This window comes from Budorcas taxicolor, chromosome 17 (genome assembly GCF_023091745.1).
Source record: "Budorcas taxicolor isolate Tak-1 chromosome 17, Takin1.1, whole genome shotgun sequence".
Classification (NCBI taxonomy): Eukaryota; Metazoa; Chordata; class Mammalia; order Artiodactyla; family Bovidae; genus Budorcas; species Budorcas taxicolor.
The window spans coordinates 48,426,242-48,498,015 of NC_068926.1; the positions used below are offsets into that span (position 1 = coordinate 48,426,242).

General features: G+C 46.3%; 1 protein-coding gene across 1 annotated transcript; it reads left to right on the top strand.

Annotated features, from left to right (window-relative positions):
- The first annotated feature begins 7,177 nt into the window (after positions 1 to 7,177).
- On the top strand, positions 7,178 to 36,331 carry SLC15A4 (solute carrier family 15 member 4). The gene is made up of 8 exons (XM_052655084.1): positions 7,178 to 7,702; positions 15,375 to 15,670; positions 19,835 to 20,003; positions 20,425 to 20,502; positions 21,165 to 21,333; positions 29,793 to 29,948; positions 31,061 to 31,219; positions 35,269 to 36,331. The coding sequence occupies exons 1-8, from the start codon at positions 7,178 to 7,180 to the stop codon at positions 35,415 to 35,417; spliced, it is 1,701 nt and encodes a 566-aa protein (XP_052511044.1). The 3' UTR covers positions 35,418 to 36,331.
- Positions 36,332 to 71,774: the final 35,443 nt, after the last annotated feature.

The window sequence follows — 71,774 nt, forward strand, 5'->3', positions numbered from 1 at the left end:
GAACAGAGGCTGGTGAAGCCCAAAGGACAGCTCTCTTCAATAATGCCTGGACATTCACTTTGCCAGTTTTATTTACTGGATGCTTATTCAATACATTTCATAGGATTCCAAAGAACTCTGTGTAATAGGACAATATGTATTTCAAAAATTTTTTTCAGTTTGTTTGCTGTCAACTGCAATTTTTTTTTTCTACAAGTATGTTTTAAATCTTTTTGGAGTCAAATCAATTAACTTTTCCTTTATGGTTTTAGCCTTAGGCTTAGAAAAGCTTTCCCCACCCTGAGATTTTATATTTGCCCATATTTTCCCTTAATGCTTTTATCTTTTCCATTTGTCCATGATACTATTTTGTCTATCTAGAATTTATGTCAGTACAATATGTGAAGCCTATTTCCCACACATGTTTATTCTCTGCTGACAAAATTGACTGAATAATCTATTTTTTTCCCCATGGATTGGAAATGCCTTTAATTTTCACATGCTGAGTTACTTTACGTATTAACACGTGCTTCAATTTTTGTCCTTTGGATTCATCTCCATTTATCTTTCCTGTAAGGCCTAATTAAAAAAATAAATACACTTATAACTAGCAATTATTTTACAACTGCAACATAAATTAAGGTATTTATAAGAACCATTTTAAAGTGGGAGTGTAAAGAGAATGGTTAGGCGTGGTCCACATCTGTTATGTGTTCACATCTGTTACTTCTTCAAATAGGAGGAAACAGAAGTTCATTTTCTTTCACTTACTCTCTCACTCCCTCTTCTACCTCCCCTTTCTATTGGTGAATGTCTGACTTTTGCAGATGTCCCACAGGTTTTTAAAAGCCAGGAGGGAAAAAACCCAAGAAGCAGGGGTTGCTACTCCAAAGGTCCAACATAGCGAGTGTTTCAAAAAAAGTCAAATCAAAACCCATCTTCGTGGTCACACACTCTCACATCCTCTGCAAAAATAAAATACAGGTCATTCTGAGAGCTGAGTTAATTCCCACCAAGGCAGGTTTGGGTAGCTTTGGTTGGGCTTCAGAAAATAAGACTTGATTCCACTCTGTTGGTTGACTCTGTTTTCAGTCCTGTTTTCTGCTTCTACCTAGACTATCTGCAGCCAGATAGAACTGTTGCAATAGGGATTCCCTGTAATAAAGAGAACTTCTGATAGCTCTCCATGGAGTGATGGAAGACCAATGCCATGACCTGTGAGTCTAATAAAGCTAATGATGCACAAAAGATGAGCTGTGCCTGAGTTCCTCTGTAGGGAACTGGGAAACCAGAAAAGCAGAAGGATCGGCCGTGGGTGCTGACACTGAGCTGTTGTGACATGCAGGCAAGGTGCTCGGCAGTCTGTTGAACAAATGAGTGATGTACGGACGTGCAGAAAGTCCATGATGACTATTTGTAAACCAGCACTTTGAGGAAGCTGAAACTAAGTAAGTACATGCCACTGTCTGGTTGCAAGGGGTGAGCCACACAGATGTGAAACAAGAAGCAGAAATGTCATGAAAAAGAGTCAGAGAGATTGGGCAGCCCCTGAAATGTCCTCAGCCTCTGGTGGTTTCTGAACACCTCCCTTTTGAGAGAATCTTCTCTGAGCTCTGCACTGAGCAAGGCACAGGGGGCAGGGTGGTGGTGGAGAAAACAGGGCATTTGTGTTTTGAGCAAACAGGGCATTTCCAAAGTCAATCTATACTACAAGCGTCCTTGCAGTAAGATCCTCTTTCCCAGAGGGCCCTGGAGGGGGAGAAGCTGCCCAAAGAACTTAATAATAAAGTGATGTCACCTATCCCTGGATGCTTGCCGCATGAGTTTGGTCCTTTACATATTTATTTGTTTTAGGTGCAGGGGAGAGACTTACACAATTATTTTCAGGAAGAGGGCATGGATCATATATGTACCCAACAAAGAGGTGAGAGTCAGTGTATATCAACCCTTTAGCTATACAATCATTGTGGGCTTAGTATGCAGTCTGCAAAGTCACTGATTACAGGGACCAGGTGGAAAATTCTAAGAGCAAACTGGACCACGTGTTGGGGGGAAGGGGTAGGAAATCAGGCTGCTTTCCCTTATTCTGTTTTTTATTTTCCCATTTTTAAAATTTTTATTATTACTTTAATTGGAGCACAATTGCTTTACAATGTTGTATTAGTTTCTGCTTTACACCAGTGTGAATGTATTTATTTCTTTGGCTGCAGGGTCTTTGTTGCAGTGTGCAGGATCTTCAGTTGTGGCATACAGACTTTTAGTTGCAGCATGTGAGGGTCTACTTCCCTGAGCAGGGATAGAACCCAGGCACCCTGCATTGGGAACACAGAGTCTTAGCCACTGAATCACCAGGGAAATCCCAGTTTTCCCATGTTCTGATCGAATCACAACAGGTGGTTTTGGGTCATACTAACATAAAGTCCAGCACAGTGGCTTAAACAATGTCAGATTTACTATCTTTTGTTTCTTTTGCTATGTGACATCTCCCTGATTCATCACTGCGCCATCAACAAAGCTGGCTTCATCCTACACTGATTCGTCACGTGATTGTGAAACAGCCGTCCCTGGCAACTAGGTCTATGGGCATTCTCATTCATGCCCAGTCTGGAAGAGTATATTTCTCTTGCAGTCATTGAGTAAGAGTCCTTTCCTTTAGCCTGACTGGGCCCATCTATGTCACTTGTCTTCTCCTGGGCCCTGGTGGAAATTCACATCCTGAATGGCTACAGTCTGGGTTTCTGAAAGCTGTGAAAAAGCATCAGAAGGACTTCCCTGGTGGTCCAGTGTTTAAGACTCTGTGCTCCTAATACAGGGGCCACTGGTTCGATTCCTGGTCGGGGAACTAAGATCCCACATGCCATACAGTGAAGACAAAAAATAAGTAACAGAAAATAAAGACTAAATTTAAAAAGGAAGAAGCATCAGAGATCTAGCAGGGTACAGACTAGTCAGATCCAGAAACAAACATGAAGTTAGTTTCTCCTGAACTACATGGGTAGTTGAAGGAGAGCAGGGTGGGGTTAGGATTGTTTGGAAGGAGAAAGAGGGTGTGGACATTGGTAACAAGTAATCAACCATGCCTGTTGCACATTCATATAGAGCAGTAGAACTTCCTGTAGCTGTGGAGTGATCTCGACTGTGCTGTGCACAATGGCAGCCATCCATCACCTGGGGTCACTGCGCACCTGAAATGTGGCTGGTGTGACTGAGAAACAGAATTTTTCATTTTATTCAATTTGAACTAGTTTCAGTTGGACAGCAGTCAGTGTAGACATAGGGAACAATTTCTCTACTGTGAAAAAAATAAGACAACAGAGAGTTGGGATGACATGTGTGAGCTAGACAGTGTGTGCTCCATCTAACGATTGGGTGGTTACCTGGAGTCCCAGATGGTGGCTATGGGAGAATGCAGGCATGTTTCATTTTCTCATGCTGCCTAACAAAGCTCCACAGAACTTAGTGGTTTAAAGTAACAGCTATTTAGGGACCTCCCTGGTGGTCCAGATTTCCCTCATAGCTCAGCTGGTAAAGAATCTGCCTTCAATGCAGGAAACCTCGGTTTGATTCCTGGATTGGGAAGATCTGTGGAAGAAGGGATAGGCTACCCACTACAGTATTCTTGGGCTTCCCTTGTGGCTCAGCTGGTAAAGAATCTGCCGGCAATGTGGGAGACCTGGGTTCGATCCCTAGGTTGGGAAGATCCCCTGTAGAAGGGAAAGGCTACCCACTCCAGTATTCTGGCTTGGAGAATTCCGTGGACTGTATAGAGTTGGACATGACTGAGCGACTTTCACTTTCTGGTTGTCCAGTGGTTAAGACTTCCCTGTTGGGAACTGCTGGTTCAATCCCTGGCTGGGGAACTAAGACCTCCCGTGCTACACAGACAAAAAGATAAAAAAAATAAATAATAACAACTATTCAATCTGTTCATTTTTCTGTGATCTGGGTGGAGGTTCAGTGGGGCAGTTTTTCCTGTTGCTCTTGCTGGTGGTTACTTCTGTGTCTTCTTTCAGCCGGAAGGCCTGCTGGAAGGCTGGGGTGCTGGGACCCCTTCTCCATGGAGTTGCAGAATCTTTCCCAATACATGGTCTCTCCAGCAAGGTAGCTTGGTCCAGGACTCCCAAGGCACAAAAGTGGAAGCTGCCAGAACTTCTCAAGGTTTACCCTGAGACCTAGCTCAGGGATACTTCTGCCACAGTTTCTTCACCAAGGGCAGGTCACAGACAGCCCTCTGGCACTGTGGCCTGCAAAGAATATGTAAAGTCACAAATACCAGCATCGTAGTTCAAGTAGGGGGTTGGGGGAGTGGTCACTCGTGTCACAGGCAGCCACAAGTCCCAATGTTGCCAGGGCTTCCACCTGCTTTTTCAAGAGCAGCAGGGCATCTAACTTTACATGTGAAACCTCCCAGTGTTTAGCTGTTGGCTCACTTTTTTGGGCAATGGCTGTATTGAAATGCAATTCACATACCATCTGGTTCATTCATTTAACATGTACAATTCAATGGTTTTTAGTATATTCACAGAGTTGTGCAACTATCATCATGATTTCAGAATATTTCACTACCGCAAAACGAACTGCACAGGCTTTAGCAGTCACCCCTCAATCTTTCCATCCCCCTAGCACCTGGGTATCACACACTAGCTTAAGTTCTGTCCCTATAGATTTGCCTATTTTGGACATTTCAAAGAAACTGAATCTTGCATTATGTGGTTTTGACTCACTTCTTTTAAACACCACAATCAAAGGAAAACATTCCTGCCCGCTGAATATATTTTGCAGCCTCTGGGTACAGACACTGGGGTGCATGGCATACCTCCCGAGGACCAGGTACAAGTGCTCACCAGTCCTAGGTGCACATCCTGAATTCTATAACTGCCTTCCTCTCCCCTCCCCCCACCCCACTGTCCCCCATTTTGCCTGGCTTTATCCTTCTTAAATGAGACAATCTAATTGGGTTAGTTGGCTGTCATTCAAAATGGCACATCTGTTTTGAGCAGAGCTCCATTACTAAGTCACCATGTGATTCCACTTGAAGAGCTTTATTTTCATTCCATGTTTAATGCTAATATTATTCTGTGCTTTGTCTGAGTGTATCATGCTGTCAGTCTTTAAAAAAGAGACTCATAGGTTTTGATTTATCTACAAGCTGGAGTGTGGAAGAAGCACTGGACTAGGAATTAGTTTTGGAGCCTTTTACTCAAGTCTAAATTCTAATGCCTACTAGATGTAGGATTCGGGACAGGAATCTTGAGGGGGTTGCTTTTTCCACTAGGCAAAATTTGGATACTAATATATGCTGCAGAACATCACAAGAGTCTCAAAAAAAGAAAAAAAAGAAAAAGAATAGGTGAACATAACAAGTTCTTCCAACACCATTTACAATTCAACAAATAGTCATTCATTTATTCATTTAATTCCACACATATCTATCACTGGCAGGTACTGTCCTAGATTGTAGGAATATAGTAGCAGAAAAAACAAAATCTTAGCACTCTGAGCTTTAAGAACAGCTACTAAACATCTTCACAAAACAAATAAGCATAAATTATCATGGGTGGTGTGTAAGAAAATTGTATCCTGTCTTCTAATGACATATAAAAGGGGGATCTGTTCAAATCCGGGAAGATCAGGAAAGGGACACTGGAGCTGACAGCTTAAAATTAGCACTAATGGATGTGGTGGGAAAAGTCCTATGGTGGCATTCAGTTATCTCTCATTAAATATTTATTAAATATTTATCTTCTGCCCGCTGTGTGCCAGCACGTTGCTCTGCTACAGTCAAGATGTCAGACATTTTGAAAAATAAAAAAGTTAATACATGCTGCTTCAAGCCTTTTAGGAAGGACTACTTACCCAGATGACCTACCAGCAAGCCCACAGTTTAAAATCCCATGGGAGGAGCCTGGTAGGCTGCAGTCTATGGGGTCGCTGAGAGTCAGACACGACTGAGCGGCTTCACTTTCACTTTTCACTTGCATGCACTGGAGAAGGAAATGGCAACCCACTCGTATTCTTGCCTGGAGAATCCCAGAGATGGGGGAGCCTGGTGGGCTGCCGTCTATGGGGTCACACAGAGTCGGACACGACTGAAGCGACTTAGCAGCAGCAGCAGCAGAAGCAGCTGGATTTAAGGATGGACGAAGAAGAGGATGTGGTCTTGCTCGAACTGAATCACTGTAGCCCTGTTTCCCAGTTTCTGAAGCATGCTGAGGACTGTTTCTGCAGGGCCCTCTTCAGTTGCACCACTGGTGCAGTGTCCCACGCAGTACCCGTGGCACTGTGACAGTGTCTCACATAGGTGCCCGGCGGTGGGGTGGGGAGGATGGGGGCGGGGGTGAAGCACGGTGACGAAAAAGACACACAAGAACCCTGCCGCCGTAGAGTTCATAATTGTGGGGGCCACGTACAAGCTGCGGACAAAGGAATAAGCATAAAAACGTGGCGGAGAGTATGTGGAAACTAAAACAGGTTAATAGGATGGGCGTGGAATCCACTTTAGATGGACTGGTCAGGAAATGTTTACAAGGAGTCACCACTCCAGTTGAGGGCTGAAGGAAAACAGAATGCTAGCCATGTGACAAGGAAATCGGCTCTGAGCTTGTTCTCAGGCAGCGGCTCTCAGTGCCGACTACTTTGCACTCATGTCTCGTTTGGGAACATCTGGAGACAGCTTTGATTGTCACAACTGGGGAGCAGAGTGCAACGGGCATTTAATGGAGACTAGAGGCCAGGGATGCCATTACTCATCCTACAATGCACAGGACAACAGCCAAAATAACTATCTGCTCCCAGAGACAAGAGAGACAACATTCCAGGGCCAGGAAGCCGGCGCGGGTGCAGGGGCCAGCCTGAGTACACTGGTCTAGAGGGCAAGGAAAGGCTGAGGTCACTGCAAGAAATCTGGGAACCTCCGAGCGAGTGACTCTGATTTTTACTTTTAAAACACTCTCTGGAGTCACGCCCCCACCCTCCCGCACTGCAGCTGACGAAAGCCGGGCCACCTCCCGGGGAGACTTCCGGGGCGCGACCGGAAGTCCAGGCGGCCTTCGCGGCGGGCTCGCCCTATGGGGACGGTCGTGGGGCGGGCCGAAGAGGCTGGCGGGACAAGTCTCGCGAGAAGGGCGGCGGCGAAGGCGGCTGCAGAGCAGGACAGAATCCGGGGGAGCGGCCCGGCGGGCGGCGCGCGAGTGGGCGCATGGAGGGCGCTGGCGACGAGCGGGCGCCGCTGCTGGGCGCGCGGCGGACGGCGTTCGCGGGCCGGCGCGCAGCGTGCGCGGCCGTGCTGCTGACGGAGCTGCTGGAGCGCGCCGCCTTCTACGGCGTCACGGCCAACCTGGTGCTGTTCCTCAACGGCACGGCGTTCGGCTGGGAGGGCGCGGAGGCCAGCCAGGCGCTGCTGCTCTTCATGGGCCTCACCTACTTGGTGTCGCCGTTCGGGGGCTGGCTCGCCGATGCGCGGCTTGGCCGGGCGCGCGCCATCCTACTCAGCCTGGCGCTCTACTTGCTCGGCATGCTGGCCTTCCCGCTACTGGCCGCGCCCGCTACACGCTCGGCGCTCTGCGGGGCCCCCGGCCCTACGAACGTCCGCAATTGCTCGGCGCCGCCGTGCACCGACGCACCTGCTCGCTACTGCGCGCCCGCAGTGCTTTCCGCGCTCGCGCTAGTGGGTCTGGGCGTGGGCGCGGTCAAGGCCAACATCACGCCCTTTGGCGCAGACCAGGTGAGGGGTCCGCAGGTGCGAGGCGAGGGGGCGGGATTGGTCGCGGACCGGGTAACCCAGGTTACCACCCGGGCTGCCTGCGGTGGGCGCTAGCGAGCGGAGCTGCAAACTCGGGGGACCTCCTTCCAACCGAGGGGCCTTTGGAGTTGAGTCCCGGGGGCGGGGACAGAGGCGTTTCTGTACTGGGCATCCGCAAGTGCAAATTGGGCCCAGAAGAGAGGGCTGCTCTGGTTGTCACAGCAGCTGCAGTAGCTGTCGTTTTGCAGCACGGAACACTTCAGTACACGTATTGTGTACAACACCTACAACACGTACACGTATTGTACGCCTTGAACTTACAGAAGGTTGTCGACAAGTATGTCTCAAACAGAAAAGAAATCGAAACAGAGGTGGCAGGTAGGGCTTCGTGATGTGACGCTTTGTAAAGAGTTTGAGGTCTGTTTTGAATACAGTAGGAAGCCTTTTATGGGGTTGAGCCGAGGGTAATGTGATCTGATTTAGTTTCAAAAATATTCAGTTCTCTGTAGGGCAGGGGCCTGGCAGCTGTGGCCTGCCAGCCAAATCTGGTCTACTTCCTGTTTTTGGAGAGCCCGCAACTTTCTTAAGAATGATTCTTAGGTGCTTTTTTTTTTTTTTTTTGTCTTTGAAAAAAAGAAAGTTTGTGTGTGTGTGTAACAAATGAAACTGACGGGAAACTCAGATTTTAGCCTCCATAAATAAAGTTTCATTGGATCACAGACCTGCACCTACCTGGTCACCTATCATCCATGCTGGGACTGCTTTCACAATAGGATAGCAGAATCAAGTAGTTGTGACAGACTGAATGTTACTTAAAATGTAAGCTGTTTACACCCTGCCCCCTCACAGAAAAAGTTTGCAGTCTGGTATAGATAGCATGTTGAAAAGCAGAGACATTACTTGCCAGCAAAGGTCCGTCTAGTCAAGGCTATGGTTTTTCCAGTGGTCATGTGGATCTGAGAGTTTGACTGTGAAGAAAGCTGAGCGCGGAAGAATTGATGCTTTTGAACTGTGGTGTTGGAGAAGACTCTTGAGACTCCCTTGGACTGCAAGGAGATCCAACCAGTCCATTCGGAAGGAGATCACCCCTGGGATTTCCTTGGAAGGAATGATGCTAAAGCTGAAACTCCAGTACTTTGGCCACCTCATGTGAAGCGTTGACTCATTGGAAAAGACTTTGATGCTGGGAGGGATTGGGGGCAGGAGGAGAAGGGGACGACAGAGGATGAGATGGCTGGATGGCATCACTGACTCATGAACGTGAGTCTGAGTGGACTCCAGGAGTTGGTGATGGACAGGGAGGCCTGGTGTGCTGCAATTCATGGGGTCACAAAGAGTCGGACACTACTGGGCGACTGAACTGAACTGATAGAGCCTCAGTTGTATGGAAAGTGCTGACACCAGGCAGATCAGGTAGGAGTCTGTTGCACTGGCCAGGTGAGAAATTAGAGATTTGCAGTAGGACAGGGGCAATGGACAAGGGATGAAGTGGTGGATTTAGGATGTTATGAAGGTGATGGTTGTTGGTTAGTGGCTAAGTCGTGTGTGTCTCTTTTGCAACCCCCCATGGGCTGTAGCCCGCCTGGCTTCCTCTGTCCATGGGATTCTCCAGGCAAGAATACTGGGGCGGTTAGCCATTCCCTTCCCCGGGAAATCTTCCCAACCCAGGGATCGAACCCAGGCCTCCTGCCTTGCATGCAGAGAGGGTGCCAGAATTGCTGGCTCATCTTATGCAGCAGAGAAGGCAACTCCTAGGTTTCTGGGCCAAATAGCCATGTGATTGCCAGCATTTCCAGAGAGCCTACTGTGCATCAGGCCCTGTGCTGAGTACTTTGCCAGTTTATAGGACGCCTCTGCTGTTAACTGTGCCCATTTTGCAGATGAAGAAATGAAGACTCTAGAGGTTAAATCATTTGCCCAAAGTTACAGAGCTAGTATGTGACTGAGCCAGGATGCAAGAATGTGCATCCTTTGAATCTGAACATTAATCACACCTGTGAAAGGCTGTTATGGTAAGGCGATTACTTATAATGATGCTGGAGATAATAGTTGCCTAATGTCCTGAATTCTTAACCTCCTTCCTCTGTACCGTGGAATGTGCTTTACATACCTGAACTTATTTGAATCTCTTATGAATCTAGAGCTATTTTTAAAATGAGGAAATGGAAGTGCAAAAAGATGTATTTCTTTTGTTTTGTAGGCAGTGAGTGGCACACCATGGTTTATGTGCAGGTTTGATTTCTTAATGTATACTTTAGCTGAGATGGGCATTCTGTGATGGTTCTGCCAACTTTCAAGGCCCAGGACTGGGAGTTCTTCATCTTGTGTTTTTGGTTGTTTTTTTTTTTTTTTAAATTTAGTATTTTTTTGGCTATGGTGAGTCTTCATTGCAGTGCTCATGCGTTTTCTGGTCGCAGGGATTGGGGGCCATACTCTTTGTTGTCCACGCTTCTCACTGTGGTGGCTTCTCTTATCGCGGAGCACACGCTCTAGGGCGCGCTAGTAGTTGTGGTGCTCAGGCTTCAGTAGTTGCATTAGCAGGCAGATCGATAACCACTGGACCACCAGGGCAGTCGCTCCATCTCTAAAGAGCAGGCCACAGGACTGCAGTGCGTGCTGAGCGTGTAGGTTATGCCCCCCTGTACTGAGTGCTCTTCCTACACTCTTATATAAAACCCCGCAACAGTTTATGTCCCATAATTATCCTTGTTTTGCAATAAACAGAGGCTTAGCAGGTTTGACCAGCCCTGGTCCACTGCAAGTGAATGGGGAAGCTGGATTTGAACCCAGAAAGTCTGACTTAAAAATGACTGCTCTCCAGTAGATAATAGATAAGTGAGCAATACTCCTTAAAAGAATGAGTGGTCCCATAGAAGTTCTCTAGAAGGCATGACAGAATTTGGACTCTTTTGATGTGTAATTAAATGTGGACATTAAAAAGAAATGTGCTGTTCTGCAAGAGAATTGACCCAGTCTCTTCTAACCTGACACTGTCATGCAGAACAGATTCAGGGCTATCAAAGATTTGACCACCATACACAGCACATGCTTTGAGATTGTAGCCCACCTTCTTTAAAAGTCATTTATCTGGATGACTGGGATAACTTGATTAGACCACATAGTAGATAAAGTTGCATTGATGTTAATTTTCTTAGATGATGGTTTGTGGTCTTGTAGAAGACAGCTTTATTTTTAGGAGATTCATGATGAAATCTTTGGGGTGAAATATGCTGCAACTTAATAGTTCAGCCAAAAGAGTATTTTGTATATGTACAGAAAAAGAACTAAGGGTGTGTATGGTTTACTGTTCTTCCAACTTTTCTGTATGTTTAAAAATTTTTTAAACTTAAGAATCTGCCTGCCAAGCAGAAGACCCAGGTTTGAACCCTGGGTTGGAAAGATTCCCTAGAGAAGGAAATAGCACCCCACTCCAGTATTCTTTGTGAGAAATCCTGTGGACAGAGGAACCTGGTGGGCTACGGTTCATGAGTTTGCAAGAGTCGGATACAACTTTGCTGCTAAACAGCAGCAGCAGCAAGGAGATGGCCATCAACTGATGGATGGACATATGCAGGATAGGCTTCAACAGTAAAGAGAGATGAAGTACTTGCTTCATTGTGGATGAACCTTGAAACCATCATGCTGTTGAAAGATGCAAGGCACCAAACACCACATATCATAGGATTCTATTTATATGAAATGTCCAGAATAGACAGATCCATAAAGACTTAAGAGATGAGTGGTTGCCGGGAGTCAGGAAATGGGGGAGGGGAGGCCACTGTGACCAGAACCAGGTTTCTTGCTGGTGTGATGAGAAGGTAGAATTGGAAAGCTGTGGTAGTTGGACATCTGTGAAGACTGAAAAACACTTGAGTGGTACATTTCAAAAGGGTGAATTTTATAGTGAGAATTGAATCTCAGTGGAAACGAAAATGTTGGTACCCTTCAGCTGCAGTGCTTGCTGTGTGCCAGGTGCTGGCTGGTTGAAGGGGGTTTCAGAAGTCTCCCCTCCCTCCCCCGCAGGTGTGGGGAGGTGTGGCCAGGAGCCTGCCCTCTGGGCATGAGGCCTGTAATCTGTTCTTCAAGAGGAGCTAGTTTGGCATCTCCTGGCCTGTCTGAGTTTGAAGAAATCTATTTGTATTTTTAAGGATTTTTTTTTTTTTTTTTTTTTTTTTTTTTAATCTTGGCCGTGCCCTGCAGCTTGCTGGATCTCACTTCTCTTACCAGAGATTGAACCTGGGCCACTGCACGCTGCTGAATCCTCACCACTAGACCACCAGGGAGCTCCCAGGAGCTTTTTTGTTTGATTGAAATATGATTGATTTACAATGTTGTGTTTCAGGTATACAGCAAAGTGATTTGGTTATACATTTATACATATCCTTTTTCTCTTTTCCACTATAGTCTATTACAAGGGATCGAACATAGTTCCCTGTGCTATACAGTAGGACCTTGTTGTTTATCTGTCTTATGTATAGTAGTGAGTATCTGTTAATCCCAAGTTCCTAATTTATGTCACCCCCAACTTTTCCCTGTGGTAGCCGTAAGATTGTTTCCTATGTCTGTGAGTCTGTTTCTGTTTTATAAATAAATTCATTTATCCACATATAAGTGATATCACGTAGCATTTGTCTTTCTCTGCCTAACTGACTTCACTTAGTGTGATTATCTCCAGGTCCGTCCATGTAGCTGCACATGGCATTATTTCATTCTTTTCTGTGGCTGAGTGGTGCGCAGAAGGTACCTTTTAGGCTTCTCTATCACTTACGCCTTTGTGACACAGGGCTTCTGGGAAGCAGTCTGAGGGAGAGATGAATGGGGTCAGGCTATGCAGCTCTGAGAAGGAGGCCTTGGCTGGCTTTGGAATTAAGACTTACACCACAGAGTCCAGGGGCGATGCTGATCTGAATTCTGTCAGCCCCACCTTTCCCCCAGTGCTTAACCTTTCTCAGAGGTCACAATCGTTCTTAAGGGATGGATCCTGTATTTGAAATAGCAGACTGAAAGAACTTATTTTACAAGAGCAAAGCTACATTTCACCTAGAGGAAAGAAAAGTTGCGCTCCTGTGTGTTTAAAGGAATTTTTCCAAATCAGCCTACTGTTTGACTCACTGCACAGGATCCTGTTCTTGCAGCTGCTCTTTGAGTTGCAGCAGTGGTGTAGTGGTGTCTTTTGACCAGTCACATGATGGTCTTGTTTGCCCTTGATCTGGTTGGGCGGGAGGCGAGGGTAGAGATGGTGATGTAATGTGACTGATGTGAATTGAGGGTGTCAGTCCAGGGCACGGAGGCATGTGATCTGCAGTTTACAAGGGCAGCTTCCCATTTGTTCCAGAAAATTACTGGTTATATGGTTATTTAGGGCTTTAGTAATAGGCTTAGGTTTTTAAAGTAATTTGGGTGCATTACACTTCGATGTTCAAATCAGTTGATTGCCAAGTTCACTGGGATGTGCACAGTGCCTCTATAGACAGTGGGGAGGGCCCTGATATATTTCAGTTAATGCAGAAGTTGTGTTAATTTTTGATATTCTGTTTACTGGCCCTCTTCCCTTTTAAGTTTGTCCCCCACCCTAATTACTTGTTTTCTTATCTTTAGTTACATTTTCTCTGTAGCCATTGGCCTGCTTACAATTTTTTCTTCCTCTGGTTTTTTCCCAGGAGATCACGAATATTTGAGTCCATTTTAGTGACATTGGAATGCATTATGGGGACCTCCTTGGTACTCCAGTGGTTAGGACTCGCCTCTACTGCAAGGGCATGGGTTCAACCCCTGGATGGGGAAATAGAAGTCCAGAAGTCACATGGCACAGCCTAAATAAACAAACAAATGCATTGTGTCCTCAGAGGGAGCTCTCTTTCTTAGAAACATAAGACATCCTCCATACAAATCATTTATTCACTCATTAGTCTTGCCATCATTTCTTGGATCTCTGTTCATTTCTGATGTGGAAGGGAGTCAAGTTTAAGCTCATTCTGATGACGTGAGGTTTGTTTAAAAACTCAGATTTTCAGTTTTAGACGGTGATTACCAGATAATTTCTTCACGCATGTTAACTTGTTACCATGTTATTGCCTGTTTAGTCATTAAGTTGTATCTGACTTTTTTGCGACCCCATAGCATATTTAATCATGTTGGATTAAAATTTTTTGGAGGGGCACATGATTCTGATTTTGTATTTACACCTGTACTTTGATCTTAAAAAATAGAAGCTAAAATGTCATATCACATAATATGGCTGCTAAAAAGATGGTTTTTGTGCATTATAACTGGTTGTTTAGGCCCCTGGTGAGAACTTCCTTTCTTACTTAGAAGAGATTACTCTGTGGATCAGAATTCAGATCTGTTACTGGACCAGAAATTGTCCAACCTTTTCATAACCTGTAATGTAAGGACAAGACAACAAGAGGTTCCCGAGACAGTAACACCCGGCAGTCTTTGCACACAGTCCAGCATCAGCCTTTAAACCAGGAGGTTTGTTTAAACATTTTATGAGATGGAACTGGCTAGCAATGACTGACTCAAGCGCATTCTTGGGGTGTCACGTAGATGTGAAAAGCTATCTTCAGGGAGGGATGTTACAGGGTGCCCGTGCCCACGCAGACTGTCTTGTCCGCACCAGGACAGGCTCCCACTGGGTAGGTCTTGAGGAAAGTGCTTGTGTAACCTGGCACTTCTGTTTGTCTATGTTCAGGAAGTCAGTGATCTTTGAACCTTTAAGGAATCCTGTTCTTATCAGAACTTCTCTTGATTTCCCGAGAGGCTTCCTGGTCTGAAAACAGCACGTGGTTTTAGTTGCACTCTCTAATTTTCCTCTGGTTCCAGATGTGTCAAGCCTTGGAGCTATATGGCTTTGAGTAGAAGTTCTCTGGAAAGTTGTTTAAAACGCAGACTCCTGGGCCCCAACCCGAGAGATGATGAGTGGCTGGTCCTGGATAATAATAGGTCCTGTGAATCGGTATTTTTAAGGAGCATTCCTGGCATTCCCAAAGCACGTGGTCCCTGGGAGCTACTTTGAGAAATGCTCTAAGATTTAAGTATATTTAACAAATCTGTAATAATTGAAAGTATAAAACACATTTTTTGTCAAGGGACCCTTGAGCTTACCTGTAAACACCATTTGATTGTGGTGCTGTTTTTCCCTTTTTTTTTGGCCGTGGCTTGTGGGATCTTAGTTCCCCAAAGAGGAATTGAACCTGGGGCCCGGAAGTGAAAGCACCAGGTCCTAACCACTGGTCTGCCAGGGAATTCCCATGTGCTGCATTTCTTAAAGACTATGATGACAACAGTAATTGATAGAAAGCTGTATCAATTTATCATACTATTTTATATATACGTGTAAAGTGGGTTTCCCATGTAACGCTAATGGTAAAGAATCTTCTGCCAGTGCAGGAGATGCAAGAGACCTGGGTTCGATCCCTGGGTTGGGAAGATCCCCTGGGGGAGGAAATGGCAACCGACTCCAGTATTGTCTGGAGAATGCCATGGACAAGGGAGCCTGGCAGGCTACAGTTGATGGGGTCACAAAAAATGACATGACCGAGCACACACACACACACATACATAAAACAACGTATATAAAAACATAATATATGTTTTTCATCCTTAAAGGTGATCACACGGGTTTAAGTCTTTTTCTTCCCTGCTATTTTAGGTTAAAGATCGGGGTCCAGAAGCCACGCGAAGATTTTTTAATTGGTTTTATTGGAGCATTAATCTGGGAGCGATCGTCTCGCTGGGGGGCATTGCCTACATCCAGCAGAACGTGAGCTTTGTCACCGGCTACGCCATCCCTGCCGTCTGCATCGGTGTCGCTTTCACGGTCTTCCTGTGCGGCCAGACCTTCTTCATCACCAAGCCGCCCGACGGCAGTGCCTTCACCGACATGTTCAGGATACTGGTGTATTCCTGCCGCCCCCAGAAGCGCATCAGGGAGCCCAGTCCTAGCGGGTGAGCGGCTTTATTCTCATGACAGACGGTTCCACGTGACTTATTAACCACTCTAAAATTAAAGTGCTCGCTTCTGTCTGTCCTGTGCTCACCATTGGGAGGGCCATGGGGCTGGAGTTGAAATGTCCCACAGCAGCGCCAGGAGTGTGAGGTGTCCCATCTCCATCTTAAAGATGAGCCAGCGGCCCCCCTCCTTCCCCGGCTCGCGCTTTTTCATTTCTAACCTGCACTTTGACCCTCCACTTACTGCTGATGTAGACGGAGGCCCACACCTGCTTAGCTGTGTAAAGAGGATAAAGACAGAGGCTTGCCGAGGGCATCGAAGAGACAGTGTTAAACTTGATACATTTCTCTTTATTTTATTTTATTTTTTTTAATGTTCCAACAAAACTTTATTTATGAACACTGAAATCTGAATTTTAGAAGGCCTGGACAGTCCTTTGGCTCAGAAACCGAGCAGTTGCTTAGTTTGTGGGTGTAGATGCATGTTGTGCTCCGTAAGCAGTGAGCCGCTGGCTCCCAGTTCAGGGCCAGCAGCTGAGCAGGTCAGCGTGGGCCATCCTCCAGTGGTCATGTCAGCCGCTCTCTGAGGACAGGATAGCAGAATTAAGATGCTGGTAGGGTAAGGCATCGTCCCGTTAACACGGGACTTCCCAGGTGGAGCACTGTCTGCCCACGACCTGAGGTTTTAAAGCCGTAAGTCCCGGGTCCCAGGGAATCCCGGGCAAGCTCTGGCGGAAGTTCGGTCACCCTAGTTGCAGAGTAATGAAGAAAAGTCCAGAACTTAGCTCACAAAAAGCCCTCAGAAATTTTTGGTGTTACTTTTGACGTGTAAATTAACGTGTATTAAAAGACTTGCCTTTTAACTGTACTATTCTGGGAATTATGACATTTATTCTGTCAGGTGACTACAGTCAGAACGTAGAATGTGTCCATCACCCCAGAAAAGTCCTCAGGACCATTTGGAGCTGAGCCTCTCAGGGAGGATTTTGATCAAGACGAGCATTGAGATGGGTGCTCAGTCCCTGAGTTGGAGAGGGACTGCTCAGCCCTGGGGAGCCTCCTGCCCCTCCACCAGGAGGGCCCATGTTGCAAGAATGTTCTGCAGACTGACCCGCGTCTGTCTGCCTCCTCGTGGCTTGTTTGCCTGTATCCTGTTTATGTCCTTGGAGCCATCACAGATGTCTCGTGTTCTTCCCACGTGGTGGATCTGAAGCTGTACCAAAACAGCTCCCACAGCCCTGCCCCTTCACTCCAGGCTCAACGCCTCTGGTTGCTTTAGCTGTCCCCGGGTAGGCCTCCGCAGACTCATTCAGTGTCGCGTTCAGACTCAATTCAGAGCAGCTGATGGTGGGACCACACTGAAGAATTTTTAACGATTGAAGCCCTGCTGCCTCTGCAGCCGGCAGTAGTGCTTTACTGGGGCCTCATTTTAATTCAGCAAAAGCATGATTTCAGATCCCAGATGTTTGGCCTATAGATTAAATACCCACTAGCAAAATGTATCATTAAAGTTTCAGAGTGTCTTTCTGGGTGATACCTGGTACACCTGTGTAAGAGGACACTGTTGCTTTGTGGACATGTGGGTTTTGATGCACAAATGGCGGGGTAAAGACTACTGGGACTTGGGAATCTGTTTTCCCTTTATGTTGGTTTTTGATGTCTTCCTTGGCACAATTCAAAGAGGACCAGCTTGTAGAGAAGATGATGGTCTGACAAACTCTCTTGACTGTACTCTCCTTATGCGTGGGTTGGGGCTGTCTGATCTTGGGCAGGTCAATGACCTTGCAGAGCCTTCTTTTCCTTCTTGTGCAGTTGCAGAGGTCCCCTCTCATAGGATCATTGTGAGGCCTTGTAAGCTGATAAGAGGCCAGTCAGTGGTAACTAATTGAGGAGGATGCTTTTGCAGAATGTCGCTCTAGAAGCGAAGGAAGCACAGCATCACCCAGCATTCCCTTATTTATGGGGCCAATTTCATCTGGCCCAATTCCAGTTTCTTTCTGCTCTAAGTGGTCTCTGTTTTGTTTTTTTTTTGGGGGGGGTCTCTGTTTTGAAGATGTTTGAATGCTGTTTTAGACATGAAATCCATGCCTGCCAGTTCAGTTCATTGGTGAGTGGAAACAGTGCCACACCTTTGTGAGAGACTTCGCCTCTGTTAGTTGAGGATCTGAGAGCTGACAGCCCCACCTCCCACCCCTCCTCCCGGGAGAGGGTGCACAGCTGCACACACAGCCTCGGGCGGGGGTCTCAGGGAGCACTAGTCTGTGTGCCTTGCCGTTGGTGACTTGTGGCTCCATGTTGGACCCTTGTATGTTACAGAATAATAACACTAACAATGTGTGTGCCCTGGGCAAAGTTTTAGATGTGTAGTGACTTAAAATAGTTTTTAAAATACTTTAATGATATGAAAACGTAAGCATTATAGCCAGCAACCTGTGTGCATGACTCTGTGAAGTGAATTTGCTGTTTGACATTTGAATGTTATTTAGAGAAGCGTCGGCGGTATGATGTAGTAATCACTGATAGAATCTATATTAGGTTTATAGGTACTTTACGCCTTTGGCCAAAAAAAGGAGAAGCTATGAATTTTTTCAAATAAAAGTATGAATAATAATATGTTTGGAATTCAGTGTTTTCACATTAAGTGTATTTTTCTAAGTATTTTTCCGCACCGGACTCAGCTCCATAAGGACAAGAGATGTATCTTTTTTTTTATTTATGTGTGTTTCCTCAGCACTCAGAAACAGAATGAGGCATATAGTAGGTGCTCAGTAAATGTCTGTTGCATTTACTTTTTCTGTCCAAAACTTGGTTTAAATTTTATAGTTTTCAATTTTTCCGTGCTCAGAAAGTTCAGATTTAAAATGTCAGTGTTAAAAGACAAAAATTATTCACAGTAGTTGGTGACTCAGTCAAATGGGTCGGGAGTTTATAAACTAGAAAGCTGACAGCTCCCATTTATATCCAAGTCCCAGAATTGCAAGCATTCTTAATGGTAATTTATTTCTGGTTTTAGAGAAGGGTATGCAATTAAAACTTTTTTTTTTTTTTTTCCTATTTTACCACAAAGGGCCTTAGAGCCTGTTTCTCAGTTAAGAGTATTTTGGGTTGGGTACCTCTGAGACCTGGGACCTGTGCATGTTATAAATAGTGTAGTAAGGCAGGCCAGGGTGAGCAAGTGGGCAGGGCTGCCAGCACTGGAGCCAGGACTGGAAGGCCTCCTGGTACCAGAGCCAGCCGAGAGCTCTGGACTGTGACCGGCAGGCCAGAGCATGGAGGGGAGGCCTGAGGGGGGAAGCAGAGGGACAGGTGGCTGTACAGTGATTGGGACCTCAGGTTCTACAGCCAGGACCACCTGGGGTCAGATCCCGGCCCCGTTCCCTGGCTGTGTTGCCCTGGGCACATTTCTTACCCTCTCTGTGCCCTGACTTCCTCCTCCTTGCGGCGGGGGGAGGGGGATGCTAGTATGAGTGTCCTGGTGCCTGATAGGGTGGTGATCAGGGCTCGCCAGTGGGCACTCTGTCATCTTCCCCCAGGTGACACCATCAGGTTATCACCAGGAGCATCACCCACTCCCCGTCTCGGCTTTTCCTTAAGAGAAGAGCTGATGTCTTCTCTGCTGTAACAGAGCCCTCCCTCCCAGTCACACCAGTGTGACTGCAATACAGTAAACCAGCTCGGTTTTGTAAGAGTTTTGTGTTGGTCATCGAGTCTTGACATCTGATAAATAGCCTAATTTAAGGCCCAAACAATCGGGACAGTCGTCTTTTCAAATGCTCACCCGGTGATGTAGCTGATGTAGGTGTCACCAGCTTCAGATGAAGCTGCAGGCTTCCTCCACACCACAGGACCAGTGGCCAGTGTGACAAAGCTGGGGATGAGGTCGGCCACCTTCCAGACAGCGCTGGGTGATCCCACCGTGATGACGGCCAGCATCGCACTCTGGCTAGGAAGCGCTTCCATCTGCTGATTCCGGACATCTCCCTGTTTTGAGGAGTAATCTGGGTGGCCACATTGGGTGGGCAACAATTAGTAGGTAACGGAAGGGGCTTTGAGCAGATTCAGTGCAGCAAGCTCATTTCCTATCCCCAAACCTAATTTGTTACCAAATAACTGATTTCTGGGGGTGGAAGAAAACTAATTCCTTCATTTTATTTCCCAAAGTGAAGGCATTGGAGTCTTTCAGCAATCTTCTAAACACAGTCTGTTTGATTCATGTAAGATGTCTCGAGGAGGGCCATTCCCGGAAGATAAAGTGGAAGATGTGAAAGCTCTTGTCAAGATTGTCCCCGTTTTCTTGGCTTTGATACCTTACTGGACAGTGTATTTTCAAGTGAGTCTTATATTCAGGTTTCATTTCCTCTCTTCCCCCCACCGTGAACACTGCCCCGGCACTCAGGTGCCTGGGTTCCCTGCTTTCCTTGCCATAAGTCTCCAGGATCTTGGAATCTTGATGTTAGTTATGGACTCATTTTTGTGGACTTAAATGTTTTGAAAACCTTTTTAAAAATGAAGCTAAGAATGGGCATACCTCTGTTTTTCCAGGCCCCACCTTTTAATTTCTCAGTGGGGTAGTCATTATTTCTCTTTTAAAGTTCACCTCCAGACGACTTCTATGGTGGCCAAGAGATTGACCTGCCCGTTTGCCAACCTGACCTTTGCGAGTCTCATCACAGAGTACTCTGGGGGCGGGGTGGCTCGCTGCAGGCCTGTGACAGCCGTGCACGTGTAATGACACTGCTTTTTACACCCAGATGCAGACGACGTATGTTTTACAGAGTCTTCATTTGAAGATTCCAGAAATTTCCAGTATTACAACCAATCCTCATACGGTGAGAACAATTGAAATGATGTGAAAATTGTCATTGGGGGTTTACGTGACAGAATTTCTTCTGCCAGTCCCAGATACTTTGTAAATGATATAGGTAGCTTGAACTAAACATGTTCCTATTGCAATGGAATTTTTGCTCACTTCTGAAACTGTCTTTCCGTTGGTTATGTCCTTTACTAGATTAAACTGACTTTGTGGTGGTTATTTAGTCATGAAATCGTGTCCGACTCTTGCGACCCCATGCACTGTAGCTTGCCAGGCTCTTTCCAGGCAAGAACACGGGAGTGGGTTGCAGTTTCCTTCTCCAGGGGATCATCTAGATCCAGGGATTGAACCTGCGTTTCCTGCTTGGCAGGCAGATTGTTTACCCCTGAGCCACCTGGGAAGCCCAAACTAAGTTGCTACTGTCAGTTAAACATGAATATTTGACCTGTTTCTTCTTCCCCCCCGAAAGCACAGAAAACCCAAATCACATCCCTTTAGAAATGAAAGCCTTTCCTCAGATCCAGTGTCTTGAGACAGACTATTTTCCTAGGAGGTCATACTTGTACAAATGAGCTGTTTTTGAAATAAGCTTTTCCCATTTAGACGTTAGTTGTCAAGTAAGCAGCTGCTGACACCGCAGAAAAATAAGCCCGTGTCTTCTGCATCTCCAAATTCTAGTTTCCGGCAGCCTGGCTGACCATGTTTGATGCTGTGCTCATCCTCCTGTTAATTCCCCTGAAAGATAAACTAGTCGATCCCATCTTGAAACGAAACGGCCTGCTCCCATCATCCTTGAAAAGGATCGCCGTGGGGATGTTCTTCGTGATGTGCTCAGCCTTCGCCGCAGGTGAGAAGCCAGCTCCGTTTCTGCTCCTACCTGCTTCCCGTTGTGGGTGATTCAGAATATGGTAGTCACTCATGTGTTCTTTAGGAAGCGTGTACATATAAGGATTATTTTATTAAACTGGAGTAGTATATGAAGTTAAAGATTTTTTCTCTAAGGATTTGCTCTTCTACGTTTTTTAAAATATGTATTTTATTTATTTGGCTGTGGAAGCTTTTTGGTTGTGGTAAGTGAACTCTTAGTTCCAGCATGGGTTTCTAGTTACCTGCTGCTGCTGCTGCTAAGTCACTTCAGTCGTGTCCGACTCTGTGTGACCCCATAGACGGCAGCCCACCAGGCTCCCCTGTCCCTGGGATTCTCCAGCCAAGGACACTGGAGTGGGTTGCCATTTCCTTCTCCAATGCATGAAAGTGAAAAGTGAAAGGGAAGTCGCTCAGTCGTGTCCAACTCTTTGTGACCCCATGGACCGCAGCCTACCAGGCTCCTCTGTCCGTGGGATTTTCCAGGCAAGAGTACTGGAGTGGGGTACCATCACCTTCTCTACTAGTTACCTGACTAGGGATCAAACCCAGGCCTCCTGTATTGGGAACCTGGAGTCTTAGCCACCTGACCACCAATGAGTCCTAATATTTTTTCCCTGAAGAATTTTAACCAGTGAAATGCTCTGGAAGATGACTTTTGGGTTGAGTCAAGGGAGACTTATTGTCTCTTACTGATTTCGATTTTAGACCACTTGTAATTGCTAGATAGAGGAAATTTTATAAATTAAAGATGTTAAATAATCCTCAGACCTGTGATTCTTAACGTCAGGTCCATTAATCAGTGTCATATGCCCTGAACCCTTTGCACTTTTATGTAAAATTTCATGTGCGTTTTTCTGGAGAGAAAGTTTTGTTATTTTTTTTAAATCAAATACAGGTTTGGAACCAGCCTCCATCCCCCAGGGAAAAAAAAAAGGCTGTTAAGAACTAATGCTCAGGTATTCTAACATCTCTTGGGGGCTCGGTTCTGAGTTCATAATTCTTAGATTCTGAAGTATAAGCTGAATTATCTTGTGCCAATAAGGCTGAAGTTTTTCTGACTTTCTTACCTTGCTTTGGCACTCTTCCTTCATTAATATTCGAAAATTATTGAACCGTAAAATAGCTTAGTTATATAACAAGACAAGAAAAGCTGATATTCCTGAATCATCTATATATCATCTCTGTTATGAGGAATTTAATATTAAGCACTGCTGAGATGGAATTTAATATTCTCTGACAAGGCTTCACCGCAGCCTCCATCGGCTGTCGCCCAGGTGAACATACTGATATAGTACTTAACAGATTTACAGAAATGAATCTCTAGGCTTAAGACATCTATATTCTAGATGCTGGGACATCATAGGGGACAATTACATTTCTTTCTTAATGAAATAGGTGATTAAAGGGAGGTCGTCTCTGGATGAAGTTCCTGCCGTGTGCTGACCATGTGACCCGTTTCCCTTCCAGTTCTGTGCACGTGGGCAAATAAGCCTGAGCAAACAAGAGCTGGGTCACAGCAGGGCTCTGGTGGCAGGTTTCCTGAGGCAGAATCGGCGATGGGCGAGGCGCCCTGGAGCAGAGCAGTTGTGCTGGCAGGGCGGGGGGCGGAGTTGCAACTTCAGCCTCAGCACCTCTGCTCTTTCTGGGTGGGAGAGCCCCCCCTCTACCCCAGCCAGCCAGTCGCACCCCACAGATAGCTATCCTTGTCAGCTGCCTTTGGGAAAGGAGAGATTGCTGGTTTCCCAGGCATCATCTAGCAGACTCTGGGTTTGGTTCCTTTAATACACCGTCTTCTCTTTCAGTTTCATTTATGGCTGAATAGCTGCTTGGGCCCTGAGAACCCTGGGGTCATCCCTCCTGGTGGTTTCTGTGCCTGTTTCTGTAGGAAGTGACGGCAGACGGGAGTCTGTTGAGCGGGTCCAGTTGGGCGGGCAGCACTGCCATTTCTTTCTTCCTTTTTTTCCTCTCTCTTTCTGTCTTTCTGATCTTCAGTTGTGGCATGTGGGATCTAGTTCCCCAACCAGGGGTTGAACCTGGGCCCCCTGTGTTGGGAGTGCAGAGTCTCAGCCAGTGGATCGCAGGGAGCCCCAGTGCTGCCTTTTAAAAGCACAAGCAGTGCCAGCAGCTCACTTCTTGCTCAGCAGGACTGGGCTGCCATCAGGTGGCCACAGGCACCTGTGGGGAGGCAGGTGCTCTGCACCTGTGTGACCGCGGCCGCTCTGAATGTCAGCATCCAGATTGCTTAGTCACGGAAAATGCCTCCAGTGCTGACAGTCTTAAAGAGGCTTTCTTTGCTGAGTGACCAGATATTAGGAAGGAACTTAACCATCACTGATTCACAGAGTTTAAATGTCTTATAACTTGACTTAGGCACAGCTTATTAAATTTAATGTAAGCAGTGACTGGTCTTTCATGCCATTTCATTTCCAGCTCTAGTGAATATTATTTAACTGGGGCATTAATGAACTTTGAATGGAAACCAGAAATCATAACAGCAGACTAACATTTTAATAGGAAAGAGATGATTTTGCCTTTTAACTTGCTACGTTCATCCATAATAAATCAGAATCTTCTGTTTAGTGCCATCCCTGCTGGAAACAGCTCTTTATCTTTAAAGTTTCTCAGGTGAGAATCAGGCACACCCAACGGGTTTTCTTCCATTCTGCTTGAGGAAAAAAGAAGTGTGCTTTCCCCGTCAACATTGTATGTGTTCTTAACTTAACTAATAGATGCTCACTGGAGAAAAGGGAACCTTAGAAACATAAAGAAGAAAATAAAGATCAGCTGTAACTTCCCCAGAGATGCTCACTGCTGTGATGTGCATGTCTGTCTGACTTTGTTTGTGTATCTGTGTGTACATACACATAGACTTTTTGTGTTTCTGCAGAAATGAAATCCTGTTGTGTACAGTGATTTGAGCCTGATTTAAAAACTAAACCTAAGAAACCCTTAAAGGTATAAAGAAACACTTGTTAACTGTAGGCAGGTTAAAACAAAGAATCCACCAAATACAGATGAGCATCTCCCCTCATTGCTCTCCTCCTTCCTCGGTCTCTGTGTCTGTCTCAACACACACAGAGATTTAAGCACTTATAATTCCACCCAAGGCTATCTTCTACTATCAGTCTGCAAGTGCATGAGAAAAATTATATATGATGTGATGTGTGTGTGTGTATTTCCTTTGTCACCCGCTGTTTAAAAAAAAAAAAAAAAAAACTAAAGCATCCTTCCATGTCAAACATTCACCTGCAGTCCTTTGTTGTTGGTTATTTAGGATTCTAGTTCTCACTGTTACCATCATGCGTCTGTGTGTGCTAAGTCGCTTCAGTCATGTCTGACTTTCTGCAACCCCGTGGATGTACCCAGGCTACTCTGTCCTTGGGATTCTCCAGGCAAGAATCCTGGAGTGGGTTGCCATGCCCAGTGAAATTACTTTGCTTCTCAAATCCCCCCCAAGGAAGTCCTACTCCCTCCGTTTATCCCAGACTTTGACGGAATGCCTTCAGCTGCTCACTGTTCACAGTTCACTCTCACCTCTTAGTTTGAAATAGGTGTTTATGATGATGTTAACTATCTAAACTTTATTTCAAGTTTACTGAGTATTTTTGGCAGAAATGAATGTTGAGTTTTTCTCAGATATCTTACGTTGGTTTTCAGGAGGATGACATGCCCTCCCCTCTCCACCTTTGGCAGCTCATGTTTTTATTTATTTTAACCTCTGGTGTTTAACTGTTGAAATAAATAAACCCTCTTTGTTAAAAGGGTTGACCCTGATGGTCTGATTGGAATCTGCTGCTGTTTTGCTGAGTGACTACACATCTCTGTCTAACCAACAGCATTCTGGTTTGGTGTCTGGATTGCACAGCTTCATTAAAGGGTTGGTAAATGCCCTGTTTCTGGAGGCGGGGTGTGTTTAACAGGATGAGAAATTTCTGTCTGTTTCTAGGAAGTTCCAAGTCTTTACCTAGAAAATTACAAGGGTGCATCACTTCTCTGAAGGGAAATATGATCATTTTTCCACCTTTTTCTCAGTTTTGTACAGATGTTGTTTTTTGCTGAATCACTTAAGCTTTTTATTTTTTAGTGTCCTTAGAATATAATTTATTGAGTTACAGAAATTGAGATAAAAACGGTCACTTAAATAAATCTGTTGCGTTTCCTTCCTCTTTTCCAGTTTCACTTTTTTATGTGTTCTCTTTTATTAGATTGCCCCAAACTGTATTTTACAGTTTTTCCTTAGCTGTATCTCTTGAATTTATCATTTGATTATTTTTATGTTTTCTCAGTGAATAATTAAGGTATTAACTTTTATTACCTTCAGTGTGTTTTGTTGGTTTCTTTTTCTCATCACTTGAGTTAAAATTCTTCACTTCTATTTATTCGTTCCTGCTTAACAGTAAAGACCGTGTTATTCTTTTAATTGGCCTGTTACTGCCTTTCTGTCAAGGTCCCTTGCACTTTGGTTAGTTGTAATGGTTTCTATTTTTTTCCCCGGGAGAATATTGAAACTGTGGTTTTTATTTTCTCTTTGATCCAAGAGTACTTTTAGAGAACTTTTTTCAATTCATAATAATTGATGCTGTTGTTTGTCCATTTGCTACCGAGAAAGCTTTAGTTGAGGAGTTGAGCGAGATCGTGCCTTTATGATTCCTGTATCATGCATTTCAAGGCTTCCTTTTGGGCCAGTATTCCTTTCTAAAAGTGTTGGTGGGTTGCTGCACAGGATGGTAGGGTAGCTGCATGCTGTCAGCCGTGGTAGTTCAGATCCTGTGTGCAGGAGCCCTGGAGTCCAGTGCTGCCTGGGGTGACGGGGATGACGTGTGTCCAGGGATGCGACGGTCTGTGCAGGCTCTGGTGAATGGGAAGCACTGTCCAGTCCAGGGGACAGTGTCCTTAGAGAGATACTGTTCTCTCTTAGGCAGCATGAGTCTGTTAGAACTAAGCCCCGAGGAGGCACAGATGTTAGTGTCCCTAAAGTTCAGGACGTGGGTCTACCCTGGGTCTCCTCCAGTTAGCAACACGTCACCAAACAAAGCCGTATCTTTCCATCTGCTTGCTCTGACGAGGACCAGCAGGCCTGGTGTACCTCAGATTCTCACTGCATTTCTAGCATGTGCTACGTGCTAAGTCATTTCAGTCGTGTCCAACTCTTCGTGACCCTATGGACCATAGCCAGGCTCCTCTGTCCATGGGATTCTTCAGGCAAGAATACTGGAGTGGGATGCCGTTTCCTCCTCCAGGGGATCTCCCGACCCAGGGATTGAATCTGCGTCTCCTGTGTCTCCTGCATTGGCAAGCGGGCTGTTTACCACTAGCGCTACTTGGGAAGCCAAGACAAAGCCTCATCCTTTCCGTCCACGTGCTCTGATGACCAGCAGGCCTGGTGTGCCTCAGATTCTCGCTGCACTTCTAGCCTGTGATGGTGTTTTACTCATAAAGGTTTATGAGGGAGTGGCACCGTGTGGGGAGGCCCAGTGAAAGCCCAGTCAACACCCCTGGTCGGTGTTCTTGCTGCATGTTTCGCTCTGGCTCTTCGTGAGTGTAGATGAGCTGGCAGCAGGGAGCAGCAGGCGCAGGGTCGAGGGGGCACAGCGGGCCTTTGCTAACCCTCGGTGTGTTTTCCTGATGCCTCCTTCCTGCCCTTGTGTTGCCGTTGTCCCGTCTCCCTCCAGGTGACTGCCCGCCCCTCCTCTTATCCGACCTTTGCGGCTGCCACACTTCATTTCCTTCTCACCCACAGTGTTGGGTTTTCTTTTGTGTTTGACCTGATGTAAGTTTGTGTTGTTAATTGAAGAATTTGCCCCTCTTCCTTCTGTCTTGGTTCTCCCAGCTTCTGTCTTTATACTGGTTTGTACCCACGCTTCTTGTCTCTTCCGTCACTAGTTCTGCGGCCTCTCAGGGACAGGCCTGCCCAGACCCCGCAGGACCGCCGTTGTCCGAGGACCGCTCTGGTTCTCTGTCAGCCTCTCTCAGGACCCTGCTGCTTCCTCTGTTCTCTGTAGTGTCAGCCGTGTGCTCCACACCTCCCCATCCTTCCTCCGGTCCCACCAAAGAGGCGCTCTGTTGATTTCTCATGTTGTTGTCTCAGGGCTTGGTCCTGGTTTGTTTATGTCCCCCTTGCCATTGCCCCTTGATTTCTGTTACCTTTTCACCCTCAGCCTTCACAAGAGTCTGCGTTTTCCTAACTGATGAGACCACCGCAGATTCTGTCCCACGGCTTAAAAATTCCTGTTCTTTGCCAGCTTGCCAGAAGTCAATGATATCTTGTCCCTTCCTGGTACTAAACCCGTATATGGTTCCCACCAGTGACACCCCGCCATAAACACGCACATTTGGTGTCTTCATGCTCCCTTGCCTTTCCTCTGAAGGGCAAGAGATTATCCAGCTTCAGTATTTATTCTCCTAAACCAGGCTGAGTGAATTCTTCCCTCTCTCTGTACTTAAATCTAACCCTTCCAAGCTAGAGGGTTGGTGGCCCGTGCAGTGCAGTGATCTTCCAGTCTGAGGGCGGTGGCCCAGGGCCGGCTGGACCTCGGCTGACCCAGGGGAAGCCTGTAGCACCTGGCATCTGAAGGTGCTCCAACCAGGGTAACACTGCGGGCCCAGTGGTGCTGCCCGCTGCCCTGCCAGGGAGCAAAGCTGCTGTTTTGGGGCAAGGCCCTTAATGCCACCACCAGTTTCCTGAGATAACTGCTGGGCTGAGCCTCATATTCCCGTTTCCAGAGAAGCAGACGCTTTGCAGACCTGGTCTGCTCCTGTTTCTCAGTCACAGGACAGTTGTGAGGGCTGAGGTCTGCCTCTGTCACCCACTATCAGGGAGGAGACGCGGGCTTTCCACGTGGAAATGAGCTAGGAGGCCTCACCTTCTCTTGGGCCTTTGATGTGTTTTCTCTTTGGATATTTGAGATGTGGTGTGGGGGGCAGATTCTTTCACTCTGTCCGTCAAATCCTGGTCCTTTTTCATGCTCAGCTCTTAAAAGGGATATATATATATATATATATTTGTTGTTTAGTGTCTCAGTCATGTCTGACTCTTTTGTAACCCCGTAGACTGTAGCCCACCAGGCTCCTTGTTCATGGGATTTCCCAGCCAAGAATACTGGAGGGGGTGGCCATTTCCTTCTCCAAGGGATCCTCCCGACCCAGGGATCGAACCCACATCTCCTGCATCGACAGGAGGATTCCTTACCACTGAGCCACCACGGAAGCCCCTTATGTATGTATATTCCAATATTCCTCTACCCAGACTCCTGTCCTTCCTCATACTGTTTTAAACATATAATTATTACGTATACATTAGCTATGAGAGTCCATTATTTCATTTGCAACTAGAATTCCTTAAAAACATCTTTAAGAACTTGGTCCTATGTGTTGTTGTTTTAAACTTCATTTCGATCTTTTTTTTTTTTTTTTGCAGAGTAGCTATTTCTGATCTTGCTTATTTTCCTGTGTCCGTCTGTCCCACCTGACAGACGACTGATCGTCCAGGGAGTCCTGGCTGCTGCTGAGGGCAGGAGGCCACTGGTGGGGGGCGAGGCCCAGTGTGCAGCCATCCTCCTTATCCCTGGTTGGGGTTCCCATCTTTTCCATGATCCCAGGATCAACCAGTCTGAAAATACCTACAGTACAGTGAGATACCTGGGGAGACCACCAACTTTACGTAACTTTTATTACAGTGTGTTGTTATCATTGTTCTGTTTTATTCTTAGTTACTGTTGTTAATCTCTTACTGTGCTGGATTTATAAGTTAAATTTTATCAGAGGTTTTTGTGGGCAGGGAAAAAATAGTGTGTATATATATATATATGTATATACGTAGGATGTAGAACTGTTATCGGTTTCAGGCGTCCACTGGGGTCTTGGAACGTATCCCCCACAGATAAGGGGGGACTACTGTAGTTTGTTGATAAGGTTGAGCCCATCTAATGGGGAAATTGGCATTAGTAGTGGTAGTGGTAGTCGTTGTAGTCAGGATAATCAGTCAGTGAATCAGCATAAATATGTTACCTTGAAGGGAAAAGCATCTCCAGATTTATTACCTTCTGGTAAGTAAATAGCATGATTAATCTTTTTATTTCAGTACTGTGTAGCTTTCTCTTGCTCCTCTTTTTGAAGGAAGCAAGAGGCGTTTAGGTGAGCGATCCAGAGCTGTGAGGATTGTGTTAAGCACGCTGAACGCTGGTTTTATAAGGCACTGCAGAACACCCGTGTGAGATATGGATGACATGACCTCTGGTTTTCAGTGACCTACTTCGGAAGCTGAAAGGGGGAAAGGGTAATTCCTGAGCTTGGGTGCTTGGGGGGATATGTGTCATCTGGTGTTAACCTTTCATGCGTTTCTCAGAATCATCGACAGGCATCTTGTCCCAAGGATCTGGTTTTTCAGTTTAATTACAAATGTTAGTGAATAAATACTCATAAGCTACTTATGAATTGTAGGGATTTTGGAAAGCAAGAGGCTGGACCTCGTGAAGGAGAAGACCATCAACCAGACCATCGGAAACGTCGTGTACTACGCCGCGGACTTGCCCATCTGGTGGCAGGTCCCGCAGTACGTGCTAATTGGCGTCAGTGAAATATTCGCCAGCATCGCAGGTGAGGTTTCCTCCTGTTGGGGGCATCTGTGTCCAGTCCCCTCACTGCATGATTAAGGCCGTGCTGTTTCCTCCCTTGTTAGGCTGCGTCGAGACGGAACCGCACAGTGCTTGGTGGGTGTTGGTGGGCAGGTGTGGTTTAGAATGGGAATCGGTGAGGAAAGGGTGACGTTATGGCTGAGGCTCCCCTTTCTTGATGTAAAAGTAGGATTCCCACAACATCAACATGAAAACCACCTGCTGCAGCACGTCCACAGGAGGCAGGAAAGGAGAAGGACGAGCCCCGTTCCGGTCGGGGGAGGGCGGGGGGTTTGGCTGCCTGGCCTGGCACTGGCTCCCCAGCCCTGCAGTCCTGCGGCTGCGGCCAGGCCTCGGGTCCCTTGCTGCCCGGCTAGCGGTATCTGCCTTTAGATGTGTCAGGGAGAAACCTCATTTATAGAGCGTGTTCTCACAGGCCTCTCTTCCCTATTGCTGAGATCCTGTGGTGGCATGTGGACAAGTGAATTCTGTGCAGGCCTGTTTCCCGCTGCCTGGAGTGAGGGAAGGAGGAAATGAGTGATAACCAGAGCCAGCCGGGCTGTGGGCATTGGTTTTCTCCTCTCTGCCCCTCCCCCTGTGGTCACGTGGAATTGGCTCATGAACTTGGGAGGGAATAAATCAAAGAGGGTGGCCCTTCCTTTAGAGCCCAGTGCACATCTCCGTGTCTGGTTATCACGGCAAGAACTGGGTTATAGATGCGCCTGCCAAAACCGTTCTCAAGCACTTTGCCTTTCAGGTAGAATTCCTGAGTAGATTTCCCCATTTTAGTGTCAGTGGTTCATTTGCAAACTCACATCAATTAAGAATATAGGAAATTTGGCTTCTTCAACTTCTTTCCACGAGGAACAGGAAATTCCAAGAGCTGTCAAGTCAAATGCTGCCCTCTGATGTGAGGGTGGGGGTGACCACCACCTCTTGGGGTTTCCAGGGGCTGTGGTGGGACACGAGCAGCCAGCTGGGGGCTGTCTCAGGGCAGGGAGGGGCTGTGCCCAGAGTCCCAGGTCCCCAAGGGCCGCAGTGCGGAGGCAGCACTGTGTCCTCTCCAGAAACAACCTTCATCCTCCACCCCCCCAGGCCTGGAATTTGCATACTCGGCTGCCCCCAAGTCCATGCAGAGCGCCATCATGGGCTTGTTCTTCTTCTTCTCTGGCGTCGGATCCTTCGTGGGCTCAGGACTGTTGGCGTTGGTGTCTCTGAAGGCCATCGGGTGGATGAGCAGCCACACGGACTTCGGTAAGGACCACCCCACCCCTGCCCACCCCATCATCAGTGACCAGTATCCAGAGCCCCAGCCCTTGGGTCATGTGGGGCAGCTGGGACCGGATGTGGTCAGTGTCTCTGGGCTGGGCCAGGAGCCCCCACCCTGCTCCCCGAGCTGCATCAGACCACCCACCTCACCCTGTTTACCCATGTCACGCGCTATCTCCCTGAGGCAGGTGAGCCTCTCCTGCCCAGGTCAGCCTTGGCCACACCCGCCACCAGCGGCCAAGTGGCCCCTGTTGTTCCCACATCTGTGATGGGCGGACCGCCTTCTTTCTCTACTGTCAGGTCCAGCATTGTCTTTATTTCATTAGGAGGCAACTAAAATCTGTATCACAAATTTCCCTTCATTTATCTTAGTTTTGTATTTTCTTTCCCTGACAGTACCTTTTAATTCCTTGCGGTTAAAATAAAGATAGACAATAAGTTGTCTTTTTAAAACAAATATGACTCGTGATCAATCATAATGGAGTTTTACAGCCATTGCCAGTAGGTGGCATCTTGAGCCAAATCACTGGCGAGAGATGAGAGCTCTGCTGTTTGCAGATTTATGTCGCCTGTAAACGGACCCAGAGATGGAGGCGTCTTTCTTCTTTATATGTTTCACCAGTAAAAACCACCATTGCTTTTGGTTGCTTTTCCTTGTGTAGTTGTGTGGTATTTGCTGTCCCCTGGTACTTTTAGGTTCTAAATCCCCTTGGAAACCTGATGAAAGCCTAGAGACTTCTCCAGAAATGGCAGAATTCCAAAAGCCCTCCCATGATTCAGTTAAAATTCCTGTCCTGAGGTGAGGGTTTAGGCCCGAGAAGCCCTGATGTAACAGAAACCAGAGCCCCCAGCAGCGCCTGGGCGCCATGGGTGATGTGGTCAAGCTGTGAGCACCAGGGCTATGGGGAGTGGGCAGGCCCAGCGTGGTTGTGGTGAGGAGGGGCTGCCCCCCTCCTGGAGGGTAAGGTTCGGTTACACAGGGGTTCTGAGAGTTCTCCTGGGTTCTTGGTGTCACAGAGCAGACCTCCTTCAGAGATTTGTTACAGAGATCAAACCTCTGTAGTTCTTCAGATGTAGATGCTGTTTCTTAGTTTCTGTTTCATTTTTAAATGCATCATAGATTGGTTGGCTTTGGTTATCCTTGTTGTCTTCCAGTGATTTAATCCCCCCACTACTAATTTAATAACTTGTGGTTTGTCTGTCATTCATCCTTTCCTTCTGACAGGTAATTTTAATACTTGCAGCTGTGAGGGTCACCTCCAGCACTGATGCACACAGGTACCGGTGCTGGACCTGGGTCCTGTGTGTTGATGTTATTTCTACGAGAGGGAGGCGCCGGGTCGTGTGTCCTGGATCGCCTGCCCTGTCTAGGAGCGCAGGTGGTCTCCCCTGTTCCCCTCGAGTGCAGAGAGCTTGCGCCCCTTCTGTCTGGAGCCCCGGGAGCTGGGTGCAATGACGGTGACACAGGAGGGCATGGCAGGGCTCCCTCTCGGTTAGGGGCAGGGCCGCTGGGGCGGGGATGAGGGACAGGATGGACCCGGGGCACTCCACTCCCACCCCCAAGCCATGCCGGATTCTTCTGGAGGAGGAGCAGCAGGCCAACTTCTCTACGCCCCCTGCTCCTCCCTGCTCTGCCAGGGCTCAGGTGGCGGTGGGAGCTGACTCAGTGCTTCCCGACTGACGTGTGGATCACTTCCTGTCGGGTCCCTGGGCTGTGGTCTGAGTTTCTCTTCACTGTGTCCCTCTCTCCCCGTCCTCTGCCTGGCCTGCTTGTCCTTGCTGTATTTAGATTGGGAAGCACATCTGTGCTGTGAGGGGCTCTGGCGCAGCTCGGTGTGCTCTTCATCCCGACCCAAGTGCAGGACGGTTAGAAGCCTTCCTCCTGTCCTTGCTGCGTTAAGCCCCCAGGCCCTGGCAGGATGAATTGCTGTGATGTCAGCCCACTGAGTCCTGTGGCCTCCCAGTCCTCTGCCGCGGCTGCCGTCTTTCACTCAGTGCTGAGTTCTCCGAGTCGTCCCCAGTAACCGGTTCTTTTGTTATTTCTGCGGAGTATCTGTTGTACAAATAAGTCACAGTTCATTTATCTACTGTGCTGTGCGTGGGTGTTGCGGGTGGCGCCCGTTGGAGGCTGTCATGAATAGAGCAGCTGGGAATGCTTTCGTGCATGTGTTTGGTGACACGTGAGCCTGTTCCTTGGGGCCCAGCAGTCTATCTTATCAAATAAAGAACACCCAGAGTTTACCACCTTCGTATGCAGTTACCTTCTGTCTGAGAAGAGGCCCAAGAAAGCAAAGGCTGATTGTGATAGCTTTTAGGTGGTGGACCCAGTTCTGAACACCCTTCCTGGCCCAGGCTGAGACTCGCCCTGACAGCGAAAACGCCGTGTATGGTCCGCTCGGCCTGCCTGCTTTCAGCTTTGCTAGTTTTAATCGCCTGTGTCATTTGGGGAGATGAATGTTTCAGGGTTGGCACTTTGGCACCACCCACCAGTGCCATGGTGAGCGCGGGCACACCAGGCTCCAGGAGCGGGGGTCTCTGTCCAGGGTGGAGCCCCGCAGGCAGTGAGGACCTAACCACGGCTTTTAAGTATCTGTTGAATAAATAGCACAGTCTAGTAGAAATTCTAGGTATTACTGGATTTCTTCCCAAAGCAGTAAACATAGCAAATCGTTGTCTTCTACAACCTGAGTGAGAATTCTTTTAAAACACATGTATTATATCTGTTCGTTCATTCTGTTTAATGAAAGCAGTGTTGAACGTCTAATTTTAATGAGTGTATGTTCAGACAGAAAAAGGAAGTTCCAGAATAACCCAGCCTGAAGGAGACCGTCAGAGGGAAGGAAGTCTGGTGTTCTAAGTAAGCTAAGTGGAAATGCTTGTGAAGCCTGTCTGAGAGAACCGCGGCTTTCCTTCCGAGGTGCCAGCTTCCTCTGGACATGTTGCTGATGGCCGTGTCTCCCCGCCCCTCTGCTTGACCATGTGTCAGGCCCTTTTCAGTTGGTGACAAGCAGTGTAAGCGGTAGGCCACCTGTGGCCTGTGGGGACAGCCGTCTGCAGGGAGCTGGGGTGACGTGGTCCCTCACCCACAGCCCTGCGTCTCCATGCCAAGGGGCCGTGGTGGGTGGTGCTGTGAAACCTCGGTTCTCTCTGGTGTGCAGACCTGGTACCCCAGACCTCCGTGAAGACTGAGGCTCCTCACGGGTACTGCTGAGGAGGCGGCCTCAGGCCCTGGGCGCTGTAACAGGCCCTGGGTGCTTCTCACGGCAGCGCTGTTCCTGCCTGGGGGCAGGGTGGGGGGCTGGCCACCATGTTTTCACATCTTACAAATGAGGAGACTGGGCCCAGAGACCACGACACTGGGTTTGAGCCTGGTTGGTTGAGCTCTGAGGTCCATGATCTTAACCTCTGCCTCCTCAGGGTTTATCAGGAATTAAATGGAACCTTGCACATAGGATGCCTGCGTGGTGCTCGGGCATTCAGTATGTCAGCTCTTTGGCAACCTGAAGTTTTTAAGGAGAAATTTAAAAAGCAGACTTGTGTCTCCCCGTAGCGTGTGGCTTGTGTGTTCAGCCACCTGCCCTGGCCTGTGAAGGGTACACTGGAGTGTGTCTAATGTCAGGTGACAACGCAGGAGTGCAGGGGTCCAGGACTCCTATGAGACATGATGTCCAGGCTGTGTCCTGGCCCGCCGTGTGGTCTTGATAAATGTACAGACTCTGGACCCAGGATACCAAGACCCTCCGCTTCTGGAGCTGACTCGGGGACAGTTGGGCTCCTTGTCTGTGGAGCAAGAGAGGCTGGTGACAGGGCCCCGGCCTGGAGCTGGTGTTGACGTCGGCCAGCTTCACGGTGGCTCTGGGAGCAAAGCACTTGTGTACTTCGAATTAGGGGTAGGGTATTCCTTTTTCTTCCTTTTTGTTTTAATGACAACATTAAAAGTCACCCTGACCTTGGTAGGAACTTAAGTTAAAAGAAAGAAAATCTTGTAAACTTTCTTTCTAAACTCTGTTTCTTTTTCCTTTCCTTCTCTCCAGGCAACATTAACGGCTGCTATTTGAACTATTACTTTTTCCTTCTGGCGGCCATTCAAGGAGCCACCCTCCTGCTTTTCCTTATTGTTTCCGTGAGATACGACCGTCAGCGGTCAAGAGCGAACGGCACGCCCGCCGGCAGGAGGACCTGACGCTCCCGCACCCCTGTCGGGTCTGATGGACGGACGGATCCGGGGGAAGGGGCTGCGGGGGCTCGGAGAGTGGATGGCTGACTTTCCTGAGACTTGGTGTGACTGTGGGATTGGTCTCTTCTCTTACGGTGACCTAGGTGAGTGCCTTCCTGCGGTTCATCTGCTGCCCAGGCCTTCCTGGAGCAGATGCACAGGCTGCCGCAGGCTTCTCGCCACCGAAGACCCCGGCTCACCCTGCAGCTAGTCTCCTCTGGCAGACACCCGCAGACAGTGACACCGAGTCTCCAGAGACGACACCTATGCGGGTTGGCATCCCAGTATTTTAAACGAGTATCTCATCTCCTTCCCGTAAAACTGCGCTTACCTTCTTCTTTCTTGATGAATAGACACCTGTTTCGATTGAAGAACAGGAGGATTTGTTAAGAAATGAAAGGGTGGTCAAGTGCCGCGAAGTTTTATAGAGAAGTCCTGCTCATGGTTTCTCTCCTAAGCCGCAAATCTTGCCAACACCAAGTTCCTCGGTACAGGCCGGCAGTGAATGCATTTTATCTGCTGCTGCAAATAGTGCTAACATTTTAAACCGTTGAGATTGCTTTCCTATTGGTTCCTTAAGAACCTGATGTTGTACTAAGAACTGTTTAAGACCGTGTGTTCATCTCAACCTGTGAAGCAGCCTGACACGTGTTTTAAAACCTCGCCTAGTCAATGCTCGTGTACGATTTCACTGTGGTACCACTGAGTGAAGACCCGCTTGAGGGGGGAAGGACCCTCCCTGAAGAGCACTGGCGCGATCATGGGCGGTTGGCAGTGTTCACTGTGAACCTGAACTGTCGACAGTCGTAGGCTCTGGGCGGCGGGGGTGTTACATGATGGGGGGTTTCTCGTTTTGTCTAATAAACTCTTCTTCATTTGTTGCTGTGCTTTTGGTATAACTTTATTATAAAAAACACCTTGATTTTGAGACCCACTGACTGCTTCTCTCTGTGCTCTGTCCACCATCGTCATGTATGTGCGTTTTCTGTGTGGACTTCATGTGAATTCCTCAGCTGTCACGTAGACCGTGTGAGGGATCTGCCGGCAGGAACTGATGAAAAGTCTCAATAAAATGCCTGCTCCTGATGCAACTCTTGACTTTCTAGGAGAGTATACTTGGCCTGCTCTGTACTAAAATACAATTTTATATTATGTATGTTATTTTGTTTGGAGAACAAAAAAGCAAACACCTTATTCATCTGGGTGTGTGTTTGTGTTAAATAAGGGTTGGAAAGCCCTGCTCTAGGAAATAAATACATCATCCTCCAGGAGTATAGTTTCAGCCTTCAGGATCTATTACATATTGAAAACCATTACCCCATGTTGTCAAAAAATCACATTTTTTTCTGTAAGGAATTGGGCACAAAAGGGAAAAGGGTTGTGTGACGAGAACCCAGCCTGTCCCTGGGCCCTGTGTGGTGGGTGCGCCCCAGGCTTGTGGGGTCCAGGTCCTTGCCCAGCCTCCGGGCCTTACATGGACTGGGACTCTGTACAGGTAGCCAGGTACACACTCTCCCATCAGGGGGGAGCTGTCTAGAAAGCCAGTCGGTTAAAGAACTGACAGCCTTTTAACTTTCCACCTGAACTTAGAGTGTACAGTTGTGCTCGCTGTGTGGCGCTGAACAGCAGTTGAATAAACAAATCCACAAAACCAGTATGCTGTCACGGGGCTCTCATTCAAACACATGCCTGCCCTGGAGACCTCGATGTGGGTCTCCAGCCAGTGTGTGTTGGCCTCTATTGGAAGACACTCGTCCCTGCTTCCTCTTCCTTGAAGGTGGATGAAACTGAGCGCTCTATTTCTGCACAATCTCATGGGTGGGTTTAAAGAGAAGGTTTGTCATATGGCTGAGTTCTTTCTCAGGAGTTCACACATCTCCTGGTTTCTCACGGAGCTCCCAGGCTGCTGTCTGTATGTCTGGCTTCAGGGGCGGGAGTCCCACCTCCAAGGGGCGACTAGAGCATCTCCCCCCACCTCAACATCCGGATGTGGAGGTGGCCTCTTCTTGGGAGAGCAGGGAAAGCACAAAATGATACATATAACACTGCAAAGTGTCAAAGAACAAGTCCTTTCAAAATTACAGGCGGCCTTTTACGAAACTCTAATCACTTCTTAAGTCCAGGTAATAAAGAATGGATGATCTTCAATATTAGTGAACTGTTCCACTCAGCGCAAAACAATCCTGTTGCTTGAAAAAGCACATTAAAGAGCAGAGCGCTGTGATAATCCGAGATTGCCACACAGTTTACGGGCATCTTCAAGTAGAAATCATTTGAGCAGATACTGTGAAATGTTCATTGTAACACCTTGCTCTTTTGAAAATAAGGCCTTTTAGGAGAAATAATACATGTTTTAAAAGTGCTTTTGGAACTAAGACAAATTAAGGGAGCAATACAAAATGCAAAGGAAAAAAACAAAACACCTCCAGACTGCATAACTGGAATATCAGTATTTGTTAATTCCCAAATGGGCTAAAAGAGGCACGCACCTTGGAAAGGAAGCCAGGCGAGGGCCAGGGAGTTGCAGTCTCACCTATGTTAGTGCCTCCTCCAGACCCCAGCACAGGGAAGAGGGTCTAAGGCTGACAGCTGAGCAGACCCAAACGGCAGCGACTTCACCGCAGCCAAGACTCCATAGTGACGACGACCCGACAGGAACCACATTCTCTTCCCGGTGCCAGGCTGATTTTCCAGCGGCTCTGGCTCCTGGCAAAACAGGTTGGGTAAGGAGTGGAGAAGAAGGCACCCAAGCATGGTGCTTTAAAGAAATGCATGATCAAGCCCTTGATCTTGGGACACCAGCAGCAGAGCTGGAGGTGGACGGGCCAGTCAGGATCTCTCACTTGCTCAAAGTTCTCCGAATCCTCCCCTAACTCCTGACGCTCGGAGCTGCAGTCATGAGTTGTTCTTAAAAATAGACCAATATCTTAACCACAGTGGTTTCTGCCTGACCGACCACAGAATGTGGGCAGGAGATTCTAGGGGGTAGGCGATGCTTGAAGCCTCAGTTTGTGAGAACACAGAAGGGACATAACCTGGCTGCTCCCATGTCCCAAGGTCAGAGGGATGAGGGGTGGGCGTGTCTCCAGAAAGAAGCAGAGACACTAAGTCTCTCCTGCTGAGCGATGAGTCAGAGGTGGGGACCCTGGTGACCACGGTCGAGGCCTGGTGTGCTGGAGCGGAGGGTCTGCAGACAGCTGAGGGGAGGGCTACGCACCCATAAAATCATGCTGCTGCTGCTAAGTCACTTCAGTCGTGTCGAATCTGCGACCTCACAGACGGCAGCCCACCAGGCTCCCCCGTCCCCGGGATTCTCCAGGCAAGAACACTGGAGTGGGTTGCCATTTCCTTCTCCAATGCATAACAGTGAAAAGTGAAAGTGAAGTCGCTCAGTCGTGTCCGACTCTTAGCGACCCCATGGACTGCAGCCTACCCAGCTCCTCCATCCATGGGATTTTTCCAGGCAAGAGTACTGGAGTGGGGTGCCATTGCCTTCTCCGAAAATCACCCTAACTTCACCCTAAAGGGAACCAGAAACGATGGGTGGTAGCCAGGGACCAAGTGGGGCATGGCAGGGCTTTGCGTTCCTTCTGTTTTTGAGAATGGAGGAAAGGGAAAGCTTTATGAAATCCCAGCATTTGTATAAAGTGAACTTTGGGAAAGTGTCTTGGGAAAGTGGTGGAAGCCTGAAGTGACATTCTCACTGCTGGGGGTGGGGCTGGGGCTGGGCTTGGATCCAATGAGCAAGAAAAGAAGAGAATAATGGGGGTGGAGGTTTTCAAAGGCCCCTCCCCCACAGGAGCCCGAACCTGCCACCACCAGTGTGTCGGGGACACATTCTCAGTGTCCTCACGCTGTTAGTCAAAGCCTTCAGGACCACAAACTTGGGAGGGAGAAGAGAAGAGGACACATAAAAAATCTATGCACCCACCACAACTCTGCACAGTGTGGCTAGACGGGCCCCCAGACAAAGCTGAGAGCATGAAAGGCCAGACCCTCCCTGTACCAGACCTGCCTCTTAGCCATCCCTGTAGAGGTACAGCTGCTGTGCTGGGTTGACCCTCTGAGTGTGCCCTCATTGGGAAATAGGATCTTTGTAGACAGAATCAAGGTAAGATCAGGTCAGCAAGGTGGGCCCTAAATCCAGTATGACTGGTGTCCTTACGAGAAGAGGGCAATTTGGGCTGAGACACCCTGCATGTGACGATTGAGGCAAGTGGAGCGATGCTTCCACGACTCAAGGACACTGAGGATGACACGGCGACTCCAGGCCTGGAAGAAGCCAGAAATGACCCTCCCCCAGACCTTTCAGAGGGCATGGCCCCACCCACGCCTCTAGACCTGGAGAGAAGACATTTCTTAATTATTTGTTATTTATTTATTTGACTGAGCTGGATCTTGGTTGCAGCACGTGGGATCCTTAGTTGCAGCTTGCAAACACTAATACTTGCAGCATGCGGGATCTAGTTCCCTGACCAGGGATGGAACCCAGGCCCCCTGCACTGGGAGCTTGGAGTCTTAGCCATTGAACCACCCGGAAGTCCCAAGAAGAAACAATTCTATTAACACCTTCCCAGGACTGCCTTCACCACGTGCCATAGAAAGGTATTCTCTCAGGCTTCTGCAGGTGAGGAATCTGACACAGTTCTCACTGGGCCAAAGTCAAGGTCTGTGTTCCTTTCTGGGGGCTCCAGGAAAGATTATTCTTTTTTGCAGTGCCTCGTGGTGTGTGGGATCTTAGTTCCCCCACCAGGGATTGAACCCGGGCCTCCTGCAGTGGAAGCACAACCAAGTCCTTACCGTTGGGCCTCCAGGGAGTTACCAGAGATGACTTTTTTGGCCTTTTTGAGCCTCAGGAGGCTGCCTGCATCCACTGGCTAGGACCCCCTCCCTCCCTCTACAAAGCCAGTGTCTGCACGCGGAGTCACCCACATCCCTCTGACCTCTGCCTCCTCTTCCACTTTTAAGGATTCTTGCAATGACACCTGGACCATGCAGATAACTCAGGCTGATCTCAAGTTGTTTAATAAATGCAGTTATCTTTGCCCGATAAGGACCTGTAAACAGGTCCCGAGAGTTCTCATGTGGACATCTTCGGGGGCCTTTCTTCTGCCCATCACTGTGGCTGACTGCCGGGGTCCAGCCCTGGTGGATCCAGGGTAATTCGAAGGTGAGACGGAGTCAGCATCCTAGGAATTAATTGCTTAGTTAAAGATATAGAGGGAGATTAGAAAGAAATAGCATAGTAGGAAAATTAGTGGAGAAAAAGAGGCTGAATATCTTGGTTTATGTGGAATACCAATAAAACTCCAAGACAAGGAATTTGCACCATCTACGTTGGGCCACCAGCGCCCGTTTGAATATCGGAGGGTGCCCCGCCTTGGGGTCCCTCTCTCACGGATCTTAGAAGTCAGGGCAAGTAAGTAGACGTGGTGAGTACCCACACTCCAGATGGGAATTCAGCCAGAAGGGGAAAGAAAGAACGACAGAGGGGAATCAGTCTTTCCAGAAACGGATCCGATTTCTTTATTTTTTAGGTTTGCAAGCTGGTTTTAGAAAAGGCAGAGGAACCAGAGATCAAATTGCCAGCATCCACTGGATCATCGAAAAAGCAAGAGAATTCCAGAAAAACATCTATTTCTGCTTTATTGACTATGCCAAAGCCTTTGACTGTGTGGATCACAATAAACTGTGGAAAATTCTGAAAGAGATGGGAATACCAGACCACCTGACCTGCCTCTTGAGAAACCTGAATGCAGGTCAGGAAGCAACAGTTAGAACTGGACATGGAACAACAGAATGGTTCCAAATAGGAAAAGGAGTACATGAAGGCTGTATATTGTCACCCTGCTTATTTAACTTCTATGCAGAGTACATCATGAGAAACACTGGACTGGAAGAAACACAAGCTGGAATCAAGATTGCCAGGAGAAATATCAATAACCTCAGATATGCAGATGACACCACCCTTATGGCAGAAAGCGGAGAGGAACTAAAAAGCCTCTTGATGAAAGTGAAAGAGGAGAGTGAAAAAGTTAGCTTAAAGCTCAACATTCAGAAAACAAAGATCATGGCATCTGGTCCCATCACTTCATGGGAAATAGATGGAGAAACAGTGGAAACAGTGTCAGACTTTATTTTTTTGGGCTCCAAGATCACTGCAGATGGTGACTGCAGCCATGAAATTAAAAGACGCTTACTCCTTGGAAGAAAAGTTATGGTCAACCTAGATAGCATACTCAAAAGCAGAGACATTACTTTGCCAACTAAGATCCGTCTAGTCGAGGCTATGGTTTTTCCAGTGGTCATGTATGGATGTGAGAGTTGGACTGTGAAGAAGGCTGAGTGCCGAAGAATTGATGCTTTTGAACTGTGGTGTTGGAGAAGACTCTTGAGAGTCCCTTGGACTGCAAGGAGATCCAACCAGTCCATTCTGAAGGAGATCAGCCCTGGGATTTCTTTGGAAAGAATGATGCTAAAGCTGAAGCTCCAGTACTTTGGCCACCTTATGTGAAGAGTTGACTCATTGGAAAAGACTCTGTTGCTGGGAGGGATTGGGGGCAGGAGGAGAAGGGGACGACAGAGGACGAGATGGCTGGATGGCATCACTTACTCGATGGACATGAGTCTGAGTGAACTCCGGGAGTTGGTGATGGACAGGGAGGCCTGGTGTGTTGCAATTCATGGAGTTGCAAAGAGTTGGACACGACTGAGTGACTGAACTGAACTGATATACCCTTTGTTACACATAGAGACAAATGGAAATTTTAAAGTCACACAGGGGTCAGTAGTCCTGACCTTTATCAAAATCAGGTGCTTCACATAAATGTAGAAAAAGAAAGGTCTTAGGGGTTTTACATCATCTTATGGCCATGAGGTCTGCTGACATTTTACGACCCTTTCTTTCTGATAATGGTCAGTTAACCAGAAAACTTATTTTTTCCAAGGGTGTTTTTTCTTAAACCAGGTGCCACCCTCTGAAGGTACCAGATAAAGTTGCATTCCTATAGGGTGAGGGTGTAGTGGGTTACAAGAAAGGAATTTATTTAACCTAAGGTGAACATGATTAATCTCAAAGGTTAATACTTATTTCTCCTATATGCTAGTTATATTCATTATAAGGGCAGGGAATATGGAGATTTAGCAGCAAACATCAGCCCAACAAATGAAAACCCTTCACCAATGTTCCCCTTAAATCTATTTAGTCTTAAGATAGTGATAAAGTTACATTTTTACATAGCAAGGACACAGTGATTTATAACAAAGTACAGTGATCTATAACAAAAGAGAAAATTCATTAACTCAGAAAGTCTAGTATTGCTAACACCAAAAACTACTATATTTCCTTTTCTATATTACAAATACATTAATATATTCCCAGGTGCCTAAGGATATGGAGGCCTGGCAGCAATCATTGACTCAACAATGAGAAAAGCCCTATGCTAATTAAGATTTTCAAAATACTCCAAACTCTCTGTGCTGTTTATGGTTGAGGGGTAGTAAACAATCATGTGCGTAGTGGCAGGAGTGTGGACAATCCTGTCACACAAGCTAGTCTGCCAGCAGAGAGGTTTGACCTGAAACACCCTTGTCACACCCAGGAATTTTTATTGACGGGAGCTGCAAGTTTACTCCTTCTCCAAGAGAACCGGTGGGGAACAGCCCCCCATAAAGTCAAAGGTGTTCGTGAGAGCATGAAACAGTAAAGTAGGTAGACTCTGGTTTGGGGGGTAGGTGCTCGGGAACAGGGGGTTTCCTGAGGCTCGATCCCACCTTTGCGTATGCCGAAGCCTCCTTCCTCATGACCTTTGCCACGGGCGGAGTTCCCCACGCTGGCTCCCAGCAGCAGACCGCAGTCAGTTTCGAATGTTCAAGCCACTGTGTGAGGAGACATGTTGCCACAGGAGAAGCCCGTCATCAATCAAAACTACCTTCCACACATAGCTGGTAAAAATGCTCAACTCGCCCTCTCTTGTTCTGGCAGTGCTAATAGCCAACAAAATTAATTTTTTTTTGGACAGATCCAGACATGAATTTTTATACTTTGTATTATGGCGTAAATGCATTTGATGGGTACAGATGTGCATATGAAAAATTGAATTTGTTGTAGAAAACTGACTTAGAAAGTGGGACATTCCCTCATACACCTGGTTCCATCGAGGCATCCATCCAAGCCACCTAGCACAGCGTGCTGGTCAGATAAGCAGAACAGCCATGGACACGTCACCTGGTTTCCTTTTTTTTTTTTTTTAGGCCTTGCCATGTGGCTTGTGGGATCTTAGTTCCTCAATCAGGGATTGAACCTGAGACTTTGGCAGTGAGAACCAGGTGCCCTAACCACTGGATCGCCAGGGAAGTCCCTCCTTTTCATTTTTGGTCCAGGATTTTAATTTTTCTACATTCTGAACACAAAAGTAGTGTGTTTTTGGAGTCAAGCATATTCCAACAGGCTGAAAGTTCAGGACTTCCCTGGCAGTCCAATGGTTAGAACTCTGCACTTCCACTGCAGAGGACCAAGGTTCAGTCCCTGGTCTGGGAACTAAGATCCCATATGACTTGGGCAACTAAGCCCATGCCTGGCAACTCCTGACTCGCTCGCTCTGGGGCCTGTGCACCACAACCAGAGAGAAGCCCATGTGCCCCAAAGAAGAGCCTGTGTGAGGAAGCCAGGGCCTAACGGAGGCAAAAAAGAAAAAGAAGTTCAGATCAGCCTTGTGTTAGGCTGAATACCACCCTCCCTCAAAGATGTCTGCATCCAGATCCCTGGAACTTGGGCTATGTTCCCTCATGTTGCAAAAGATGAAGATGTGATTAGAGATCCTAAGATGGAGATGGTACCCTGGGTTACCTGGGAGAGCCTTTGGAATCACAAGGGTCCTCACAAGTGAGGAGGCTGGAGTTCAGCATCAGAAGTGAGGACAGGAGAGGGCAGAGGATACAGTCACTGGCTTCAAAGAAGGAAGGAGGGACCACAAGCTCTTCTTGGGGTTTGTTTATCTGGGGCTGCTTTGGGTCTTAGTTGAGGCTTGCAGGATCTTTCAATTGGAGTGCGGGCTTCTCTCTAGTTGTTCACAGGTACCAGGCTCACAAGCTGAGTTGCCCTGCAGCATGTGGGGTCTTTGTTCGCTGACCAGGGATCGAACCCACATCCCCCTGCACTGGCAGGCAGATTCTTAACCACTGGACCACCAGGAAAGTCCTCCACGAGCCCCCCCTTTTTTTTTACAAGACTCAACCTCACTCTCTCACTCTCCTCACCCTTAATTCTGGCCCCATTGTGTGAATTCACTCCATCTCTCAGCCTGCGGCTTGTTCATTTCCAGGATGGGGCATCCCCGGCGTTCCCCGGGAATCCAGCAAAATCTCTGCCTGCTTTGACTAATTGCAGATGGGTGATTTATCTCAAGCGACCTCAATGCACCAGAATTTACAGCTTCCCTCCTGTCTGAGCCGTTTGTCGTTCCCGGAGCTGAAAGGGACTGGACACACTTCAGGGATGGCTGGAGAAGACTCTGAGTGGATTTATGCGTGCCATTTTAAATTTTAAACTCGAAGCAAGCTAGTTAGACCCAGAGGACTTCTTGCTTACTGCTCTTCAGGGCTCAGATATTTCAGAGACATAAACCAAACCACAGAATTCAGCAGTTTTCTAATGTCCTGGATACCGTGTTAAGTGCAAGTCATCATTCACAAGGAGCCACGATGCCATTGGAAGCAGCAAAGTCAGAGAAGGAGAATCGGCCTGCTCGCATTCAGTCCTTTCATTCAGTCACTCAGCAAACATGCCCTTATGAACCTAGTGTGTGCTGGCTCTGTTCTAAACTTGGGCGGAAGCTACAGTGAACAAAACGAAGTCTCAGTTCTCTTGGAACTCATGTCTTAATGCGGGAGACAATAAACATGTAAGCAAACAATAACACTGCAGAAAGCATAAGGGTTCTGCTGAAAACAGTATAAGATGATAGGGTGGCATCATCTCCCGTGATGAGAATGCAGAGCAAGACTTGGACTTTAAACACTTCTCAGGGTGGTCCTGCCTCCTCCGGTCAGGCTACTGAGAAGCTGGTAAGTTGTCTGCCATTTCTTGTTTGCCCTGCCATCTAGTGGCTGGAAATAGAACTACAGACTTCTTTCCTAAAAATAGAAAAGTTTTGATACCAAAAAATCACATTGGTTAAGGGTACAAAGTGGTAGATAAATAAGTCCCGGAGTTCAAATCCACGGCATAGTGATTATAGTTGACAATACTGTGATATAAACTTCGAAGCTGATAAGAGACCAGTTCTTGATAGATCCCAACCACAAAAACAGAAATGATAATTATGTAATGAGATGAGATCTTAACAAAAGCACCCGGGGGTAATCACAGTGCAGTACATAAGTGCATTAAATCAGTATAGACACCCTAAACTGATACAATGTCATGTGTTAATAATATTTGTGTTACAAAGAATTTTTTTTAATTGCGAAGAGAAGAAAAATAGTTAGAATCCACCAAAATGTATGAATCCTGGTCCCTCAAGTCATTTTTTCCACAAAACCTCTTAGAGTCAATGTAAGTATTTGAGATCTACTTAGAATTTATTGTGTGCTTCGTGTGTTTAATCATTCAGTTGTGTCCAACCCTTTGCAACCCCATGGACAGTAGCAAGCCAGGCTTCTCTGTCTGTGGGATTTCCCAGGCAAGAATACTGGAGGGGGTTGCCATTTCCTTCTCCAGGGGATCTTCCCGACCCCGGGATCGAACCCCATTTCCTGCACTGCTGGTGGATTCTTTACAGCTGAGCGACCGGGGAAGAATTTATTAGAGCTAAGTTGTCTTTGTCTTTAACTTTATTTTACTTTCTCTCATACAGGATTCTTCCTTGTAAAATGACTGTGAACCTGCACCTCCATGGGGAGAGCCTGCAGTGCGATCCCAGAGCAGGAAAGGAGGAAGAGGAAGAGAAACAGGAGAGGAGAGAGAGCAGGCAACAGAAGTTACTGAGCTGGATGCTGCCACTATGGTCCCTGGCACAGGATTTGGTGAGTCCTTCCGAAATGCATCTTTACAAAGATCTTAATGACCCAGATAACCATGATGGTGTGATCACTCACTTAGAGCCAGACATCTTGGAGGGAGAAGCTAAGTGGACCTTAGGAAGCATCACTACGAACAAAGTTAGTGGAGGTGATTGAATTCCAGCTGAGCTATTTCAAACCCTAAAAGATGATGCTGTGAAAGTGGTGCACTCAATATGCCAGCAAATTTGGAAAACTCAGCAGTGGCCACAGGACTGGAAAAGGTCAGTTTTCATTCTAATCCCAAAGAAGGGCAATGCCAAAGAATGCTCAAACTACCGCACAATTGCACTCATCTCACACGCTAGTAAAGTAATGCTCAAAATTCTCCAAGTCAGGCTTCAGCAATAAGTGAACCGTGAACTTCATGATGTTCAAGCTGGTTTTAGAAAAGGCAGAGGAACCTGAGATCAAATTGCCAACATCTGTTGGATCATAGAAAAGCAATACAACTCCAGAAAAACATCTATTTCTGCTTCATTGTCTACACTAAAGCCTTTGACTGTGTGGATCACAACAAACTGTGGAAAATTCTTCAAGAGATGGGAATACCAGACCACCTTACTTGCCTCCTGAGAAACCTGTATGAAGGTCAAGTAGTTAGAACCGGACATGGAAAAATGGACTGGTTCAAAATTGGGAAAGGAGTAAGTCAAGGCTGTATATTGTCACACTGCTTATTTAACCTATATGCAGAGTACCTCATGCAACATGCCAGACTGGATGAAGCACAAACAGGAATCAGGATTGCTGGGAGAAATATCAATAACCTCAGATATACAGATGACAACACCCTTATGGCAGAAAGCAAAGAGGAACTAAAGAGCCTCTTGATGAAGGTGAAAGAGGAGAGTGAAAAAGCTGGCTTAAAACTCAACATTCAAAAAATGAAAATCATGGATTCCGCTCCCATCACTTCATGGCAAATAGATGCGGTAACAATGGAAACAATGAGGGACTTTATTTTCTTGGGCTCCAAAATCACTGCAGATGCTGACGGCAGCCATTAAATTAAACGATGCTTGCTGCTTGGAAGCAAAGCTATGACCAGCTTGGACAGCATATTAAAAAGCAGACATTACTTTGCCAACAAGGGTCCATCTAGTCAAAGATGTGGTTTTTCCAGCAGTCATGTATGGATATGAGAGTTGTCACCATACAGAAGGCTGAGCACCGAAGAACTGATGTTTTTGAACTGTGGTGTTGGAGAAGACTCTTGTGAGTCCCTTGGACTGCAAGGAGATCCAACCAGTCAATCCTAAGGAGACCAGTCCTGAATATTCATTGAAAGGACTGATGCTGAAGCTGAAGCTCCAATACTTCGGCTACCTGATATGAAGAGCCGACTCATTAAAAGAACCCCTGATGCTGGGAAAGATTGAAGGTGGGAGGAGAAGGGGAGGACAGAGGATGAGATGGTTGGATTTCATCACTGACTCAATGGACATGAGTTTGAGCAAGCGCCGGGAGATTCTGATGGACAGGGAAGCCTTGTGTGCTGCAGTCCATGGGGTTGCAAAGAGGTGGATATGACTGAGTGACTGAACAGCAACAAGCTGAAGTGCATCTCAGAGCTGTCTGCTGGGGACACGGGGACCACCTGTCCACCCTTTCCAGTGAAGCATCCGCTCCCTGACTGTTTCTGAGCTGCCAAGGGCGAGTGCTGAGCAGGTCTCCGTGCATCACTCCTCAACTCCTCGACTCCAGTGGAGACAGAAAGATCCCAGCGTTTTCTGGAGGTTTCCTGGCCCACCTAGTGGGGCTGGGAGGGTTTTTAAATGGGGAGAAGTGTCCAGGGCACTGGGAGGGTATGCTGGCTAGCCTGGGAGTCTCCCAGGAAGGTATCTCAGGGACCAAGGGAGCTTTCACAAGTGAAGACAGAAGGAGACTGCAGGGGCAGGCGCTGGAGTAGACAACCCCCTCCCAACTCCACTCGGATGCTTCTCAGGAAGGAAAGCGCCTGGTGACACGACACAGAGCCTTCCCTGGAGTGTTCCATGGAGGGGTCTTCCCATCTTCCAGTTGCAAAAACATTTCCTAAGAGGGTCTCGAGGGACCCGTGTTTACCCCTGCAGGTTCTGAGAGCCGTGTGCCCAGAGCTGCTTGCTGGCCTCTTGGAGGCGGTCCTCCCTGAGGGCTGGAGGGAGGTCAGAAGGGCTCAAGGACACTCGTTGGATTTAGGGTCACCTTCATTTAGTGTGATCTTATCTCCATCCTTAAAAACCCCATGTCCAAATAAGATCCGATTCTGTAATTCTAAGTAGATGTGAATTTAGGGGGAATACTATTCAAACCACTACACCCAGCATTGGAAAATGAGATTTTTTTATTTAAAAATGTCCATACTTTTGGAAATAGGTCAAGATGGGATTCTAGTCCCTGGGGTATAAGCTGGAACCGCCTCCTTTGGAAGGGATGTTTTCTGGTTTGTCTTGGTACCTGCCTCTCCAAGGAGGCATGCGTACACACCTTTGGCCAGGCTGGTTACTTTATTTACATCATCTGCCTGGATCGGGCAAGTTTCCAGTCCTTTATGTGACAGAATTCACTTGATAGCAGAGAATGACTATTATGGTTCATTGTGGCCAAAATCAAACAAAACCACCTCTCTCAGACAGCTGCTGCTGCTGCTAAGTCGTTTCAGTCATGTCTGACTCTGTGTGACTGCATAGACGGCAGCCCCCCATGCTCCCCCGTCCCTGGGATTCTCCAGGCAAGAACACTGGAGTGGGTTGCCATTTCCTTCTCCAATGCATGAAAGTGAAAAGTGAAAGGGAAGTCGCTCAGTCGTGTCTGACTCTTAGCGACCCAATGGATTGCAGCCTACCAGGTTCCTCCATCCATGAGATTTTCCAGGCAAGAGTACTGGAGTGGGGTGCCATTGCCTTCTCCGTCTCAAACAGCGCATCAGTATAAAAAGTAGTCATTCACATCTCTGTCTTCAAAACCTTCTTAATGGTGGGTCACAAGTTAGAACATAGTCCCTCGATGGATTTCTGTTTTGGGGCAGACAATTCATATTATGGACATTTGTATCATTCCGAAGAAGTAAAGCCACTGCTTTGCTCTCTTTATCTTACTCATTAGCCCAGATAACGCCTCCCTCCTGGAGAGGGAAAGTCCATCCACGAGACGGATTCTGTGTGGTCTTAAATTTTTGTCCTTGGTAAGAGGGAATCTGACTCATGTTGCCTATTATCCTGCAAAGATTCAGTCCTGGAGAAATAGGTTACTGTCATGAAGTTATAAGAGACATAACTCATTGGTTTAAGGCTATGAGAAGCCCAGACATGAATTGCAAGTATGGCTGGGTCCAGCAGCTCACATTATGTTGTCAGGACTCCAATTCTTCCCATTTTTTGGATGTGGTTTTATATGTGTTGGCATCCCTCTCAGATCATCTTTCCCCACAAGACTGCAAGAGGTCCTGATCCCTAGGAGCTATATGCTTTCATTTTACCAACTTTAAGTCCCATGAAAATAGAGTTTCTGTTTCCCAAAACTCCACTGAAAATCTTGGAGTTGATCTCTTTGGCTCTACCAGCAGGATTACAGACACATGTCCATCACCACGGCCAGGGTGGTACAGCGTTTTGATTGCCCAGGACTGTATCTCATGCCACCTTGGAGACAAGGTCAGACTCAGCTCCTCCAAACCGCACAAATAAGGACTGGGGGAGGGTGGCTCTCCATGGAAAGTCTGGGAGATGGTCTCCACAGGAAGGGGAAACAAATTTAGCAAACTAATAAGTGTTATATATTGTTACTCATTTTATCTGTCTGGACTCTTTTAGGACTTCAGCCCTTCACCCAAGTTCAGCAGTCAATACAAAGACTTTACTCATTTTATTTATTTTTAAAATATTTATTCATTTTTGGTTCCACCAGGTCTTTATAAATAAATACATTTATTTATTTTTGGTTGCTGCATGGGGGTTTCTGTAGTTGAGGTATGTGGATTTAGTTGCCCCAAGGCATGTAAGATGTTAGTTCCATGACCAGGGATTGAACCCGCATCCTCTGCATTGGAAGATGGATTTTAACTACTGGACCAGCAGGGAAATCTCCTACCCATTTTACTCACAGTCTTGCCTATATTGATTTATCTTACTGTCTAAACAAGATCTCCCAAAACTGAACCTCTCAACCATCTCACGAGTTGTCATCAGAACTAAACGAGATCTTTTAATTAAAACAACACAACACAGAGGCTCAACCCAGGAGACGATTCCCCACCCTCATGCTGTAAACACATCACCTCAGCCTGATTCCATCTACAAAGACCCTATTTCCAAATAAGGTCATGTTCACAGGTCCTAGCAGGGAAGACTTGGGTATCTCTTCTGAGGGACACCTTCCAACCCATGACACTGGGTATTATTTATTTAATATATATTTTTAAGCCAACTCTTTTTCCTGCCTAAGTGAGAGTGGGCAGAGAGCTGGTGGGAAGTAGATTTTTAAAACAGATTCCCTGCAGGTTGGGGGTGGGTCACATCCCACTTTTCCACTTTCTAGGTGAGGAAAGAGACATATTGCTTTTTCTCTGTGTGCTTGTATCCTTTTCAGTATGATAATGGCATCTGCCTCATAAGCTGGTAATGAGAATTAAATATAGGAATACATACACAGGCCCTAACTGGCGCCTAACACACAGGAGAGGGGAGCTCTAGTCATCATAGGATTTGTTGTAAAAGGAAGTGGTATCATTGCCTCAAAGGGAAGACCACAACCTGGGACTACCAATGAAAGGGAATCACCAAGGGACGTCCCTGGTGGTCCAGTGGTTACGAATCAGCCTTCCAGTGCAGGGATGCAGGTCTGATTCCTGGTCGGGGAACTAAGATCCTACATGCCTCAACAAAGTGAGCTTATGCACTGCAACTAAAACCCAGTGAAGCCAAAATTAATTTAAAATAAATAAAATACAATGTTGGGACTTCCTTGGTGGTCCAGTGGTTAAGAGTCCCTCTTCCAAAGCAGAGGATGCTGGTTCAGTCCCTGGTCAGGAGGTTATAATAAGATCCCACAAGCTGTGGGGCAACTAAGCCAGAGTGCGACAACTGGAGAGAAGCCCGTGTGCATTGCAATGGAGGCCTGATGCCACCAAATAAATAAATACATATATATATATTTTACTTTAAAAAAAGAAAGTGAAGTGAAAAGTGAAAGTGTTTGTCACTCAGTTGAGTCTGATCCTTTGCAACCCCCTGCATTGTAGCCCACCAGGTTCCTCTGTCCATGGAATTCTCCAGGCAAGAATACTGGAGTGGGTTGCCATTTCCTTCTCCAGGGGATCTTCCCTACTCTGGGATTGAACCCAGATCTCCCACATTGCTGGTAGATTCTTATTGTCAGAGCCACCAGGGAAGTCCCCCTCACCCTACAGGGAAAAGGAGAACCTTCATATTCCGCAGACACAGCTGCATACTGTTGCCTGTCAATGGCTCAGGCCTTTAAACAAGGCAGTTATTTTAAGAGGTAAAGCAAGCCAGCACCCACTGAGGCTGCCTCTGGGACCCACAGGGAGGACTTAGGTGGCAGTACTTTTCTCAGGATCTGGATCAATGTTGTTTTGTGCCTAGGGTCAGTCAGGGCTGGGGTGGTGGTAAGCAGGGGCTGTGGTGAGGTTCCCCCAGAGGCTTCATTCTGGAGATTATAAGAATGGTGTCAGACATCCTTGGGGCAGCCTCACCAGACCAGCAGCACGCCCACATGCCAGGGCCCGCTCAGCCATCTCCCCGGAGATGGTCCAGCTGCTGCAGGAAGGGGTGGGCCTGGCTCACCCCAGAGGGGTGGGGGTGTTTGGTCTTCAGGCCCCAGCGGCAGCCCTGGCGGTGATGTCAGCTGTTAAAGCTTGTGAAACAAAGGCTGTCTTTGTCTTCAGATTCTGCATAGACAGCAGGACCTGCCAATAGCAGAGCTTAGCGACTGCCTCTTCTCACACACAAACACACATGCACGCGTGCATATGCTGAAACACATGCATACACGTAGTCATGTATGCATGTGCACACATGTGTGTGCTAGTTGCTCAGTCTTGTCAGACTCTCTGTGACCCCATGGACTGTAGCCCACCAGGCTCTTCTGTCCATGGAATTCTCCAGGCAAGAATACTGGAGTGGGTTTCTATGCTCTTTTCCAGCGGATCTTCCCGACCCAGGGATCGAGCCCAGGTCTTCCTACATTGCAGGCAGATTGTTTACCATCTGAGTCACCAGGGAAACCCACATGTAAACATTCATGAACAAAACCACACATATACATATATGTGAGTGCACACACACAAATGCATACACTTACACACATGCATCCAACTCATGCATGCACACATATGTGCACACAATACAACTATGTGTATGCAAATACAAACTCATATGCTTGCACACATACATAAACATGCATGTGTGTACATGTGCATGAATGAACACGCACATGGATACAAGCATAAATACATGCACACAAATCACACACATACACAACAATCTCCTGTATGCATGCACACGTGCACAATTCAGTGTGCAGAAACACATGTCAGCTTTAGCCTCTGGCTCCCACTAGCTTCCCCGTCAGGGAAGCCATGCCTGGAGAAGCAGCGGAAAAGCATGTGAAGATCACGCCTCCTGAATCTGGTGGGAAGAGATTGGAGAAGAGCAGTTAAGGGAGAAGGGGAGGCATGAAGACTGGGTGGAGCTGAGCACTGGTTTTGTGTCTCAGATGATGTTACCCTTTTCTCTAATAATTCACCTTCCTTGGGTTCCTAAACTTTTCATGCATGTTTCCTTCTTCATAAGGGGCTTCCCTGATGGCTCAGCGGGTGAAGAATTAGCCTACCGTGCAGGAGACATAGGAGACGTGGGTTTGATTTCGGTTGGGAAGATCCCCTGGAGGGGGATATTGCAACCCATTTCAGTGTTCTTGCCTAGAGAATCCCATGGACTGCAGAGCCTGGCGGACTACAGTCCATGGGGTTGCAAAGAGCCTGGCATGACTGAGCTACTAAGCATGCATACGTGAAGGCTCCTCCCTTTTAAATTACACAAATTATACAAAATTCCATACTTAAAAATAACACACAAACTTAGAAGAATAAAATAAGCCCCCATGTCCCCACCATCCAGTGATGGGAACAGGAATTTACCAAAACCCTCAAAGCATCCGTGTGCCCACAACCCGCATCCCTGGCCCTCCTCCACCGTCAGTTTTGTATTTATCACTCTTTCTTGTCTGCATGTGTATGTGCATTGCTTTTTAGTTTCATAAGCACTGAAGTTTTGCATAAGTCAACTCACCATATGCATCCTTTGATGACGTGCTTCAGTTATTTCACATATGAGAGTCAGCTCTGCTGATGTGGCCATTCATTCATTTCCACTCAGTATTCTTTTTTTTCCTTTTTTAAAAAAGACTGAAGTACAGTTGATTTACAGCACTGTGTTTGTTTCTGCTGTGATTAGTTATACAAATATGTATAACTAAGTGATAAACTATACATATATGTAACTAAATATGTATATCAAAGTGACTAGTTATATATATATGTAAATATTCTTTTCCAGATTCCTTTCCATTATAGGTATTGAATACAGTTCTCTGTGCTCTACAGTATGCTTAGTATTCTTTTAGACTAATCTGCCAGGATTTCTTTATCCAGGCTCCAGTTAGTGGCATTTGGGTGGTCCGTCTAGTCAAGGCTATGATTTTTCCAGCGGTCACGTATAGATGTGAGAGTTGGACTGTGAAGAAAGCTGAGCGCTGAAGAATTGATGCTTTTGAGCTGTGGTGTTGGAGAAGACTCTTGAGAGTCCCTTGGACTGCCAGGAGATCCAACCACTCCATTCTGAAGGAGATCAGCCTCGGGATTTCTTTGGAAGGAATGATGCTAAAGCTGAAACTCCAGTACTTTGGCCACCTCATGAAAAGAGTTGACTCATTGGAAAAGACTCTGATGCTGGGAGGGGTTGGGGGCAGGAGGAGAAGGGGACGACCCAGGATGAGATGGCTGGATGGCATCACTGACTCAATGAGCGTGAATCTGAGTGAACTCCGGGAGTTGGTGATGGACAGGGAGGCCTGGTGTGCTGCGATTCATGGGGTTGCAAAGAGTCGGACACGACTGAGCGACTAAACTCAACTGAACTGAGTGTTTTGTAATTGTGAACAGAGCTAGAAAATGCTGCCTTTATTATATTGATGCACCTATAAAATCCACTCAAAAATTATTTTTGAAAATATAACAATATTGCCTAAAACATACGGGTTAGATGCCTGTGTCCATGACAGGAAAAAAATGTTAAATTCTCTACATTTATTTTTAAAAGTGTAGGCTTTCTCTGGTGACACAGTGGATTGGAATCTGCCTGTGAGCGCAAGGGACACGGGTTTGATCTCTGGTCCAGGAGGATTCCACAGGCTGCGGAGCAACTGGGCCCCCGGGCCACAACTATTGAGCCCACGCCCTGGAGCCTGAGCTCCATCCACAACACGAGAAACCACCACAGTGAGAAGCCCAAGCACAGCAAGAAAAAGCAGCCCCTGCTCACCACAACTAGAGAATGCCGGTATGCAGCACTGAAGACCCAGCACAGCCAAAAAAAATATAAATTTTTAAAATATATATTACATTTTGTATGAATGTTTTATATTAACTGAAAGATAACAGAAGCAGGTGAATTATTCTCGGTGCCCGTATTGATGAGAGTTCTCCAGAGACACAGAACCAATGATGGAATTGATATATTAATTGATTGAACCAATGACTGATTGATATATTAACTGGCGGATTATGAGAAATTGGCTCATGTGATTATGGAAGGTGAGAAGTCCCACGATTTGCCATCTGTAAGCTGCAGACCCAGGAAAGCCGATGGTATAATTCAGTCCAAGTTTAAAGGCCTGGGGACCAGGAGAACAGATGGTGGAAGTCCCATTCTGAGGGCATAAGAAAATGGATGTTTCAGGTCAAAAGTCAGGCAAAGGGAGGGAGAGGGAGGGAGAGAGGAAGAAAGGAAAAAGATGGGGAAGGAGAGAGAGAAGAGCAGAGAGGGAGGGAGTGAGGGAGGGAAGAATGGATGGGGGGGAGAGAGAAAGAATATTTTCCCATCCTCTGCATTTTTGTTCTATTCAGACCCTCTGTGGACTGGGTGATGCCCTCCCAGTTTGAAGAGAACCATCTGCCTTATTCAATTCATCCATTCAAATGTTAATCTCTTCCAGCAACACCCTCAGAGACACACCCAGAAAGTGTTTAACCAGGTATCTGGGAAACCCAGTCAAACTGACCCGTGATGTTGACTACCATAGCACATACTCACATCCTTTCATTCATTTCTTGGTCACGTGTCCTGAATACTATGGCCCCGTTAGTTTTCTAAAGAAGACAAAAGATTCTTTAATATAATCAATCCAAGCTCAGAAACAAAGCTGCTACGTAAAAGTGGTTTCCCCCCAACTAAGATGTTGAACATTGCAATTAATAATAAAATATTCAGTCCAAATATTTTCACAAGCAATGTGCTTTTCACCTCCCTTTGGAAGACCTTTCTTTGACAAATATTTTTACCACACAAAACCTATCAAATGAATGACCTCTCCTTAAGGTTTCTTTTAATATTCCACCACATTTAGAGTCTGCAAAATTGCAGGCTTTCTCAATCATACTCCGTTGTGACCCAGAATATCAATTTCTCTAATTAAATAGAGGAACTCTATCACAAGATTCTCCTTCCAGTTCAGGATCCTTCAAAGCGAAATCCTCCGATGTTTCAAAATTAAATCTTGCCTGTGGGGTTGCACCCTTATTGTTTCATTTGCTCTGCTAATCACGTGCCTTCACAGGGCATTTTCCTTCTTCCCAACCCCTACCTCCCACCCCACTGACTGCAATTGCTAAAAGCAAATTGCTATGCTTCAGTTGTTTGAATACTCTGATTCCAGAGTTGCATCTGGTTTTGAAAACAGAATCTCAAATTTTTACAAAACAGTTTAAGGCCTTCGTAGGACAGGCAGATGAATTGACAAAGCAGTTTTCTAGGGCTTCTTTGATAGCTCAGTTGGGAAAGAATCTGCCTGCAATGCAGGAGACCTGGGTTCGATCCCGGGGTTGGGAAGATCCCCTGGAGAAGGGAAAGGCTACCGACTCCAATATTCTGGCCTGGAGAATTCCATGGTCTGTATAGTTCATGGGGTTACAAAGAGTTGGACATGACCGAGCGACTTTCACTTTCACTTTTTCCAAAGACTCAGACATCCTAGCATCGGATGAAACAGTGGCACCAAACAGACCATGTGTTCTGCACTGGTGAATTATTCTTACTCAGCTAAATGTCACTGAGGCCCGCTTACTCTGAATATATAGAAATATAGTTGAGCGCTTACAACTAGAGCTTGGTGTTAGTTATCAAGGGCTGTGGCACAGATTACCCCCCAAACTGGACCATTTAAAACAAAACACAGTTGTTTGTTGTTGTTCAGTAGCCAAGTCGTGTCCGACTCTGCAATCCCATGGACTGCAGCAGACTGATCCTTCTTGTCCCCCACCGTCTTCTGGAGTTTGCCCAAGGTCATGTCTGTTGAATTGGTGATGCATCCAACCATCTCATCCTTTGTTGCCCTTTTTTCCTCCTGCCTTCAAACTTTCCCAGCATCACAGTCTTTTCCAATGAGCTGACTGTTCTCATCAGATGGCCAAAGTATTGGAGCTTCAGCTTCAGTCTTTCCAGTGATGTCTTTGCTTTTTCATATACTGTCTAGGTTTGTCATAGCTTTCCTGACGAGAAGCAATCGTTTTCTAGTTTCATGCCTGCCGTCACCGTCAGCAGTGATTTTAGAGCCCAAGAACAGGAAATCTGTCACTGCTTCCACCTTTTCCCCTTCTATTTGCCATGAAGCGATGGGATTGGATGCTATGATCTCAGTTTTTTTAATATTGAGTTTTAAGCTTTTTTTTTTTTCACTCTCCTCTTTCACCCTCATCAAGAGGCGCTTTAACACAGTGGTTACGAGACAGTTTTGAGCCAGGCAGAACTTAGCTGGGTCCTCCTGTCAGGTGGAAATGAAGGCTGGACGGGTAGATGACCCACTTCTAAGCTCAGTCATGCGGCTCTTGGCAGGACCTCGGATGTTTGCCACATGGCTTCTCCGTAGGGTGTCCCAACCTGGCAGCTTGCTTCTCCAAGAGATGGAGATCAGGGAGAGAGGGAGCAGAGGCAGAGAAACAGAAATTGACGAACCAAAGGAAGAGGCACTTTTGCTGCATTCCAGCAATTAGACGGAAGCCCCTTCATCCAGCCCACGCTTAGGGAGAGAATTACAAGGGCGTTGACGAGCTGGTGGGAGCAGGGATCACTGAGGTCCACTGCAAAGGCTGCCTGCCTCAGCTGTCGCTTGTGCTGCTAGGCTACCGCAACCTCTGTTGTTGTCTAGATGCCAAGTCGTGTCCGACTCTTTGCACCTCATGGACTGCAGCACATTGGGCTCCCCTGTCCTTCACTATGTCCTGGAGTTTGATTAAATTCGTGTCCGTTGAGTCGCTGATGCTATGTAACCATCTCATCCTCTGTCTTCCCCTTTTCCTTTTACCTTCAATCTTTCCCAGCATCAGAGTCCTTTCCATTGAGTTGGCTCTTCGCGTCAGCTGGCCAAAGTATTGGAGTTTCAGCTTTTAGCATCACTCCTTTCAATGAATATTCAGGATTGATTTCCTTTAGGATTGACTGGTTTGATCTCCTTGCTGTCCAAGGGACTCTCAAGAGTCTTCTCCAGCACCACAATTCGAGAGCATCTATTCTTCAGTGCCCAACCTTCTTTATGGTCCAACACTCACATCTGTGACTACTGGAAACCATAGCTTTGACTACGGACGTTTGCTGGCAAAGTGGTGTCTCTGCTTTTTAACCCACTGTGTACTACTGTTAAATACGCAACCAGATTATACACAATTATGGATTGTTTATGCGCTGTCATCAAGTCATGTTCTACTTCCTAAGGTTTTTTTAATTTAGGACACTATTGCTTTTTTCTCCCCTTTTTAAAAAATTGAAGTCTAGTTGATTTACAATGTTCTATTTGTTTCCAGTGTACAGGAAAGTGAATTCAGTTATACATCTTTATCTATATTCTTTTTTAAATTTTTATTTTTTTTAATTGGAGGAAAATTGCTTTACAATATTATGTTGGTTTCTGCCATACACCTACATGTATCAGCCATAGGTACACACGTGTCCCCCCCCTCTTGACCCTTCCTCCCACCTCCCAGCCCATCCCACCCCTCTAGGTTGTCACAGAGTCCTGATTTGAGTTCCCTGAGTTATACAGCAAATTTCCACTGGCCATCTATTTTACATATGGTGGTGTGTATATTTGCACGCACTCTCTCCCTTCGTCCCACCCTCTCCTTCCCTCCCTACCCTCAGGTCCATAAGTCTGTGTCTGTGTTCTCATTGCTGCCCTGCAGATAAGTTCACTAGTACCGTCTTTCTAGATTCCATATATATGCTAATATATATATTAGCATAATATATATGTTAATATATGATATTTTTCTCTTTCTGACTTATTTCACTCTGTATAATAGGCTCTAGGTTCATCCACCTCATTAGCACTGACTCAAATGCATTCCTTTTTAGAGCTGAATAATATTCCATTGTGTGTATATGCCACAGCTTCTTTATTCATTCACCTGTTGATGGATATCTAGGTTGCTTCCTTGTCCTAGCTATTGTAAATAGTGCTGCAATGAACACTGGGGCACATGTGTCTTTTTAAATTATGACTTTCTCAGGGTATACCCCCAGGAGTGGGATTGTTGGGTCATATAGTAGTTTTATTCATAGCTTTTTAAAGAATCCCCATACTGTCTACCATAGTGGCTGCATCAATTTATATTCCCACCAATAGGGCAAGAGGGTTCCCTTTTCTCCACACCTTCTCCAATATTTGTTGTTGGAAGATTTTTTTGATGATGGCCATTATATGTGAGATGATACCTCATTGTAGTTTTGATTTGCATTTCTCTAATAATGAATGATGTTGAGCATCTTTTCATGTGTTTATTAGCTATCTGTATGTCTTCTATATCTTTATTATTTTTCAGATTCTTTTCTCTTATATATTATTACAGGACACTGAAGGAATTTCCTGGTGTCCAATGCTCAGGGCTCTGTGTCTTCACTACCAATGGCGCAGGTTCAGTCCCTGGTCAGGGAGCTAAGATCCCACAAGCTGTCAGGCATAATCACAAGCAAAAACCAAGATACTGAGTATAGTTCCCTGTGCTATACAGTAAGACCTTGTTGTTTATTTATTTTATACATAATAGTGTACATATATTAGTCTCAAACTCCTAATTTATCTCCCCCTCTTTCCCTTTAGTAATCATGCCTGTGAGTCTGTTTTTATTTTATTAATAAGTTCATTTGTGTCATTTTTTAGATTCCACATATAAGTGATATCATATAATACTTGTCTCTCTCTGTCTGAATTACTTCACTTGATAATCTCTAGGTCTATACATGTTGTTGCAAATAGCATTTCATTCTTTTTTATGGCCAAGTAATATTCCACTACACATACACATATGTAATGGACTATATGTGTATGTATGTAATGGAATATGTGTGTATGTAGGTAATAGAATGTAGGTATGTAATGGAATATATACAGCTTAAGTCACTCAGTTGTGTCCAACTCTTTGCAACCCTATGGACTGTAGCCCACCAGGCTCCTCCATCCATGGAATTTTTCCAGGCAAGAATACTGGAGTAGGTTGCCATTTCCTCCTCCAGGGGTTCTTCCTGATAGAAGGATTGAACCCAGGTCTCCTGCATTGAGGGCAGACTCTTTACTGTCTGAACCACTAGGGAAGCCCTGGTGTATATATATATATATTTCACACCTTTTTTTAACCCCACACTGCTAGGCTTACAGGATCTTAGTTCCCCAACAAGGAATCAAACCCAGGCCCTGCCAATGAAAGTGCCAATTTCCAACCACTGGACCAACAGGAATTTCCTGTACTGTATCTTCTTTATCCATTCATCTGTCAATGGACATTTAGGTTGCTTTTTATTTTTATTTTTTTTTATTTGTTTAATTTTAAAATCTTTAATTCTTACATGCGTTCCCAAACATGAACCCCCCTCCCACCTCCCAGGTTGCTTTTTAAAATCAGAATCTTCTACTACACTAAAATTTGTATTCATATTATTCTCATAAAGACAAATAACTATTTGGTCTTCAGTGTTGAACTTCTTGCTGAATTTAAAGTAGCATTGACAATCATACTAGATCTTCAACTGAACAAACTTCCAAAAACTTTGATTTCATGAATTGGATGAAAAATTTTGAACCATTATTGTAAACAGATTTTTATTCAAAATATGATGTAAAATCACCATTATTTATCTGCTTGAGAAATTCATCTTCTACTGGAGAAGCCAATACAATGCCTTTTGGTCCACTGTTTGGACATATGCAAGAAATGAAGGAATCAAACATGAGCAAGCTTAAGTACTTCCCTGTGGTCCGGTGGCTGACTTTGTACTTCCAATGCAGGGTGCTTGGGTTTGATTCTTGGCTGGGGAACTAGATCCCACATGCTGCAACAAAGAATGAAGATACCACATGCTACAACTAAGACCCGGGGCAGCCAAGTAAATACTTTTTTTTTTTTTTTTAATGAGCAAATTTAATGGAGCAGAGCAGTTATTTGATTTAACAGAAATGTCATACTTCATAATGAAATAGCTCCATCTGGGGGAAAAGAACATTTAAAGAACTACTAATTGTTCAAAATCTTTATTACGGAAAGCATCAAACATACATATCTTTAAAATAAAACACTCATGTAGTCCAAACCCAGTGCCCACAATGATCATTTCTTGGTTACTCTTGTTCCTTTATAACCTTGTTTGCCTCCTTCAGATTAATACATGTATTATTTTGTAGCAAATCCCAGACATTGTTCATGTCATGGTGTTCATAAAAATTTTATTTGTATCTCTAAAATATCAGACCTGTTAAAAACTCCATGATACCATGACCAGCCTTCCCAGGTAGCACCAGAGAGGCAAAGAACCTGCCTGCCAATGCAGGAGACATAAGAGAAGTGGGTTCAATCCCTGGGTCAGGAAGATCCCCTGGAGGAGCACATGGCAACCTAGTCCAGTCTTCTTGACTGGAGGATCCCATGGACAGGGGAGCCTGGTGGACTTTAGTCTACAGGTTGGCAAAGAGTCGGACACAACTGAAGCAACTTAGCATGCACACAGCACCATGATCACACCTAAAAAAATTAACAGTAGCTCCATAATTGCCAGGGCCCAGCCCCAGTGGACCCAGGGTAATTCAAAGGGGAGATGGAATCAGCGTCCTAGGAAAAAACTTATTTAATTACAGATATAAAGAGAGACTAGAAAAGAATAGTGTAGTAGGAAAATTAGTGGAGAAAAAGAATCTGAATAACTTGGTTTATGTGGAATACCAATAAAACTCCAAGACAAGGAATTTGCACCACCTACGTAGGCCACAGGCGTCTTTCCGTTCTCCTGAAGGAGAGGAGACACTGAGGCCTCCCCGGTCAGATCTTAGAAGCCCAGGCAAAATTAGCAGGCTTGGTGAGTACCCACGCTCCAGGGGGAATTCAGCCAGAAGGGGAAAGAAAGAATGACACGGGAAATCCGTCTTTCCAGAAACTGATCCATTTTCTTTATTTTCAGGTTTGCTTATATACATTTTGTTATACATAGGGATGAATACAGAGTCATGCAGGGTCAGCAGACCTGACCCTTGTCAAAATCAGGTGCTTCATATAAAATTATACAAAGGTCTTAGGGATTTTACATCATCTTCTGGCCATGAGGCCTGCTGACATTTTATGGCCCTTTCTGATAACGGTCAGTCAACCAGAAAACTTATTTTTTCCAGGGATGATTTTTTCTTAAACCAGGTGCCACCCTCCAAATAAAGTTGCATTCCTATAGGATGAGGGTGTAGTGGGTTATAATCAAGAAGAGGAGTTTGCTTAGCCTAAGGTTTACCATGATTAATCTTAAAGGTTAATACTTATTTCTCCTATATGTTAGTTATATTCATTATAAGGGCAGGAAATATGGAGATTTAGCAGCAAATATTGGCTCAACAAATGAAAAACCCGTCACCAATATAATTTCTAATTAACCCACTAATACTATACTAATAATTTTGTAACTTCTCAAAAGAGTCTGTATTTAGAAAGTTTTAAAGCATCTCATGCCTCTCACAGTTGGGAGGCTGTAAACAATCACAGGTGACCGGACGAACCTGCTCAGGCAGGCTAGAAAACCTTCAGAGGAGTTTGTAAGTTGAAACACTCTTGTCAAGCCCAGGAATTTTTATTAACTGGAGCTGCAAGTTAACTCCTTCTCCGAGAGAGGTGGTGGGGGAACAGCCCCCCATAAAGTCAGAGGTATAGGTGAGAGCATAAAACAGACTCTGGTTTTGGGGGTAGATGCTCGGGAACAGGGGGTTTTCTGAGGCTCAATCCCACCTTTGCATATGCCGAAGCCTCCTTCTTCATGACCTTTGCCATGGGCGGATTCCTCACTCTGGCTCCCAGCACATAATATCATCAAAGACCCAGCCACTGTTCAGATTTTCCGTGGACTCCTAAGTGTTTAATGTACATATTTATTTTTATAGTTTGTTTGAGTCACGTTCCATATAAGGTTGCATTCCCATTGAGTGATAAACATACTTATTTCATTTCTGGATCTTTTTTCTCTATTGCTTCCATTCAGGTCCCACAAACCTGCCTCCATTCAAGGTTCAAGTTATACATGGTGTTTTGGGGAGTCTTTTTAATGCTCTAAGAGTTGGCAAAATGGCACCCCAGAGCCTCACATCCTCTCAGCTCCGTGGACAACAGGGAGACTGAACATCTTTCTTTCAGCTTCTTCTGTAAGAGTTCTGAGATCTGCTGGTGTGAGATACACTCAGGCCACAGGTTTACCCTTGAACCAAGCCTGGAGGCCAGAGTGAGAACTGTTACTGGCTGCCTTAAGAATGTACACCACGATGTGCCTTGTGAAGGGACGAGGCAGGTAGAGGGGGTCCCTGAAAAGCAAGGGATGGAAAGTGGACAGAGGTGAGTCTCCACCTAAAGACAGGCACCTTCTCCTGGTGAAGAGGGGAGGAATTCTCCGAAACAAAGACACAAATATCCACGATCATCAGCATCTTTCCACTGTCCTTCTTTGGAACCAGATCTTTGCTTTCAGTTCAGTTCAGTCGCCCAGTCGTGTCAGACTCTTTGCGACCCACTATTTTAATTTTTTAAAATGTTTATCATTTTATCTTTTATAGTTTTGGCAGTGCTGGGTCCTTGGTGATGTTTGTGGGCTTTCTCTAGTTGTGGCACGCAGGGGCTACTCCCTTGGTGAAGTGCGACGGCTTCTCATTGCGGTGTCTTCTCTTGTTGTGGCACACCGGCCCTAGAGCACAGGCTCAGTAGCTGTGGCGCACAGGCTTAATTGCCCCACGGCATGTGGGAACCTCCCGGACCACGGATCGAACTCATGTCCCCTACATTGGCAGGTGGATTTTTAATCATGGACCACCAGGGAAGTCCTGGTCCTATTTTGCATGATGAAGAAACCACAGGGCCTGGGCTGCCTCAGAGCCTGGAGGCCCTGCCAGCAACCCTGCCTCTTTCCACGATAGGCAGTTTTCAAGTCCCACAAAGGGAAATTTCCCACAGCCCCTCCGCCTTCTCTCCAGAGCTGTGAATGAATTGTTACTGGGTTATTTTCATTTGGCTTTGGTGTTATCTAAATATTGATTCTCTCTGGAAGCAACAGATGCTGGATCAAACTTCAGAATCTTTTTTCCAATCACTCCTGGAAGGAGAGAGTAAATATTTTGTCCAAGTACATGGAGAGTGAAAACAGAAGCAAGAGATATGCTGAAGTGTTCTTATTTGTGGCAACTCTGTGGGTTTGAAGCCTGGGAGAGTGAGATTTGTTGAATTCTCCATAAACAGGAGGAGTCAGTGAGGGGACACCGCCCACGAGGCCAGACCTTGCTATTCAGGTGGCTTTAAATGAACTGAGAATAATTAGGCAAAAAGGCTGCAGCAGACACTGGTTTCTCTCAGAGAAATGACAACAACCTCAAAAATCCCATAGCTGAGCAAAGACCAGCTGGCATTGGGGAGTTAATATTCACAAGTGCCTAATTTGTGCCAGATTGTACAACATTTTTTACTTTACTTATTTATTTATGATTCTGGCCGTGTGAGGTCTTCCGACTGGGCGTGGACTTTCTCTAGTTGCAGCGAGTGGGGGCCACTCTCGAGTTGCGGCGTGTGGCTTCTCACTGCGGTGGCCTCTCCTGTTTGGGAGCACAGGCTCTAGGGTGCTCGGGCTTCAGTGGTTGCAGCTCTGGGACTCCAGAACACAGTTCCAATAGTTGTGGTGCGCTGGCCCAGTTGCTCTGTGGCCTGTGGGATCTTCCTGGGTCAGGGGTCGAAACTAAGTCTCCTGCATTGGCAGCTGGATTCTTCATGACCGAGCCACCAGGGAAGCCCTGCTTTTGTTGCTGGTGTGTGTGTGTGTGTGTGTGTTCTGGCTGCACGGCACAGCATTTGGGATCTTAGTTCCCCGACCAAGGATCGGACTTGGCCCCCGTGCTTTGGGAGTGCAGAATCTTAATCACTGGACCGCCAAGGAAGTCCCTTGTGTTTTGGGTTTGTTTTCTTAGCTTTTATAAATCAAAGATGGGTAGCGTTTCATTACAGAGCATTTTCATATGTCCAGAGTATAAATACATACCAATATTCGCTAACAGTAATATGCCTTTATGCTATAATCAGGTCTAGACCAGAATGGCAAAGATCCACAAAAATGAATCGGGAAGTCTGAAAAATTTCAAAAGAAACATGAAATTTACCCATGTTGTTATGACTTTGCAATTAATTGCAGAGCTTTTTTCCCCCTTCCTCTCTTATTTTGATGGACTGGTCTCCAAATGCTCACAATTCTTATTTGCAAAGCTCTCATTGTTGAATGCTGGCCAAGCGCCAGACATGGATCTAATCTCTTGGCCCTGCCTTAAGTCACCGAATACTCCTAGCAACCCTACACAGTGCATCCTTTTACTAGACTCATTTTTTAAAAAAGCTTCCTTTTTTTATATGAACCATTTTTAAAGTCTTCGTTGGATTTGCTACAACATCATTTCTGCTTTATGTTTTGTTGTTTTTTGGCTGTGGAGCATGCGGGATCTTAGCTCCTGGACCAGGGATTGAACCCGTACTCACTGCATTGGAAGGTGAAGTCTTAACCACTGGACTGCCAGGAAAGTCCCTATTAGACTCATGGTAAGATGGAGAAACCAAGGCACAGGTTGTTAGCACAGTCCTTGCCCCTCTCTGGGTCTGAATCTTCCTGGTGGGATTTCTTTACATGGAGCGCCCTCTGTTTCCTTCCCTGTCAGGAAACGGAGAGAGTCTCCAGCTATTCCAGGTGGGAAAAGAGAACAAAGATGAATATGGCTGAATGTCAGTGGAGCTCATATTTTGATTCTCTCTGGCAGCACCTCTTTGGAGATAGGCGATCCTTTCGGGGCTCCAAAATCACTGCAGATGGTGACTGCAGACATGAAATTAAAAGATGCTTACTCCTTGGAAGAAAAGTTATGACCAACCTAGATAGCACATTCAAAAGCAGAGACATTACTTTGCCAACAAAGATCCGTTTAGTCAAGGCTATGGTTTTTCCAGTGGTCACGTACGGATGTGAGAGTTGGACTGTGAAGAAAGCTGAGCGCTGAAGAATTGATGCTTTTGAATTGTGGTGTTGGAGAAGACTCTTGAGAGTCCCTTGGACTGCAAGGAGATCCAACCAGTCCATTCTGAAGGAGATCAGCCCTGGGTGTTCTTTGGAAGGAATGATGCTAAAGGTGAAACTCCAGTACTTTGGCCACCTCATGAGAAGAGTTGACTCATTGGAAAAGACTCTGATGCTGGGAGGGATTGGGGGCAGGAGGAGAAGGGGACGACAGAGGATGAAGTGGCTGGATGGCATCACCAACCTGATGGACGTGAGTTTGAGTGAAGTCCAGGAGTTGGTGATGGACAGGGAGGCCTGGCATGCTCCGATTCATGGGGTCGCAAAGAGTCAGACACGACTGAGCGACTGAACTGAACTGAACTGAAAAACTGCCCAGCCATTCCCATTCCAAGGAACGTCTTCCCAAATATCTGGAAACTCAGAGTCCACAGTCCTAAAGATTTCTCAACTACCAGAACTTTGGTTAAAGGACTACATTTCTAAAGGCTATGATCACTGGTTAATTTTGGAACAAGTCTCCTTGACGAGAGAACACAGAAGTGGCAAAAAATAGACTGGCATAACTATGGAAATGTACAGATTTGAAATTTGGAAGGCTAGAAGTCTAAAACCAAGGTCTCAGCAGGCTGTCCCCCCTATCTCTGTTTTGTTTAAATATTTATTTATTATTAATTTGGCTCATTGGGTCTTTGTGGCACTCAGGATCTTCACTGCATCATGTGAGAGCTTTTGTTATGGGTCAAAGGCTCAGTAGTTGGGCATTTGGCCTCAGTCACTCCAGGACATGTGGGATCTTCCCAAACCAGGGATGGAACCTGAGTTTCCTCCATTGGAAAGTGGATTCTTAACCACTGGATAACCAGGGAAGTCCCAAGACTGATGTCTTCTGAAGGCTGTGAAGGAGAGTCTGTCCAGGGCTGTCTCCTTGGCTTTGTAGACAGCCATCTTCTCCCTGTATCTTCACATTGGCTTCCCCTGTGTGTGTGTGTGTGTGTGTGTGTGTGTGTGTATGTGTGAGTGTGTATGTCTGTGTGTGTGTGTGTGTGTGTGTGTGTGTGTGTGTGTGTGTGTATTGTAACATGGGTGCAGTTACAAACTGATATGTGGTGGCAGCCAGGGCTGGCTCCTTCTACAGGCTCCCGGGGAGAGATTCTGTCCTTTGCCTCCAGAGATTGCTGGCATTTCTTGGCTCCCTATCATTTCATTCTTTTAAAATTTTATTTGGATGATAATTACAATATGGTGATGGTCCAGCCATCTCATTCTAATCTCTGCTTCTGCCATCTGACTCTTCTCTGACACTCCTCTTGGGTTGTCCATTTTCTCTGCCTCCCTCTTACAAGGACTTGGTGGTAATAGTACCCTCATTATCTGGGCTTCCCTGGTGATTCAGATGGTAAAGAATCTGCCTGCAATGCAGGAGACCTGGGTTCTATCCCTGGGTTGGGAAGATCTCCTGGAGGAGGGTATGGCAACCCACTCCAGTATTCTTGCCTGGAGAATTCCCATGGACAGAGGAGTCAGGCAGGCTCAGTCTGTGGGACCGCAAAGAGTCAGACACGACTGAGTAACTAAGCACAGAACACATTATCTAACATGATCTCTTCAACAATGATGCTAAATCCTATCACATCTGCAAAGTCCCTTCTGCCATGGAATGAAACATATTCAAGGGTTTCTGGGATTCGAATAGTGACATTTCAAGGGTCTCTTATTCAGGCGATCACACTCATCTTTTGCCACAGTGATCTTGGAAGTCACGTGCTTCCTGAGTGTGTCCACAGAAGCCTTCCTGCCCTGCCTTGGATGGGAATGTAAGTGAGAAACCAATCTGAGCTGCAGTAAGCTACCAAGGGGGCTTCCCAGATGGCGCTAGTGGTAAAGAATCCACCTGCCAGTGTAGGAGACTCAAGAGACACAGGTTTGATCCTTGGGTTGGAAAGATCCCCAGGAGTAGGAAATGGCACCCCATTCCAGTATTCTTGCCCGGAAAATTCTATGGACAGAGGAACCTGGAGGGCTACAGTCCATGGGGCCAAAAAGAGTCAGACACGACTGAGCAACTGACTACTCAAGCTACCAAGACAATGGAGATTTGCTACCATAATAGTAGTTTGTTAAGACATAGATGAAATCCAAGAAGCTCACGTGACTGGCTTTCTCTAGGGAAGGGCCAGAGCTGTATGTCTGGGGAGTTGGGGGATGAAGAATTTGCTGAAATGATGTATAAAGCTTTTATGGTTATAAAGAAAAAGGACTGGGGTCAAATTTAACCTCTGTTCTGGAGAACAGTGGCTCAGCTGCTCCCTGGATTCCAAGTGAAATGAGCTTAACACATAGTAGATTGTTTTCTACCAATATCTGAAAGATATTTCTAAGTCCCACCCCACCCTGCCGCACTCACAGCAAGCAAAGCCTGTGAGGTTTCCAACACACCTTCTGTGAAGAAGGGCGTTTTCTTTCCTAGAAGGATGACACCTCCGTTGCCATCTTCAATCCCTTTGATTGCCATATTGAGAACAACTTTCTTCCTTCCCACAAAGGAATCTTCATGTCTTTGTTTGCTGATGAATCACCTGGCAAGACACAACATCTGAGAACTACTGTCTGGGGTCCTCCTCCCCCCGTAATTATTTCCCGATACAACATGATCCTTAATTACCGCTCCATTGATTTCTCTCCCTGGGAGTGGATTGCCGCTAAGGGGAAGCTCAAGGCTGATGGGAAATTCAATCTGGTTCACACATTCTGCAGCCCTGCTGAGGATGCTAATAGATAAGAAAGTGCCACTTTTTGGGTATTTAAACAGCTGAGTAGTCTGCAGACATCTGATCCAAGTGGTAAAATGCTGAACATGGACAAATGTCTTAAAATGCTGGTCAGGTAAAAGGATTGAAGCTCACAAGGACTGGAAGGAAGATTTAGGAGTTTTTAGCTTTAAAAAGTCTCAACAGAACTCTTTTGTACAAAAGAATGTTTTCTTTTCTCCACCGTTCATTATATCCTTCAAAGACCAGCTCAGCTCTACCTGCACTTGGCCTCCCCTCTCCTCCCTTCCAGCAGATACTGTAGGAATCTCCTAAACCATTCACCTGCTGAACTTCCCTGGTGGCGGAGTGGATAAGAACCCACCTGCCAATGCAGGGGACACAGGTTCGATCCCTGGTCCGGGAAGGTCCCACATTCCACGGAACAGCTAAGCCCATGTGCCACAACTACTGAGCCTGTGGGCTGCAACTACTGAAGCTCGAGCGCCTATAGTCTGTGCTCCACAACAAGAGAAGACACTGCAATGAGAAGCCCGGGCACCGCAACTGGAGCGTCGTTCCCACTTGTTGCAACTAGAGAAAAGCTGCACAAAGCAATGAAGACCCAGCACAGCCATAGTGTAAGTGTTAGTTCCCGAGCCGTGTCCTCCTCTTTGCAACTCCATGAACTGTAGCCCACGAGGCTCCTCTGCCCATGGGATTCTCCAGGCAAGAATACTGGAGTGGGTTGCCATTCTCTTCCTGACCCAGGTCTCCTGCACAGGAGCCATAAATAAATAAATAGGAAAAAACAAGCATCCACCTGCCTTCCTTCTTGCAAAGAGCACCCGTCTTTATTGGGTTAATGACTGTCCCTCCACAGAGCTGTATGCTTTCCTAAACCAGTCATGAGAATCTTGTTTTGCTGACAGGTCTGGCTTGGGAATGAGGATATGAAACCATTCCAGACAGAGGGAGATCAGGGAAGGCCCCACGTGACCCTCTCCACGTGGGTGTGTCATGTGGTATTTCTACGTGATCTCTCCGTGGAGATCTCTTTCAGTGCGTGGGCTTCCTCACAGCGAGGTGGAGCAAGTGTATTCCAGGAAGTGAGGATTTTCCAGATACAGCCAGGCAGGAACTGTATTCTTTTTTTAATTTTAATTAAGGAAAAATTTCATTTGGCATATAATTGCTTTAAAGTGTTGTGTTAGTTTCTGTGGCACAACAATACGAATCAGCTATAAGTATACATACGGGCTTCCCTTGTAGCTCAGTCAGTTAAGAATCTGCCTGCAGTGCAGGAGACCCGGGTTCTATCCCTGGGTTGGGAAGATTCCCTGGAGAAGGAAATGGCAACCCACTCCCACTCCAGTATCCTTGCCTGGAAAATCTCATGGACAGAGAAGCCTGGTGGGCTGCAGTCCATGGCATCGTAAAGAGTCGGGCACGACTGAACGACCAACACTTACTTACTATAGGTATACATATATCACCTCCCTCTTCAGCCTCCCTCCCAACCACCCCTCATCCCACCCCTCTAGGTCATCACAGAGCACCTTAAAAGCTTTTGTACAGCAAAGGAAATCATAAACAAGATGAAAAGACAATGCTCAGAATGGGAGAAAATATTTACAAATGAAGTAAGGGGCAAAAGATTAACCTCAAAAATATAAAAGCTCAATATTTAAAAAAAAAAAACAATCAAACAATGGGTAGAAGACTTAAACAGATATTTCTCCAAAGAAGACATACAGATGGCCAACAGACACATGAAAAGGTGCTCAGCATCGTTCATTATGAGAGAAACGCAAATAGGAGCGGTATTCTTTCTAAGACCTTAATTTGAAAGTCATGTAGCATCAATTCCACCGTATGCTGTCAGTGGAGCAGTCACCGGGTCCCCTCACGATACATGAAGAGGAACTGAGACTACCTCCCTGGGAAAGAAGCCTCTGTTACATTCTAAGAGCAGGTGGAATGTGGGAAGTGGTGTGGTTATTTAGGAAAATTCACCTTGCAGATCCCCTGGAGGAGGGCATGGCTACCCACTCCAGGGTTCTTGCCTGGAGAATCCCATGGACAGAGGAGCCTGGTGGGCTACAGTCCACGGGGATCCAGAGGAGTCCACAGGGTTGCAAAGTATCGGACATGACTGAGTGACTTAGCACGCATGCACGCACACCTTGCTGCTTGGACTTGGCAAGGCGCTCCCTAATGAACACGTTCCACTCCACAATCATTCCCTGGATACCTAGGTTCTCTCAGGATCCAGCACAGGACCCGGACCTACGTTTTTGTGATGCTTTACACTTTGTCAGATCCTCTTCCTGACTTCCTTTCAAATGGGGAAGTTATTATCATCCCATCTCTTCTTCCACAGAAGAGGAGCTAATGGCCTTAGAGGGATGGAGAGTCCTCTAAAAGTCATAGCAAAGCATTGGGAGCAATCCTTATGTTCAAGGACAGATACTGATTACAATGTATCTCACGTATGTAATGATAGCTCATCCACACAGAGTTCAGCTCAGTTCAGTTCAGTCGCTCAGTCGTGTCGTGCTGGTATATATGTGAGCTCAGTCGTGTCTAACTCTTGGCGACTCATGGACTGAAGCCCGCCAGACTCCTCTGTCCATGGGATTCTCCAGGCAAGAATACTGGAGTGGGCTGCCATTTCCTTCTCCAGGGGA

Excerpts from the sequence above, each read along its gene's own strand:
- SLC15A4 (XM_052655084.1), top strand. The coding sequence starts at position 7,178 with ATGGAGGGCGCTGGCGACGAGCGGGCGCCGCTGCTGGGCGCGCGGCGG. Across the intron at positions 20,004-20,424 it reads ACTGGACAGTGTATTTTCAA|ATGCAGACGACGTATGTTTT; the intron begins GTGAGTCTTATA and ends TTTTACACCCAG. Across the intron at positions 31,220-35,268 it reads GAGCAGCCACACGGACTTCG|GCAACATTAACGGCTGCTAT; the intron begins GTAAGGACCACC and ends CCTTCTCTCCAG.